Here is a 72,089-nt window from a genome sequence, read left to right as displayed (position 1 = left end):
CTTGTTAAATTTAGCCTTCAAGAAGTTTTTCCTATCTTTTGCAAGCAATGGGTGTTTACTCAAGTGGGAGCTTCTACAACAACATTACAAGAAGTTTTCTGGTCCCCTTGAATCTAGGATCGACCCAATCTTAGATAAGTAATTGAAGTAAATAAATTTAGCTATGCTAGAAAACATAAATTATGAGCACAATTATGTTTGTTAAATAAACCTTACATAGCCCAGCTCATAATCCACTACTGATTCTGTGTTTGATTGTGTGTGACCATACATAGTTTTATATGAATTAGTGAAACATTAGTAAATTTGGACTTTATTTACTAATAATACAAATTTTGGTAACCAACTTTAATAATCCATAATTAGTAGCTAACCATAGAAGATAAGTGGATTTGAACCAAACAAAAGTGTTTTTAGTAATTGATTGAATTTCTTAGTTAAGTGATTAAGTTTATCTGAACTTGCAAAATAAGATAAAAACCCAATTAACTTTTTATTGTTTTTGATTAATTTTTAGTAGTTAAATTAATTAATTAAATCCGTTCCATGTGTTCGATACCCGACTGTTAGTGGTATATTATTTACAAAAAGGTAGAATGTCTTAAGTCGTGATAGTTAATTAGATAGTTGGTAAAACTAGTAGGTATAATAAATTATGCAGATCAATATATCCGCGAGTTCGTTGCTCGCCATGGAGTTCTGGTCTCTATTGTTTCAGACCGTGATGTTCGATTCACCTCCAGTTTTTGGCAGAAGCTCCATGATGAACTGGGCACGAGGTTACATTTCAGCACAACTTATCAACTGCAGACCGACGGTCAGAATGTTCGGATGATACAGACCCTCGAGGATATGTTGTGGTCCCGTGTCATTAACTTTGGTGGGAGTTGGGACTCCTACCTACCTTTTGCGTAGTTCTCCTACAACAACAGTTTTAACTCCAGCATTGGTGCTCCGCCTTTTGAGCTCTTGTATCGATGGAGATGTCGTACTTTAGTTTATTGGGGTGAGGTTGGTCATAAGGTTATGGGACAGACCGAGGTGGTACTTCAGACGACGGAGATGATTCAGCAGATCAGACAGAGATTGCAGACTGCTCAGAGTCGGCAGAATAGCTATGCCAACCAACGCCAATCCAAGTTGGAGTTTCAGGTCGGCGATATGGTGTTATTGAAAGTCTCACCTCGAAAAGGTGTGATTCGATTCAGGAAGAGGGGGAAATTCGATCCCCGATATATTGGGCCATATCAGATTATTTATGGGGTTGGCAAGGTAGCCTACAAATTGGATCTTTCTGAGGTGCTCAGTCAGATTCACAACATTTCCATGATTCGTAGTTGCGAAAGTGCATGTTGGATGAGGATGTTGTGGTTTCCTTGGATGATATTCAGCTTGATGAGAGATTGAACTATGTTGAGAGGCCAATAGCTATTCTGGAAAGGAATGTAAAGGTTTTGCTTAACAAGAATGTACCTTTGGTGAAGGTACGGTGGCAGCACCAGAGGGGCTCCGATTGGACCTGGGAGCTGGAGGCTGAGATGCGGGAGCATTATCATGATTTGTTCATTGCAGCAGACTTCGAAGATTATGTCTAGTTCAAGTGGTGAATAGTTGTAACATCTCGAGATTCAAGTACTTCTAAATTCATCCCTATGGTTTTATCATTTGACATTTTAGTCCCTAACTCCATGAGAATAAGCCTTGAAGCCTTGTGGCAATTTGATAATTTAATCAAGATGAGTACGTTGAGTGTACATGAAGATACACTAAGTGTAATAGGGCATGCCCTAGTACGTTGGGCGTACACTTATGTATGCAGGGCATACTCTTGTCAGGAGAAAACCTTAATTTTTAGGGTTTGGGTGGTATATAAGCGTCATTATTGCTCATTTCACCCCACCTTTTCAGCCTTCATACCCTTTGAGTCGTCTTTGGCAAACCCTAACCCTTAGTGAGTGTGTTTTGAGCTAAAGAATGGGTTGTTGGTGTGTTCAATGAAGGATTTGCATCAAGGAACTTGGAAGCTTGAAGCAAGATTTTGATTTGGAAGTTTTGCCCTTTTCTCCATCATTCCAAGGTATAAAGTTCATACCATGAGGGCTTGTTTGCTAGATCTTTTTTATTTGGTGTTTTTATGCTTCTTTTTGGTCCCAAATGCTCTGTCTTGAGCATGGCATGTTCTAGATGTTTTGAGCTGTCCTTTCAAATCCTTGTAGGGGTACTTAGGCATAAAAATGAGGTCCCAGTGCTTAGAAGTGTCTCATGCATCTTGAGGAGTGTCTTAATCAATTAACACCAAGTATTAAGGACTTTTTGGACATGTAAAGTCATAAAGTTGGAGACTTTATGACTTTAGGGTGCATTTGGACCATAGATCTAAAGTTTGGGCTTAAGTTCTTAAGTCATTAAGCACTTAATGAAGTTATGGATTTTACGAGAGTGCGCCCCACATAGGTGGGAGTACGCCCTGCGTACTCGGTCAGCCACCCCGTAACTTGATCAATGTGTTGTCTTGTGTACGCTAAGCGTACTTATGGGAATGCCCTGCCTACTTACATAGGTCAGCCCATGTTGAGTTAACTCAGTTGGGTTGACCATGTTTGAGTTTTTAGGGTATTTTAGATTTTGTTGGGATTTTCATGGAATTCGTTACTTAGTGGATGTAGGCTTTGAGTAGAGCGTTGAGATTCGGAGTCGGGACTTATCAATTCAATTCAGCTTGTGAGATAATTTTTCCTCACTGTACTTGTGGGTCTAAGGCACCAATGCCAGCCCTTGGATTGATATCTTGTTATGCATGTTTTATATAGTTGAGATCTGTCAGATAGGGATCCTTATAGATAGATGATGTTCGGGATCCTTATAGATAGATGATGTTATGCTATACTGATCTGTTAGATCAGTATCCTGGTAAATAGGATGATTCTATGCCTAATGATATGTAAGATCTATTTATTTATTTGTTGGTTGGTTAATGGTATGCTTATCTGTATTATTTGCACATGTTTGGTCGGTGGTTGAGACTTCACTGCTTTGTGCGTAAGCCAACAGGTCGAGGCATTCTAATCTGATGGTTAAGGGCCTAGGGTATTTCATCTCGATGATGATTGGACCAATAGTATGTTGGCATTCTAACCCAACGGTTGAGGGGCATGGGGTATTCCAACCCGATGGTTGATTGGACACCATAGTATGTTGGCATTCCAACCCGATGGTTGAAGGGTCTGGGGTATTCCAACCCGATGATTCATTGGAAACATAGTATGTTGTTATTGTATATGTGTAACGACCATAAAATTTGAGACAAATTAAAACATTTTAATTCATTCAAAAACCACTAAGTTCATACATTTGTTTTCAAAATAGCTTAAACATCAGAGTATCCACCAGAACCATATCACATAAATCATAAAACATGAGGACCGGTACGATCACGTCTTCGCCTTGCCACAATCTCCTCAAGTACCTGAAACAAAACACTAAACCGTAAGCCCGAAAGCTTAGTAAGTTACCCCCAAAATACCAACCACATATAACCATACTCATATCATATCACAATACAGAATAGCCATGCACATCGGGTCTACTATGTGACTGGTCCGCTGCACCGGGCCTTCAGTCCACCTAGTCCACCCTCCGAGTGTAGCCATGTACATCGAGTCTACAATGTGATTGGTCTGCCCGCACCGGACCTTCAATCCACCTGGTCCACTCTCTGATTCTACAGTATGACTGGTCCGCCCGCACCGGCCCTTCAGTCGGGCTGGTCCACTCTCCGAGCCTCGGCACGTCTGGTCTGCCCTCTTGGGGCCTACAGCCTATCCGGATGGCTCGATAGGCCTTCGGAATATCCGGTCCGCCCTAGGTATGTTGGCCTACAGCACAGAGCAGGACCGCCTTAACCCAACCCCAGTTAAACAACCAAGTGCACATAAAACAGTTAATCACATAACAATCCTTAACCAGACAGACAATCAAATAGATCACATAGCATATCACATCCCTAACCAGGATTCCGACCTAACCGGTTACTAGCATAAGATTACCCTATATACCAGGATATCGACCTTAACCAGGTCACTAACATAATACCATCCTAAATACCAGGATGTAGATCTAGCAAATAAATAACATAGCAAACAATACCCGGATTCCCATCCGATAAAGGGTCGGCCTTGGTGCCATTGACCCTGTCTATAAAATGAGGATAACTCACCTCACAACTATCGACTGAAAAGATAAGACCAAGCTGCTCCGACCACCGACACGATCTTCACCACAGAACACTACCAAAGAAACAATTCCATAAATACCAATATTAGCAAAATACCCTTGGAAGTCAAACTGGTCAACTCTTGGTCAAAGTCAAAGTCAAAGTCAACCTTCCTGGTTGGCTCTACTCGCGGAGTCACCCCATCGACTCGTCGAGTTCCCTCACCCAGAAAATTCTCATAACACACTTAACTCGCTGAGTCGCCCCAAGACTCGCCGAATCTAACGATCTCTAAGTCCCATCCTGTCCAACTCACTGAGTCACCAACCGACTCACTAATCCAAGGCTTTAACTAAAAGAGGTTGGGGTTCTACGATCTGACTCGCTAAGTCCAAGAACAAACTCGCCGAGTCCAAGGAAATCTTCAACGGACTCGCCGAGTTGTTCTTGCAACTCGTCGAGTTCCTGCCCATTTTTCATACAACTCGCCGAGTCCACCCGTGTGACTCGCCGAGTCGCTTCAGTTCTTAATCCATACAGTGGCTTTCTAAGCCATGCAGCGGCTCCATATTGTAGATCCAAGCTTCTAGGGTATGTTTATCACGTAAAATTGCAAACTTTATGTGCATGCAAGGGTCTAGGGGCTCTAAATGACCAATCTAAGTTTCTAATGGAGCTTTACACCTTAGGAGAGTATCATCCTTGCAAGAGCTGGAAAATTTATGGGCTTAGGACTTAAAAGAGGTTCAGATCTGAAGTTTCAGCTTCAGATCTAGCTTCCATAACAAAATCCCTTAACCAATGAGAGCCTTAGGCCCCTTATATGAATGATTCTAGAAGAAAAAGGTTAAGGTAACAACTTCTTACCTCCCAAAATGTGCCCAAGCTGGAGTGCATTCTGGATCCACACGAAATCCTTGATTCTAGCCTCTTGATCTACAAGTCTCCTTCACAAAGTTCACTTCTCAAAGCTCCAAACACTTCTCCAAGCTCAAACTCACGGATATTAGGCTTCCTGGAACTCTTTGGGGGATTTGGGGTTGGGGTGAAGGACATAAGGTCCTTTAAATAAGGGGGAAAAACCCCGAAGATCAGGTTTTTCTCATTCCAGCACCAACTCGTCGAGTCCAACTTCCGACTCGGCGAGTTGGTCACTTAATTCACGACCTAAACCCGCTCTGACTCGGCGAGTAAGTGTACCTACTCGTCGAGTCCTTCTTCGAAATTACACCTTAAACCTTTAAATCACACTTCTGAAATTCGGGATGTTACAATTCTCCCCCACTTAAATTAGGCTTCGTCCTCGAAGCATGCTGCAACACAAACTCCTGAACGATACTCCCACAATGCATCCCCCGATCTCAACCGACCCAGATTACTTCAACACTGCTATCGAATCCCTAAAATCCGTCTATTCCTTTGCAGGGTCCTGATAACCGCTTAAAGCCGACCATCAGCTTCTCTTTTCTGATGAAAACACTCATCAACTAGGTGCCACCTGAAGACACTACCTTACTTCTGCCTTACGCATTCCTTCGCCACCTGCAAAAATTGGATACCATTCCAAACCACTGAGTCTTGACCCAGTATCATCCTGCTATCTCTTGCCCATCTGGCGCCACTTCTCTTAACTTACACCGATGGAAACTCATCCCGTCTCCTCCCTGGATCAAATCCCTTACCGTTTTGAGATAATGGAACACTTCACAGCTTCTGAGCAACCCTCCTGAACACCCAACTATAACGTTCATACACATCGTACCTGGAACAATCAGCATCGGGCTGGAAAACCAGGCACGCCTATGATGGTCCATCCATTCCTAGGATGAAACACCACTACACACATAACTCATGACCATAACCATAATTCGGGATCCAAGGATTCACCCGTGCATCACTTCCGATCTCCCCTGACTTCGCATCAGTGCTAACCGTCCCTCAACTTCAACGGGCATCCAACCCGTATGTGCTTCCACACCTTCGGTACAATCCCAATGCTCATCAACAATACTGAAGCACTTTCGATTATCCATTTACTCTACTGCCTTCCCTTCTGAGGACCTACACTCCTTCCGGAGCTACATGGCTTCCTTTCCAGGAAGCCTACTCAACGATCCTAACCACGCCAATAAGTGTCACTGGGCTAAACTCCACTCAACACTATCCATGTAGAGCAACTGCTATTCTCGAACTCCCATATACTCCGAATTCGGTCACATAACTAACAAGGCCTACGCACGGCCTCCGGTCAACTCTATTATCATGATCAATACTTGGGGCCAGACCATATCGATTACTATTGTATGGCGACATATTCACTCATCCTTTGCATACAGATCCACTAACACATACAGAGTCTTCAACATAACTGGACCGCCTTACCAGGCCTTCAGCCTATCTGGACCCCTCTCGGAACCTTCCGCATGTCTAGACCGCCCTTCTGGGCCTGCGGCCTGTCTGGACCATCCCCCGAGCCTTCGGCCTGACTAGTACGCCTTCCGACCTTCAATCTAACCAGACCGCTTAAAACTGTCGTACGTCGCCCTGAACCATCCTTCCCGGGAATCTCTCCCATGCAATCTGTTCTAGGCCTCTTGGGGTTCCGAACTCCAGTTCCGATCCCAGAATCCTTTCCATGGCCTAAACCCAGGCCTCACATCGACCAACCACCTTTCCTGAAACCATGGTCTGTTCCCTACCCCACTTGTCTATCACTTGTTCCAATCATGCCACACCCTCGGCTAATGATACTGATAAATCTAAGCAACTAACCATCCCTGAATACTTGCTGCTTTACCGGAGATTTTTCCAATTCTCCCCACTTAGTGTACCAACTACTAACTTCCACTGACAACCGGCATAGCTCGATCGAACTCACTTGATAAAGTCCTCCCTTCTCCAGGAACTAAAACCTTTCGGGTTGAGCAATCTCCACAGAACATTCTCCCGATATTGTATATCCCGAACTTCAAGGAAGTTCGAATCTCAACTGAACATTTCTCGCATCGCAGTTGCTATTCCTAGCAACGAGATCATATATCCTATCTTCTAATCACCTATCCTCTTGGGTGCTAACCGACCACAACCCCTAACTACTAAGATTCTCAATCATACCATGAATCGTGCACAAAAGGCGAACAGATTTACAATACCACATAATTAACAAGACAACAAGATATCAAATGGAAACATACCCGTAGCTGCATCCGGCTCTGCCCCGACCTCCTCTGCTATAAGCTGGAAAGCGCATCCCTGAGTCCTCGGAGGCTCTGCTCCACCCTGACCTCCACCCGTAATCCTCAATGTGGCCGGTGCTGGAGCCTGCACCGGTCTCGCAACCAGCTGTGGACAGTTGACCCTCAAGTGTCCAACCTGGTGACAATGATAACAGATCCTCATATCCCGAGCCAGGACCGACTGACGATAATCCCTCACATAATGCCCCTCTCTCCACACTTGTGACACGCACCACCGGACCTACAAACTTCGGCATGACCCTTCCACACTTCTCACGAGTATGGCTGCTCTGACCTCAAACCCTAGAGTCAATGGTTTTCGACCGTTTTGGCGCTGGCTGCGACTGCACCGGGGCCTACCTCTGCTCTCCAACTGCAACTCCATCTCTAACTCCCGCCGCCTGGCCGCCCCCTGCATCTCTAACAAGGTACCACACCTCTGCGTGGACACAAACTGCCTGATGTCCCTCTTGAGCATACTCATATATCGGGACATTTAAGCCTGCTCTGAAGCAAACTCCGGGAAAAACATCGCCCTCTCCATGAACATCCTGGTGATCTCCGTCACCGACTCTGAATCCTGCTTCAGCTCAAGAAACTCCTGAGCCAACCTCTCTCTCTCTCAACTTGCAGAACATAACGAGTACTGAACATCTCCCGAAACTGATCCCATGAAATCGCAGCCCGCTACGCATCAGAATAAGATCCCGTAGTCAACCTCCACCAATCCTTTGCCCCGAGCCCCAACAGGTTCAGAGCACACCTCACCCTCTGGTCCGCAGAGCATGAACATGTGAAGAAACAACCCTCCACGTATGACAACCATCTCATCGCACCGATCGGATCCTGAACTCCATCGAAAGTAGGGGGCTTCGTATTATCGAAGTGCCAATACTGAAAACCTCGACCGGATCCTCCCCTACCGCTGTTACAGCCGTTGTAGCTGGTGCGGCAGCTGCCTCCGCAAGAGCTGCATAGCGCTCATCAAAGTACTCAACCATGGTGGTCTTGATCGACCCGAACATCTCTGGCATCTCATCTCGGAACATAGCAGCAACCTCGTCATGCAGGATATCACGAATCCTGGCATCCAACTCGTCCGTACTCATCTGACCAATGACCTCGGGTGTTACCGGTCTATCCTGACCACTCTCTCCTGCTCCCGATCCTGAACCGGATCCTGCCTCGTAACGTCTCGTAATCTCCATACTGAAAATACACCACAAGATATTAGGTATTTCTCATAATAACCCCGAGTACTAGCTCCCAACAAAACCCTAGAGGTTGTGACTTCCTTGATACGCGTAGGGGTCCTGTGCTTTCAGTAGTACGGGCCCATAATACCTTCCACACCTACCCATATTTGTATCAAGTATTGCCACAACACCCTATCAATAACATATAATGAACACTCGATTCCCACTCCTAAAGGAGTACCACTATCTCATAACCGATCTACTGGTCTCACGCAACCCACCCATCCATGAAACTTCCACCAACCCTGTAGCACTAGTGTATGCTAGCCATACATAATGCTGGACCCCATAGACTTTCGAATATCCAATCCAACCCTAAGCTCCCAATCAAACAAGAACAGACACATAAGGCCAAATCAAACATTCTCAGGCTATAAGATCTTTATTATATATGGTCGTGATGCATACACTAAATAACTACAGTAATGATGTCAAATTCATTCAAAGGAAACCCTAGGCTAACAGACATCATATAATCAGGCAATTCTATCATGCAATACTTGAAGATCCCTAGCCTAGTACTAGCATGATGTTCTAACAATCACATAATTACATAACAGTATGGTATTTTGGGGTCTACTTACTGGCTCCGGCTGATCGTATGCTTCGCATCCTCTTTTACTTATTTCGAAAACCATTTTAAAAACTTACTTTCCAAAAATCTCCTTGATTTGAGACTAGATTCACACGAGTGTTCCTCGAATTCACTCAAACCAAGGCTCTGATACCATTTGTAACATCCCCCTCTGGAACGTATCACAATATTGTCTGCTTTGGGCTACTCGGCACAAGGACTTCCTAGGGGGTCACCCATCCTGGTACTACTCCTGCCCGAGCACGCTTAACTACAGAGTTCTTATGGGATTTGTTGCCCTCACGACTTTAAAATGCGTTGTGATAGGTAATGTGTCCACACCCCTTATAAGGAATGCTTAGTTCTCCTTCCTAGCTGATGTGGGATTAGGTCTAACCCACCTTCAGCCCCCATTATAGGGTTCGACGTCCCTGTCGAACACATCGAATCGTGACCTAGCTCTGATACCAACTTGTAATGACCATAAAATTTGAGCCAAATTAAAACATTTTAATTCATTCAAAAACCATTAAGTTCGTACATTTGTTTTCAAAATAGTTTAAACATCAGAGTATCCCCCAGAACCATATCACATAAATCACAAAACATGAGGAGCGGTACGATCACGCCTTCGCATTGTCACGATCTCCTGAAGTACCTGAAACAAAACACTGAATTGTAAGCCCGAAAGCTTAGTGAGTTACCCCCAAAATACCAACCACATATAACCATACTCATATCATATCACAATACAGAACAGCCATGCACATCGGGTCTACTATGTGATTGGTCCGCCGCACCGGGCCTTCAGTCCACCTGGTCCACCCTCCAAGTCTAGCCATGTACATTGAGTCTACAGTGTGATTGGTCCGCCCGCACCAGGCCTTCAATCCACCTAGTCCACTCTCTAAGTCTACAGTATGACTGGTCCGCCCGCAATGGGCCTTCAATTGGCCTGGTCCATTCTCCGAGCCTTGGCACGTCTGGTCCGCCCTCTTGGGGCCTACAGCCTATCCGGACCGCTCGCTGGGCCTTCGTAATATCTGGTCCGCCCTAGGTATGTTGGCCTACAGCACAGAGCAGGACCGCCTTAACCCAACCCCAGTCAAACAACCAAGTGCACATAAAACAGTTAATCACATAACAATCCTTAACCAGACAGACAATCAAACAGATCACATATCATATCACATCCTAACTAGGATTCTGACCTAACCGGTTACTAGCATAAGATTACCCTATATACCGGGATACCGACCTTAACCAGGTCACTAACATAATACCATCCTAAATACCAGGATGCAGATCTAGCAAATCAATAACATAACAAACAATACCTGGATTTTCATCCGATAAAGGGCCGGCCTTGGTGCCTTAGACCCTATCGATATAATGAGGATAACTCACCTCACAACTGTCGACTGAAAAGATAAGACCAAGTTGCTCCGACCACCGATACGATATTCACCACAGAACACTACCAAAGAACCAATTCCATAAATACCAATATTACCAAAATACCCTTGGAAGTCAAACTGGTCAACTCTTGGTTAAAGTCAAAGTCAAAGTCAACCTTCTAGGTTAACTTTACTTGTCGAGTTCCCTCACCCAGAAATTTCTCATAACACACTTAACTCGCCGAGTCGCCCCAAGACAAGCCGAGTCCAATGATCTCTGAGTCCCATCCAGTCCAACTCATCGAGTCACCAACCGACTCACTAATCCAAGGCTCTAACCAAAAGAGGTTGGGGTTCTGCGATCTTACTCGCTGAGTCTAAGAACAGACTCGCCGAGTCCAAGGCAATCTTCAACGAACTCGCCGAGTTGTTCTTCCAACTCGTCGAGTTCCTGCCCATTTTTCATACAACTCGCCAAGTCGCTTCAGTTCTTAATCCATATAGTGGCTTTCTAAGCCATGCAGCGGCTCCATATTGTAGATCCAAGCTTCTAGGGCATTTTATCACGTAAAGTTACAAACTTTATGTGCATGCAAGGCTCTAGGGGGGTCTAAATGACCAATCTAAGTTTCTAATGGAGCTTTACACCTTAGGAGAGTCTCATCCTTGCAAGAGCTAGAAACTTTATGGGCTTAGGACTCAAAAGAGGATTAGATCTGAAGTTTCAGCTTCAGATCTAGCTTCCATAACAAAATCCCTTAACGAAGGAAAGCCCTAGCCCCACATATGAATGATTCTAGAAGAAAAAGGTTAAGGTAATAGCTTCTTACCTCCCAAAACGTGCCCAAGCTGGAGTGGATTCTAGATCCACTTGAAATCCTTGATGCTAGCCTCTTGATCTACAAGTCTCCTTCACAAAGTTCACTTATCAAAGCTCCAAACACTTCTCCAAGCTCAAACTCACAGATATTAAGCTTCCTGGAACTCTTTGGGGGATTAGGGGTCGGGGTGAAGGACATAAGGTCCTTTAAATAAGGGGGGAAAACCCCAAAGATTAGGGTTTTCTCATTCCAGCACCAACTTGTCGAGTCCAGCTTCCGGCTCGGCGAGTTGGTCAGTTAATTCGCGACCTAAACCCACTCTGACTCGGCGAGTAAGCGTACCTACTCGTCGAGTCCTTCTTCGAAATTACACCTTAAACCTTTAAATCACACTTCTGAAATTCGGGATGTTAAAATATGTGTTATTTATTTTTGTGTTGGTACTTTGGGGGAACTCACTAGGCTTTGATCTTATATTTTGGGTTATGTTTCAGGTACCTCAGATGATCGTGGGAAGGCAAATGCTTGATCTTGCACCTCCTCATGTTGTGTTTTGTGATTTAAGGAAAACTCTGATGCTAAACATGTTTTGAAAACAACAATGTAAACAATTATGATTTTTCGTTGGTTTGAAGAAGTTCAACATTTTATGAAATTTTATGGATGTTATATATCTTTTATACAATTTATTCATTTAAATACCCTAGAATCGATTCCTGGTTCTTCCCCCTTCCGATAGCTTCCGTCATCCTACCACCACCCTCGTCCGATGACCGATCGTCGTTGCTCTCTTCCGGAAAGGAGGTTCTTCCGCATAGCTTTCAACATACCCACCTTCATGTTCCCATTCACTCCTCTATATCTGTCACCTCTACCATCCTATTATTGGGTTAAGAAATAAAATCACCATCCCAATCTCACTCCAACTTATAATCCTGCAAACTGTATTCGGTAAAGGCGGAGATTTGTTGGGCGATGAACCAATGGCTCATCCCACTCTAGCTTCATTTACCACCACTGGTTCATCCCACTTTGTTGTCATCGCACTAACATGAAAATGAAGTTATTTCGATTATTTGTGTCAAGGTAATCCATTACTAATAAAATTCGCAACCCTAATTTCTTAATGTGAGATGAATTATTGATTATTGCTCATAGCCTTCATAATCTCTTTCTCTATTCTAATAAAAGAATATGTTTAATCTCCTATTGACAAATATCATACAATTAGAGCTCCTCATTAATGTTATATATCACCTATTATGCCACTTGTCAACTTATTAATTATCCATTTCAAATTTCAAAATTTATATTTCCACTCAAATTACATTAAATTAATAATTGATTATCAATTTCTAATTTCAAATTAAATTTCTCACTCTAATTAAATTAAATTAAATTAATAATTGGATTTAAATTTCAAATTTTCTCACTCTAATTATATTAAATTAATAACATTAGATTGAAAAATAAGATAAAATTAATACATATTATAAGGTGATATAACTTCACTTATTTATTTAAATCAACGATTATAATTTTATATAACTAAAAAATATCTCTTAAGTAATAATTTATTTAAAATAATTGATTAATAGTTTTAATTTTTTAATAAAATTGAATTAATTTTATAACCTTGGTTCTCATGGGTTATAAACTAGTTTAGACTTATATAGAAGTGAGATCATGAGATTAGAGGTCAATCGCAGTGGGTGCTCTCTAATTTAAAGTTCTCTGAAGGTCAGTCATCTGTGGTCTGTTTGTTCGGGAGAAATAAAAGCACAAGCTCTCTAATTTCACAGACTTCTCAACTTGATGTTGCAAGGTGTCCTAGATGTGGATTATACAAGGTTCAAGGTTATTCATGCTATATTTTTCATGTACTATTGTATTATAAATCATCAATAATTTGTCTTACTCTTAGTGTCTCTAGCTCTACTAAAATACTATATTCAGCAACGTGGTTTGGTTCAAGTGCTTAGTAACAACTTGTAATTTCATTGTGTTGTATGCATGAACTGACCCTAGTTTCATGCTCTAGCTTCATGCTAGATTTCTTTCTGTCTTTATATAATATCAGACATTAAGAAAGAATAGAAAAGGTTGTGTTTTGATTTATTTATTTTATTTTTATTCGAATGACTATCCTACTCTAATTTCATATAACTGGTATACACTACACAAGTATTGACATAACTGATGAAGATCATCTTATAATTATCTTAGTTTAGTACGCCTAATTATAAAAGATTCTTATATCCCTTTTTCTCGCATAGATATCATGGCTGGATTCCATCACGGCGACCCGTACTTCCCAAATGAAGACAACGCAGGATGGCTCGAAGCAGAGGTTTGCAATTTGTTGCTCCTGTCTTCTCTACACCAGAAAAGACATCTGCATACATAAACATGGCACCATGTCTGTTGGCAGCAATAACATTGATTAATGGTCGATGTTTAACATTGGACCAACCATCCGACACAATTGAAACCCCTGTGTATACCATGTATCCTTCACTGAAGTGAGCCCCTTTTCCATATCTCTTGCACACTCGTCAAGCAAAACGGTTCGAGCCTTATCATATGATGGAGCCTTGTAACCAACAGGTTCCTATTTAAGACTGTGATCATCTCTTGAAACTGAGGATTACGTAGAACATTGAAAGGAATGTCATTAGCAAATAACGCTCTCATAAACTTCATATCAACCATGTTTCTTTCCATCACACCAAAAGAATATTTGAGTGGTTTCTTTCCATTAGAACTCTGTTTTTTATTAATTACAAAGTTCTTCAAAGCTTTAGAAACACCTTTTGATTCAACAACATTTACTTTAACAAACTTTAATATTTAACCCGATTCTTAAGTATAGCAGGACACCTTTTAATTTCTGGTGCTTTACCTATTACAGAACCAAAAAAATGTACATATATTCGTGTATATATAAGAGCTGATAAACATCTGGTGGCAGTGCTTACAAACCCATTTCTTTGAACCCCCAACATTTTTACTTCCTGATACACCAACTATGTCGACTTCGTGCAACAGGGGCTTCTCATCCTTCGAAGCCTGAACATTTTGAGGAACTTCAACTGTCACTGTATTGCTTAGAACTCCCTCTTCATTATCAGAATTAGTCAAGGTAACATCAACTCTCTCTGGAACGAGATTATTTTTACCAAATGCCATATTTGCAACAAAGAAGCTGAGAAGAAATAAGGAACATAAAAAATGAGTAGAGGACTAGAATTTTGAAGATGTGGAAATGATGAATGATCGTGAATGTGAAATAGGGTGATAAAAAAAGGACCGATTAATTGATTTTGGGTTCCCCATATGTAATCATTCTTCTTTTTTTGTTTAACCATTTGGGTTCCCGATTCTACAATGAAAGTAAACGATTCACCTGACGATGCAATTTTTATTAAATCTGCTTTTCCCATAATCGTATTCCAGAAATTCATGGGTCGTCGATTGCAATCGATTGAAATCGTCGTTGGCAGTCGATTGAAATTGCGTTCCACAGTGATATATGGGACAAAGTTATAAGACCATCTTTAAGATTTTCCCTCACAAAATGACAATCAAGTTCTATGTATGTAGTTCTTTCATGGAATACAAGATTCTTGGATATATAAATTGCAGCCATGCTATCATATTCTAAAGGAATTGGATCAATATCAGAGACTTCAAACTCTTTTAACAATCTGCTAAGCCATGTAAGTTTAGAACACACTCTTTTCATTGGCCTATATTCTGCTTCTGTAGAAGATAAAGACATAGCTGCTTGCTTTTTTGATTTCCAAGATATGGGATTACCACCCATTGTGATAAAGAAGACACTCACAGAAGGCACTCTTTTCATTGACCTGTATTCTTCTAGTTGCTGGACATGCAACCCAGTCAGCATCACAGAAGGCTTCAACTTTAAAATCTTGTTTTAATATCTTTTATAGGCAGCTGCTAATCATACCTCATCACACTTCTCTGAATTTCTTTGTCGCCTTGCTACAGATCCATGTTTGGACCATTTTGTTTTTGATGCTGGTTTGTTGATTTCTTGAGCCATATTGTGTTTGATGACTCTTTTTCTATGGTGGTATAGTTGGATGGATTGTTCAAGTCTCATACAATTTTCATTTGATGTATTTAAATTCGAAGCCCTCTTCAACGTTGGTCTATGCCTTTACTATTTTGCCCCTGGGGTTTGTATTTTCCCATTATGCGTTAGTTTGTTGATCTTCTTTGGGTTACTTGGTTTATAGCTTTTGAATTACAAATACTCCTTCAGGTGGCTGTTACGTGGTGTTTTGGGCTTTGTGGCTTTGTTGAGATGCTTTCCTTAAGCTTTGTTTGAAGGTAGACAAAAAGTTAATTTACTGATCAGAAAGAAAGAAGGAGATGGAGGGTTTTGCCTCTATTGAGTGGAGATGGATGTTTTTGTCTATATGGAATGTATTTTGTACTACATATATCATATATGAAATAATAAATTGTTATATTTATTTTTCTGTTAGACAATAAATTTGTAATTAAGGTTAACTTACGATATATTAGAAAATCATTTGTGATATATTTGTGTATGTGTTTTGTTATATATTTAGTTGCTAATGCGATCTTTATTTATATTGATTTTTACCAATTGCTTCAAGAGGGACAAAAAAATACAAAAAAATTGGTGTGGGGAATTATATTCGCTTGTTCAAATGAAAAGATAATTACTTAAAACGGTAATGTATTTTTCGATTTGTATACATTTGGTCATTGAGTTTTTTTTCGTTCATATATATCCCTTCAACTTGTTAAATTGTACAAATTCAGTCTTTATGACCGACTATTTCAGGTTAGCCAGTAAAAATGACTTAATAGGGTAATATATTTCTCACTTTCTACACATTTAGTCATTAATATTTTTGTATACATTTAGTCCTTAATATTATTTATTTATTTATTTATTTATTGTTGCAACTTTCATTTCCATTAAAAAAGAATATAATTTTACTTACGATTTTTATATCGATACGTTGGGGCGGATTTAGCGTAGTCCCGGTATTGCATCGGCAACACCTGTTTTTTCTGTCCGCGGTGGAAAAAATTTTGATTTTTTTTTTCGTTTATACCTATTTTTCATTTATCAAAAACATCTATTTCATCTCGGCAATACCTACTATGTATTCTTGGGTCTGCCCCTGTCCATACATTTTTTTATGAATGAATATATGGATGGTTTTTTTTTTTTTTTTTTTTTTTTATAAAATCGTAAGTAACAATATCTTATATTTTAACGGGAGTAATCTTAATGAAAAATTAACACGTGGATATAAAGATCGTTAAAATCTGATATCATATGAAGAAGTTACAACGTTTAGAATACAAAATCTAAGTCAAATCACAAGACCTACGTAACCAAGCATTCGACATCACATTGGACATAAGCATCAACAACCTTAAACACTTCATCAATGATTATCCCACATCAGATGTCGTGAGAAAAACCTAAAGAAATCATTCATAAGTACTAAATGGGTACAAAAAAAGACTTATTGTAAAAACAAAAGAATGTTAAGGACTAAATATGTACAAAAATATTAAGGACTAAATGTGTACAAAATGAAAAATATATTACCCTTTTAAGTCATTTTTCCCGGCTAATTAATCTGAAATAATCGGTCATAAGGACTGAATGTGTACAATTTAACAAGTTGAAGGGGTAATGTGGACAAAAAAAACTTAGTGACCAAATATATACAAATCGAAAAATATATTACCCTTTTAAGTCATTATCCTTATAAGAAAATGCCTTCTTTTTTAGTATTTGCCCCTTGGATATTTCTCTTTAAACAAAGCATTATAAATATATAAATAAAATAAATAAATATAGCTTAACTATTAAAGAAATTAGAAAAATTAAAGAAAGCATGTTGTCGTTAATATTTTGGATGAAGTGCTATCAAAGATTGTTGCTATAGTAACAAGGTAAAATAATTATAGAGTATTTTTTCTACACACCAGCCTATAAAAATATAGGTTTTTTCAACTTTCAAAAACTATTTAATTATTTATATTTTCTCTATCTTTTCCTCTTTTTCTGTCATTTTCTCTCTCTTGCCATTTTTTCTCTCACCACTTATATTTATATCAAGTTTTTTTATATATTCCTGACATTAATTAAAATGTAATAAAAAATTATAAATATTTTTTGTTTGTCTAAATATTAAATGAGATTTTCTAATATGTGTCCTAAAGGTACATATAAGAAGTATTAATTATAAAAATATTATCATAATTAAATTTAAAATACATTTATTATGGTGATTATTAATGCATTTCACATTTAATTATAGTAATATTTTTTATAATTAATGTAATTTACATTTAATTATGGAGAGAGAAATTAAATATCTTCCTACTATTTGTTCCTATAAATCCTCCTACCCAATTAAATGATGACATGTGTAACATTTAATGATATTTTAATATACAAATATGACACATCTCATTATTTAATTGAATAGGAGGATTTGTAGCAACAAAAGTAGGAGATGTTTAATTTCTCTTTATGGCAATATTTGTCGTTAACTAATGTTTCTTATATGTGTCCTTAGGACACATATTAGAAAATCTCATATTAAATTAATTTGTGTTATATCGTTGAGACTAGGTTACGATCCGTGAAAACAACAGATGAAATATTTATAAACATTAAATTATTAATAATTTAAAATTGATCGTTAAATGTGAATCAACCAACATATGTTTGTTATCCTAATTTAAAAACAATATTGAAATACTTGCAAAAATTACTAGTAAAAGGGAATACAATGGTGTTAGTTAAAAATACAAGGCATTTATATAAATATTTATTACATTAATCAATTAAACGATTTATGTATTATACTGCATATGTTGATTTAAGAAGAAAATCATTGGCAACGAAGGACGTCTCAGGATATAAAATCAAAATCAAAATTCCATTTGAACACAGGAGGAGGGTAAGAATAAGTAGACTGTCTGATATCGTATGAGCTAATCTTGAATATTCATTTTAATTTGTTAATTCTTCTCTAAATATAAAAATGCAATGAATATATACTTAGGTGATAATATTAACGGCAATTGAGTAATAATGAATGCATACACACGAAAATATAACTCTTATTTATATATATTAAAATTGTCCACCCTTACCTTAGGAACAGGAAAGTTCCTAAGGGGTTGACAATTTTAGTCCACAACTTTCCATATTTTCAATAGTAAGTAATTTTTGACACTAGACTTTATCGTATTGCCAATTTAGTCCCTTAAACAATTCTTGACCAGAATACTGTTTCTCGGTTACCACAGGGTTACACATTTTACTTCCCGATCCTTCCACCGTCTTCCTTTTATCTCCCACCGCTTCTTTATCTCGATCCTTCCACATGGTTTCTCTTTAGAAGCGATTGAGCACCGCCCCAGTTAGTTTAACCCTCCACCATCTATATTTCATTTTTTTCTGTGACGCCCTCCATCACATAATCGTCTGCTTCGCCACAGTGTCACCACCATCAAAGAACGACCACCCCCACTACCCTAAACTACGCCGTCCAACACTATCATCCCCCTTTCCTCCTCTCCGATCCACACTCCCTACGCTCCTTCATTTCTAGGGTTTTCATCGTTGTCATAGGGATGGTGAGATGTAAAACCTACTGATTCCCCAGTCGTCGCCGTTTTCCATGATTTGGTGGTTTGGCGCTATGAGCAACTTCTCAAAATTTGGAACTAAATCGACCCCACAAGGGTTCTTGCTACCCCTCTCAAGGAGCAGTATGTCAAATTTAGGTTGCAAGTTCCCGACGACGACGATTCTACTAATTCAAAGGGGAGGCGGCCACGAAGCTGATGAACAAGAAGAAATACTCTTCAATGTTACCTTCAACTTCTAATCTCTTTTATTTTTTCTCTTCTTTACGAAAAGGTAACATCCTAATTACTCTTTACACTACCCAAATTCATCAGTCATATTCACCCAACGTTGTTTCTGGACTTCAGTCCACTCAATTGAAGGAAACATAGTTGATTTCTGACAAAAATGAAGTCAACCCATGTGAGAATTCCAAGTTTTGTGAAACAGGTCAGATAAGTTACACCACTTACAACCTGGGACTTCTCAATCCCTACATTTGACTTCGCTTATCTAATAAGTCCAAATTTCAGATTTTTTTGAGCGGCTGCGTATGTACAAATGAACGCTTATAGGTGTATGTGTGTTTGGAGGATCCTTTGATTCTTTCATAACTGGAAATGGCAAAAGGATTTGCAGTCATTTGACATGTGCTTTGTGTACAAGAAAATAAGCTAATCATTATCATTTCTTTTTGTTTTTTGGTCAGGATACAAAAAAAGCTATGCGTGCTCTGGATTTTAGGGGGTAGTTTCAGCCTTTCAGGTCAGTCCATTTTTGTGTACAACTGATTTATGTAGCCGTTTTTTTGGAAAAGTTTCATTTTTGAAGGTAATATAGGTTATAGCCTCTCTGTTTGCTATACTTCTGTAGAGGATTTGAAATCTTTTTGCTTTATATATGTTCTCCATGATGCACTTACTACAGTTGGTGTAGAATGTAATCCCCAGGTAATACTACAAACATATGGAAATATTGATCACTTTAACTGGGGACCAATAATCTTTATTGCATTACAACAATCTAATTACCGTATTGTCTCTTTCTTTAAACAGTTTTTGACCGCGTCTTTGTCTTTCGTTTTTTAACCATACCATTCGATTATGATCTAAACGTTTTCTTCAAATTCTACATCCTTATTTTTATTTATTTATTGCAGTTTCCCTGGTAAAGCACATTAGTAGAAGTTGCTATTGCCAATGGAGTTACCAAGGTTTGTTTGGTTGTTTATTATTTCTTTTTTAAAATGTCGATTTATAAGAATAAAATAATGATCTCATGGATATTTTAGGAAATTGGTGATGACGAGGACAATGACCTAGATCTCTTTGGTGACGAGACGGATGAGGAAAAGAAGGCAGTTGAAGCACATGATCAAGCAAAAGCATCAACAAAGAAAAAAGAATGTGAGTTTCCTTTTCTTTGTCATTGTCAAACCCCTGTTATGCCTTCATCACTAAATTTCAAACCAGTCTTGAATTTTGTAGCTTATTTCAAAACCCTTCATTATAAATGTTTTATTTTCTCTTTAATGTAATCAAGTGTATGTTATTCAACATTTTTTTTCAAAAGATCTATTTCTTTCTTCATATTTGTGGCTCTATATGTCTGTAATAACTTATATTACCTTCTTATGTACCATAAGTTGTGTTATGGTTAAATGGGGAATGCAGAATGCAACCTGGTTTGGTTTTGTTTCAGCTTTGTACCTGTATTTTCTTCATTTGTTCATGGATGATGAGTTAACTTTAAAGATCACAGGACTATTCTGAATTTGGATTTTGTTTATTGTTCAGGATATTGGGTGCGATTGAGAAAAACAAGTAATTTGAGGACTTCACAGGTTTCTTTAAACTCTGATATTTGGGTATTTTCTCAGAAAACGTGGATCTATGCATTAAGATATATATCAACTACTAAATATTTTCCTACTTTCAGATCTATCTATGAGATGTGGTTGCTTTTTGTGTGGACTTCTTTGATTACGATATAGGAATTAAATGTCTACATCCCTTGGATCATTTCCACAACACAACAATGAAGTAATAGAGTAAATCAATTTTTATGGAAAGTGTTGTATTGATATGTGTTAGGCGTGTCAAACCCAAAAAATAAAGGGGTACGATATACTCCAAAATAATCTCACTATATTGCACTAAAAGGTAGTACAAGGCAAGCATGGTCGATCCACAGAGACACGGGATAATTAGTCTATACCTCTTTGCACAAGGTACTATAGTCACCAACTGTAACAAGGGGGTTTTAGAGTGCAATGACTAAACAAACAAATTAAAAACACACGCAATCAGTTAAATCAGTGAATTAGATTCAGATTTTTTGTAAGGACTCCAACTTCATGACAACTTAGCAATGTGACTCAAAGATGACACAATATTCGTTCGATTCTATCTAAGTTGGTACTTGAAAGTGCTAAAAATCTCTAACACTTCCCATTTACCATATTAATTAACCAAAACAAGCTCTTTGATTAACCCTAACCTTATTAACTTAATCTAAACAAGCTCTTAGAATTAGATTATAAGATTGCATGAAACTTTATGTGAATGTTCCCAACAACACCCAATACTCCTCATAAGCTCGGAAGTGTAGAAGTGTATGAATAAGATTTACACTAAATTCATTCAATAGAGGTCAATTTAATGCTTGTTACTTAGTTCAATTCACAAAACAATTACGAATTTTGCAAAATGAATAACTTGAACGACCTAACCCTAATTCAAATGGCCAATAAGAATCACAATTGGAATCAAACATTCGATTGAAGCAAAATCAAATTCATTAGATAGAAATGAAGAACAAACATCATGTCATATGATTGAAGTCACTACCAAGAAGTCAAAACATGAAATTGGAGAAACTAGGGTTCTAGCCACACATGGCTAGAACAAGATCACAAGAATAAAAGATGGAATTAAAGAGCAATTACAACTTACAAATACTAGAAATAATGTTTCCAAATGATTGCTAATCAAACCCTTGCAAAAAACTTTGAAAATCCTCCTCCAAATGTGCTTTGATATGTTGTGTCCCCCCCAAAATGACCCAATTTTCCGTAATATGAAAGATAGGAAAAACTGCCAAAAGTTGGTTTCTGGGTCGAACACGGCCCATGTTGGACATAGAGTAAAACTGACACGGCCCGTGTTCAGCATGGTCAACAACTCCCATTTTGGTCAACATATCTCGTGTTGGACATAGAGTAGAACTGACACGGCCCGTGTTCAGCATGGTCAACAGCTCCCATTTTGGTCAACACGGCCTGTGTTGAATTTTCAGTGTAAATCCAACACGGCCCGTGTACCCCTCTGACTCCGAATCCAAACTTGATTTTTCCAACTTTTTCGTTCTTCGCCCGATCATCCCGAAATCTTCACCAATGCTTCCCGACACTTCCCAAAACGCGTTCCAACCTCCGGTTTACCTGAAAAAGACATGAAAATATGCAAATAAGGTTGTTCTAGAGATTAACATGAAATATGATGAAATGAAAGACAAATGAAGGACAATTATGCTAAATAGATGCATGAAATGGGACTAAAAGGTGTGCAAAAAGGTGCACAAATTGCACCTAACAAATCTCCCCAATCTTATACCTTTCTTGTCCCCAAGAAAGAACAAGAATCAAACAAAACAAGACGATTTCTAGATGGCAAAAAGAAACATAGAGCAAAAAGGGACAGAAGGATCCTAAAGGCTAGGAATGAATGCATGCAATGAAAACCATGAGAAAGAAACATATGTACAAAGGATACTTAAGGACGAAAATGAACCAAAGAAAAAAAAAAATTAAGAACACAAGTATTTTTTTTTATTTTTTTCATAAATATGGACATATACGATCAGACCTTACATCAGTGGGGCTCCAATCATCATTACCTCAGCGACCATCCTGCTACCTTCCACATATCACAAACTCCCAAAGCGAGGAAGACCCTAAACGGTGTAACCCAATAATCCAACCATAGTTTTATTTAAACTTCATACCTTAATTAGCTTTATGGGCGAAAATAACACTGTCCGGATCTCATGTCATGAAGACTAGATGGCCAAGAATCGGAATCGACGCATCCTTAAGAACCCGTCATGGCGAATCAGCTTTCGCTGAAATAGTGAGCCCACCCGAAGGGGCCTAGCTCCTATGCTTTCACTTTTTCGAGAGTCACAAATATCATATCACACAGTTCTTCATTCGCCAAACTTGACTTTGAGGCGGCTTTTGATTTTGATTGAACTTGGATTTGTATCTTCATTTTGAGCTTTGAATTCTTCAATCAACTTTTGAATTTCTGAAATTTTTTTCATTTTGGCACTTGAAATTCTGATTGGGGTACTGAATGTGACAGTTTTACCCTTTCTTATTTCTTGACTATGTGGATCTGATACTTAAGCTCTCTGTTACAGCGAGGGTAACGCGTGTCAACAAATAGGTCTGTGTTTTGTGGGTTCAGAGTTGCCGATAAAGATTCTTTTTAAACATTCAGAAGCAAATCATCCTAAAGCTATTATGACCGCCCACAGAAACGTTTTATTATTTCATTTTTTTTTATTATCTAAGGATGGGGTCTCGAATTACGGTGTTTGGTTCCCCTAGTTATGATAGCTGATTTTACACTTTCGGCAACTATCCGGTCACTTCAGTATTTTTTTTCTCATTTGAGCTCTCGATTTCCCACTTCATGGAGCTATTTTTTTTTTTTTTTTAACAATGTATGAAAATGATGGAAAGAAAAATATTTTTGGGTTTTATAAATGCAGAATGCAAGGAAAATGAAAATAAGAAAGGAGTTTTTTTTTTTTTTTTTTTTTTTTTTTTTTTTTTTTTTTTTTTTTTAAAACAATGCATGCATGAATATGAAATATGAAAATCTACCTAGTGTACAACTCTACCCCTCCCCAAGCTTAAAGATAAGCATCGTCCCCGATGCTTGGAGAGGGCAGAACACCCTATTACGGAGGAGGAGACGGGTGGTGGGGGATGGTAGTCGGGTTGAGTAAGAGTCTAAAACAGTCACAAGTGCACACATATTGAATTTTAAAGCAAAATATGAACGATTAAAGATATGGAAAGAATTTACAGGATTGTTCTTGGAGCCTTGCAGTTGGTAGTGAGAACCTCCTCTTCAACCTTCCCCAAGCTATCTGTGAAATATTTTTGGAGCCCAAGATTCATTTTCTAGGTATAAAAACATGTTGCAACACATTTGGAACATTTAAAACTATAAACTTCAATAAAACGAAAATGTTTTGAAGGAAAAGACAAAAATACCCCCGGGTTGCCTCCTGGTTAGCCGCCCTTGTTTTAAGTCGTTGGCTCGACTTGGCCCTGGAATATGCTTCATTCTAAGTATGTGGGGCTCTCCAACTTAGTAAACTTTTCGCAACCTCCATCAATGGAACACTTATCTTGTACTTGACTTTCTTTTTTCGTGGGAACCATGTTGGACTTAGACCCTTAATGACACCAATCGTCCAGCCGACCCATTTCATGTACTTGTCCAGTAAGGTAATCAAATCTTCTTTCTTTGATAGGGTAGTTGAGTTGACAACCGATTGTGTCTCTTCCTTCTCGGGATATATATCCTTTGAAGGTTCCGACAGATTTATAACCCTTCCAAAACTAATGCAACTAGAGTCTTACCTTTTGCGAGATCTTGTCTGTATAGGGATGCTCGTGCTGCGTATACTTGTCTTTTGTAGTATACCTTATTCGCAGCAATAGCCTTGTAGTAAATCTAAAGTATTGTAACTCTGTTCATGGTTGCACGGTTGTGTTTTGTCTGTAAACGTCTTATGTTCAAATCTAATGTCTTTAAGTTTCCGTATGATTCCGACATTATCATACAACTAGATACAATTTGATCCGCACCATACCAGCTTCTTAAGTACATCTCTTTACCAGTAAACGTCTTATTAGCGAAACCGTCATATCAGAACACCGAAGTACTCATGCCTGGAGTACCTCATAGTTCTTCTCTTTTCCGAAGAAATCCCCTAAGTACCACTCATGCAGTACGTCAAGTTCAATCCAAGGATTCATACGGTTGAGCTATCACTGAGGAATGTATACATAAGAATGATATATAATCAAGGTTGTATAGGTTTAGAATTGATGATTCTACTTTAACTTCTTTTTCCTCGATGGGATGTGAGCTTAAAGAAGAATCAGTTATTCGACTACCTTTTCAATCTTAATTATATATGACTCGTATACACGAGATTGTGATTGTGAAACCATGTATGAATTCTAATATGAACTTCAGGACAGAGAACTGCCCAAGTCTACGAGTAATCGCATCATCATGTGAACAAACTTAGAACCCAGTATGACTCCTGTAAACAGATCACCCTATAATCTAAACACCTACGGAGATACAAGAACAGCCTGGACAACTTAGCAAACCACACAGTAATAGAATAAGAAGACTAGGCTTCTCACCCTAGAGAACTCCGGTTATATTCTTCCAGAGATCGATGGATTGCATCGTATGTACCTCGGCTATCGAGGACTTTGTCAAGATTTTCTAGTAGAAATCGTTATCTCTGCCTCGCATAGATGAAATGGTTGAGCAAACGCAAGGAAAGAATTTCTTTTAGAAATAGACATGAGATCTGAATATCACCAGTTTGAGTGTGAGGGAAGGATGTCTGGAAGACTATCTTCCGAACTCGATGCAGACACTTCAAGTCCGTAGTGATACCCTTCAGATAGGACCAATACGCCCATAGTATTCATGAGCTAAATGAGTAGGGTACGTCTTTCTTACTTGGATCAGTTTGTCATTCTCCATGTAACGACTTACTTATCTACCCTCGTAGTAAGAAGGAACCCGCAGAAACATTACCCTCAGAGATACTTTTCACAAAGTTCTCTGAACACGAGTTTGGAATTGAAGAGTCAAAATTTCCTAAGACACACTATTAGTGATATGGAAATTCTTGAGTACTCTGTCAATTTATCAAAGCCGTTGAGAAGTTGTCGACATCAGGGACGCCGATAGGAATTCGCCAAATTCTAGGTCTTACAGACCTACTGTCATAGTTCATCCAGAACTCCTCGCAAATCACAGAAATCGGTACGACTTTGACCCAACAAGGGGTGGCCCTTGACAGGGAAGATAAGCAAGAGAAAGAACCTTTGGAATTCCAAGTGAGAGACCAAATTCCTTAAAGAATCTCACTCTGGGAATGGCTTAATACGCTTTGTAAAGCGTGGAAAGCTAAATCCAAGATAGATAGGACCTCCGAGATTCTTACCAGAATCGGTCCAGTACCTCACAAACTAGACCTACTCCGCGAACTCAGTAACGTACATTTTACCCTTCACGTCTCGATCGTAAAACCATACCTTTCCGTTAGGACTCTTGTAAGTCCACTCGTCGAGATCCTCGCCTTCGTATTAGAACCGTAGTGACCCTCGACCGAGAGGTCAAGCGGACGAAGCAACGCCATCGCCCGTTAGTGAAGGTTCGTTGGGATACCAACCGAGGACTCGATCTCACTTAGAAGAGCGAGAACCAATCGATTAGGAAGTTTCCACCTCACGAATCGATCATTCATACCTACTTCCTTACCTAAATCCTAATTTCTGGACGAAATTCCCTTTAACAGGGGGATGATGTGACAACCCGAAATTTCCATTCTATACAAACCATATCCAGCCAATAGAAGTAGAACAGTTACAGAGAATTTCCAGACTTTTGGGTATAAGTTTGAGTATTTCAGGATTTACACTTAAGGAGATATCAGAAGAGTGGATGCACTAGGGTTTTGTGCAACACTGTTATTCCAAAACTCTAGGATATTAGGGTTCAATTCCAGAATAAAAATATTTTCTGCCAAAAATCCCAGGAGTATATATAGGATTCTGAGCCATATTATTTCATTAGTTCCATTTCCAACTAGAGAAAAGCCAAATTCTCTCTCACGGATCTTCGGGTTTTCATCCCAAATCGTGAGTACTTCTATCTGGTTGTAATATATAGCTTAGATTGTGCCTAATAACATCAAAATCGGATCAAAACCCCAAGATTTGAGAGTTTACCGCCCAAGAACACTTGGAGAGTAAACTCTTTTATAAGGGCCAAAGTGTGCCCAATGTCCCTCCAAACCTTGGAAATGAACCTTGAGACTACCCATAGCTGGTTTAGACATCCAAAACATTAAGAATCAAGGGTTGAAAGTGAGTTCACGGCCAAGGATGTTCTTGGGCCGTGAACTCCATTTTAAGGTGTCAAAATGCCCCAAATGTCTTCCTTAAGCCAAGAGACTAGCATAGCACTTTACCCTAATGTGTTTAGGACTAGCAAACACCTTTAGAACACCAAGAGTAAGGTGTTCACGGCCCAAGAAGTTCCAGGGCCGTGAACTCCATACAATAGGGCCAAATAGTGCTATAAACTCTTCTAAAGCCTTGTACACTAGCCTAGTTTAGTTCCTAGTTAAATTAGGGAGTTGTAAACACCAAAACCACCCTCCCAAGGGAGATTACGGCCGTAATCTCCAAAGGATATGGTCCCTGGGCCGTGAACATTGAGCAAGGCCATTTTATGGCCTTAAACCCAACCAAACACTTGTTTAAGCCTAGAAACACTTCACCACTTAATTTGTAATAGCTTTGAGCTTCATTTAGTGCCCCAATAGAGAGTTTACGGCCAGGAGTTTACTCCCTTGGGCTGTAAACTCCAACACACATGGTCTTTAGACCATAAACTCCCGTATGAGGTCTTGCACTCTCTTGTTGCAACCCGATAGCCTCCTAGCACTTGACCAAAGTGTTTTCCGCGCATTAGGATATTTAAACATGGTTAATTAGTGTTTTAAATCACTAATTATTTATATACATATGTCTTCATATGTAATTAGGATCATTGTGTGGGTCTAAAGACTTCACTTGACACCTAGCCGTCCTACCTCTTCGGTTCATCCGTACCACCCATAACAGGTGAGTTCATACCCCTTAATCAATGTTTTAATGGTTTTATGGGGGGGGGGATACAAGTAGAATCATGCTAGTTATTATATCAATCACTTGTGATTAATAAGCAGCATTTAAATGATTGGCTACTCATTAGCCGTTTTACCAAACAGTTTCCTTCAAATGTTTATCGTAAACACTTATTATGTTTAAAACTCCTTATTAAACTGTACATTTTACTCTGTATGTTCCATTCAAACTCATTTACAATTGTGTTTCAAACAAAGGTTTCCTTATACTTAAACTGTTTTATCAAACCCAAGCTTTCAAACCGTTTTATAGATTAACATCAAGTCGATCTTTTTTTAGATAATAAAACTTATTTTATGCTTTTATATTATCAATTGCATGCCTATATATGTATAGTTATATAAGAAATGTTTAAAAGACTTAGGAAGGCTATCCACCCTATTTCCTTTTCGTGCTTGAGATGTGGTCTCGTGGGACATCGGGTATCCATCCGAAGGTTGCTTAAATATTAGTTATATATCATATGTACATATATAGTCATAAAGGTCCTTCCAGTTCATCCAATTCCTTTGGGTAGCAAGGGTATACATCTATGTTCATACGTACCAGTTAAATTACTAGTAAGCTACCATATGGGTAGTTTAGGAAGATACTAGAACTATTACTAGAATGCGATATCATATAATGAGTCAGTTCATTCATGAGTCAATACTTGCTAGATAGAGAGAACATACATTACAACTAGTACTCACAGTACATTACTATACCTACTAGATAGAGAGAGAACACACACATTACAGCTAGCACACGTAGAACGATTAACAATACATTACATATACGATTATACTAGGAAGAGAACATATACGATTATACTAGGAAGAGAACATATAAAAACAATACTAGAACGAGTAACAATACATTACATATACATGAATACGTTAACAATTGTGATCCACTGTATCGGAGCATGCCTTTAATGTCATGGCCCGAGTTGTAGCCAGAGACTCTTGGAGGGAGAGCATGAGTTTGCGTATAGATCTATACTGGGTTGACTATGCTACACCTTGCTGATAGCTACAGCCGGACCTGCAGGTCTGCGGGTGCCAAACGTCATACCTTTTTACGACGTACATTTGTCGTTGTTTACCTAGTCGATAGTATGGTACAATTAATCACATGATGCCTTAATATAAATCCGGTTTAAGGTAGTTAGTACAGCAGTAGTTCCTATAATACAACACTACAGTACTACATTAATTTTCCCTTTACATATATTTAGTGATCATTTCACTTAAACATTAAATGTACAAACTATGTTTTGTTAATGATAGTTACACTTGGGAAAATTACACACTTTTACATGAAACGAACATTTAGAACAGTTAAGTCTTGGTAGAAGACTACATTTAGAACAGTTAGGTCTTGGTAGAAGACACCCTTACATAATAGTAGGAATCATAGGGATTTCTAGGGTTTTTCAAACGTTTATAGTTGTTTTACAAAACATTTTTATACTTACCGTTCATATACATTTCCAGTACTTACAATTCATATACATACAAATACTTACATACAAATTAAGACACTAAAATACTTATGATCTCACCAGCTTTAAAGCTGATACTCGCTTTCAAAATACTTGTATCCTCAGGTCAACGATAGACAGGTACCGATGCAAGGTTTAGAGAAGATGAAGCTCGTTCAAGACTTATCTTTCATTTTGTTTATACTTTAGTGTCTATTATAATTTGGCAGAACACTTGTATTAGAATTATATTATCAATGCAATGGATGATGTTGTTGCTTGTTTACTACTTTTCATTGTTGTGATACTGTACATGACGTCCTCCGCCCCAGAACGTTTCTGCTGTTCTTGGTTTTGGGGTGTGACAGTTTTTGGCTCTAGTGTTTGGTCTACTAGTGAAAGGATTTTCTCATTGGTAATTGGTGGCTCAGCCTCTCTTTCATCAATCTCCAACACATCCTCTACAACTTCCATGTCAACCTTCTCAATTTCTACTTCTTCCTCGATAACCTTTTCCACTTCTACTTCTTCCTCCTCTTCCCCATCTTCAAATTGCAATATTGGGTCATCAAAAGATTTCCCATCGTTCAAGGTGATGGCAAAAACAATATGACTTGGGTCCTTTTCGGTCTGCGATGGTAATTTTCCTTGAGTTTCCAATATACTCACAGATTGAGTAAGTTGTGCAATTTGTTGCTCTAAGCTTTTGAGGCTAGCTTTGGTTGTTTCTTGGAAGATCTAGGTAGTGGTGGCAATGCTTTTGACAATGTCTTCCAAGGACATGCTCGACGTTTCAGGATGCTGGGGAGGTGGAGAATATAGTTGTTGGAACTGTGGTGTTAGTTGATATTGGTCATTTCCCCAAGCTTGGTATGGGTTTTGGCATTGGTTGTTTCCCCAAGCTTGGTTGTGTTCCCACCATTGATCATGTTGAGGTTGATCATAACTCCATTGGTTTGGCCAGTAGTAGCTTCCCATTTCTTGCACTTCTTCCCATTCTCCTTGTAGGTATGGACACATATCGGAATGATGTCCATTTTGAGTGCAAAAATCGCAAGGAATAGGTATGGGTTGCGTACTTTGGTCATTTCCAATCATCTTAACTAACTGAGCTAGCTCAGAAATTTGGTCTTTTATGTAAGGAGTATTCATTTCTGAGCGACACTTTTGTTCTGTTTTTTTTCTATTTTTTTTGTTTTTTTATAGAGATGTACCTGCTCACAAAAATCTAGGCATAAACAATTAGTAACAACGTGTCCCCGGCAACGGCGCCAATTTGTTAGGCGTATCAAACCCAACAAATAAAGGGGTACGATATACTCCAAAATAATCCCACTATATTGCACTAAAAGGTAGTACAAGGCAAGCAGGGTCGATCCACACAGACATAGGATAATTAGTCTATACCTCTTTGCACAAGGTACTATAGTCACCAACAGTAACAAGGGGGGTTTTAGAGTGCAATGACTAAACAAACAAATTAAAAACACACGCAATCAGCTAAATGAGTGAATTAGATTCAAATTTTTTGTAAGGACTCTAACTTCATGTATGACAACTTAGCAATGTGACTCAAAGATGACATAATATTCGTTCGATTCTATCTAAGTTGGTACTTGAAAGTGCTAAAAATCTCTAACACTTCCCAATCACCATATTAATTAACCAAAACAAGCTCTTTAATTAACCCTAACCTTATTAACCTAATCTAAACAAGCTCTTAGAATTAGATTATAAGATTGCATGAAGCTTTATGTGAATGTTCCCAACAACACCCAATACTCCTCATAAGCTCGGAAGTGTAGAAGTGTATGAATAAGATTTACATTAAATTCATTCAATAGAGGTCAATTTAATGCTTGTTACTTAGTTCAATTCACAAAACAATTACGGATTTTGCAAAATGAATAACTTGAACGACCTAACCCTAATTCAAATGGCCAATAAGAATCACAATTGGAATCAAACATTCGATTGAAGCAAAATCAAATTCATTAGATAGAAATGAAGAACAAACATCATGTCATATGATTGAAGTCACTACCAAGAAGTCAAAACATGAAATTGGAGAAACTAGGGTTCTAGCCACACATGGCTAGAACAAGATCACAAGAATAAAAGATGGAATTAAAGAGCAATTACAACTTACAAATACTAGAAATAATGTTTCCAAATGATTGCTAATCCAAACCTTGCAAAAACCTTTGAAAATCCTCCTCCAAATGTGTTCTGATATGTTGTGTCCCCCCAAAATGACCCAATTTCCCGTAATATGAAAGATAGGAAAAACTGCCAAAAGTTGGTTTTTGGGTCGAACACGGCCCGTGTTGGACATAGAGTAAAACTGACACGGCCCGTGTTCAGCATGGTCAACAGCTCCCATTTTGGTCAACACGGCCCTTGTTGAATTTTCAGTGTAAATCCAACACGGCTCGTGTACCCCTCTGACTCCGAATCCAAACTTGATTTTTCCAACTTTTTCGTTATTCGCCCGATCATCCCGAAATCTTCACCAATGCTTCCCGAAACTTCCCAAAGCGCGTTCCAACCTCCGGTTTACCTGAAAAAGACATGAAAAATGTACAAATAAGGTTGTTCTAGAGACTAACATGAAATATGATGAAATGCAAGACAAATGAAGGACAATTATGCTAAATAAATGCATGAAATAGGACTAAAAGGTGTGCAAAAAGGTGCACAAATTGCACCTAACAATATGATTGAATTTATGCAAAGAAATAGTGAGATGCTTTAATAATTACGTAGAGGTAATTCCTCGACAGAATATGTTGTCCTCATGATTATTACATTTATTTTTTACATCAATAGGCAGATGGATCTTCAACAATAGAAAGGGCGGGAATGCCCGATATTGGAGAACAATATGGTGAAGGACAAGGTCACCAAGAGACATAATTTCCTTCATTGTGCCAGGTGAGAAAAGAAACTAAGTTTTCTCTCTTCAATTTTTTGATGTTAAAATTCTGGAAGTTCCATTTTATGTAAATTTATTGTTTTAATATGAAATTTTTTAATAATTTTTTTATTCAGATCAAATGCTTTGAATAAAAAAAATCGAATGATAACCACGCCAAGTTTAAAGTACTTATGATATGACCTTCCTACATTTTTATTACGGGTTGGAAAAGAAAGAAAATGACATAGCAACACGCATACTGAGATAGGATTTTAGAATTTGGAAATGATCAAACACTGGATGAGTTATTATTGTTATTATTGACTTATTGAGTCAACTGGCTACTTTTTCTTACTAATGCATTGTACTTTAAACCAAGTTATTATAACAAATAAAGCAACTAAAGTATGTTGCTATTTCTTGCAGGCTGCAACAACTATTGCTAAATCTGATATGGCTTCAAATCTAGAAAAATGTCGAGCTTTATGAAAATAAGTTTTTATAACATTTTAAGATGGTTTCTGGAAAAATGTTTGATTTTATCATCATTATGATCAGTGGAACATTAGTGGCTATATAATGAAATCTAATGATAAATAAATGCCTTTATTACAGTTTCTGTATCTCTAATACCAAACACATTCATATTAATGTTATGAATACTACAACAGTATATAACAATCTAATGAAGAAACCCAATGATAAAGAAAACAATTTCTAGAAACTATTGCACTAATCAAACCCCTACAAAGCGGGGGGGGGGGGGGGGGGGGGGGGGGGGGGAATCTTTTCTATTTTGATTAATGATTTTATATTTTTGATAGTGCTCCCAAACTGTCAAAGCATACCACAAACGACCAAAACAATCGATCAATAATCCTATATTTTTCTATATACTATTTACAAATACACTACCTATCGCTACACCACATACATAACCGACAAACAAAAAATTAAAACTATGGTCATAACCGAACTCCACGAAGCGGGGTTTGACACCTAGTTAATAATTAAATTTTTCATAAATAGTGAATGGTAGAGAAATATACATATATAAAATGGCATTTTGAAAAAGGTTAAATAAATAAGAAATATTAATTTTAAGTTATTATACGTAGTTGTTTTCGTTGATATTTGTTACCAAATAAATAAACAAAAAGATAATTTAAAATTAAATATTATTAATTTTCAATATTCTTAAAATATCAAATTAATATAAAAAAACAATTAAAAAATGACTTGAATCGCCAAATACAGACATATCATCCTAATTTTTAGCCCTAATTTATCGCCAATATGGCAATATATACAGAAAACGGCCACACTTGCTCGTCTTACAATTTTTGCAGCAATTTCTCAAAGAAATATACATTTGTACATATGAAGATTAGATATCAGAAGCAAAATCATCCATCAAAGCAATCTTGTTTGAAGAAAAGATTACATGTGTTAGAACATGAAGTAATCGGTAAAGCATGAAATGTCAACTAAAGCAATATTTTGTTGGGATACGACGCCGACAAGAATGAAGGTCACATGGTAAAGTGGTGAAATGGAAAGTGAAACGGAGGAATTTGGGGTGAAACATAAAACAATCAATATGCATGATCGGTTTTTAAAGGTTGGTGTGTTTTTATTTATACTAAAGGGGTGTTTTAATAAATATGTTTTTAGCTTATTAGTTTATTGTTTATTGCTTATTGTAGTGGGAATAAGCAGTTTTTTAAAAAGTGTTTGGATTACCTTATTGTATTGGGATAATCAATAAGCAATAAACATTTTTAAGTGTTTGGCAAACAAAACAGCTTATACGAGTAAAATGACCAAAAACAGCTTCCTCTTATATGTTAACATATTTTTCTTATTAAAACAAAACAATTTTTTAAATAATAATAACAAATTTTTTTATTCATAAGAACTAAAAAAACATTTATCATGCAAAAATTATATATATATATATATATATATATATATATATATATATATATATATATATATATATATATATATATATAGGGTTAGGTTATATTGTTATAACTATCTATTGTGTGCATGTAGGATTGATTATGGACCAATCATTTTAGTTATTTTAAGAAATTAATTAATGCATATTAGATGTTAAAGATATAATGAACATTAATTAGAACTTCAGCATTTAATATGCATTAATGACTTTCTTAAAATAACTAAAATGATTGGTCCAGAATCAATCCTACAAGCACACAATAGATAATAAAAACATTTGAACCTAACTCTCTCTCTCTCTCTCTCTCTCTCTCTCTCTATATATATATATATATATATATATATATATATATATATATATATATATATATATAAGTCCACAAATTTCATTCCAAATCCATATTATCCAAAATATTACCCAGAATAGTTTCATGCTACTACATTAAACCATAAAATGAAAATACTAAAGAGTTTCAAAACAAATCATACTCCATTACGTGCACAAGTGTTTGACCTTGAAAAAATCTATACCACAATCATATCACGTACTGCACTCATATACATATCGTAGTTTCTACGTTGTCTACTTGGTACTTTGTCATGTGGCTCAATATCATCATTGGGTCCTTCATGATTGCGCGAAATATAGGATTTTTCTTGCGCTATTTGAAATGTTGCATCACAACTACCGCTCATTCTAATGTAATTGTGAATCGCCATTGAAGCTAGCGCAATTTTAACTTGGGTCTCAAAGCCGAAATTTACATGCATATCTCTTAGTAACACCCATCGAGCCTTCCAGACTCCAAAAGTTCGTTCAATTATATTGCGAAGTGACAAATGATAATAGTTAAATTTTTCTTTGAAGCCTTTTGGTTTCCGCAAGGTAGTAGTTTGTCCACGTCGAAAATCAGGAATATGATAACGGATGTTTGAGCATTTATAGGGATCAAGATAACCTTTTGTATTAGGATATCCGTCGTCTACAAGGTAATACTTACCTATAGAGGTAGAAGTAAAGCATATGATTGTTAGTCATTTATACCGTTTGAAAATATAAAACGTTTATTAATAAGTAATGATACTAACCATCGGCTGGAAGTGGAAACTTAACTTCATGTCTCCTTCGCGCTTCATTGAAAATTCTCGTATCATGTGCAGTCTCCTCCCATCTAGCCCACGCAAAGGTAAAGCACATGTTGAAATCACATGCTGCCCTAATATTTTGAGTAACACAATTCTTTCTCCCAATGAATTTGATTTGGTCATGTTGCGGAACAGAGGCCTTCACGTGTGTTTCATCGATGGCACCAATGCAATCCTACAATTTCAAAAAAATATAATAAGTTACCAATTATTTTTACAATTACACAAATTCACCAAATAACATAACTTTACAACAAAATAACTACCTTCAAGAATGGATAATACCGAGGGTTATTTAAAATATGTTCTGGTATAGTTTTGTTGTAGTTAGCATTTGGTTTGATGTTGTACTTACTTAGGTTAACCACAGCATCCAAGAATTTATGAAAATGCCTATGGATTGTTTCCCCAGTATGATTACAAAACTCTTGAACTAACCGATTTCCACATCCATGCGCTAAGTACAACAAGAAAATACCAAGGGACTCTTCAATAGATACACGACGTGATTTATTTAACCCATAATGTGCAACAAGATCCCTACATAACATGTTGAAAACCGGGACTTCTAATCTGAAAATTTCATAACATCGACTCTCATGATCGTTGAATATTTCATTGATAAGCATTCTTCTTGTGCGCGAAGACGAACGGCGACGTCTACGCACATATTTCAATTTCTGAGTCAATAGTAACCCTTTGACAGCAAGCCCACATAAAAGAAGTGTTTGAATCTCTTCATTTTCTTCAATTTCATCACATAAGTCATCACTGTCATATGAGGTGTCACTTTCACAGACACTGGCCATGAATATAACCTGTTACTAACAAAAAGGAAACAAGGTTGAGATTGAATTTTACAACATACTAGATAAAATCATGGCAACATCATTGAAAAGAAAACAAGAGCAAAATCATGGGACAAGGGCAAAATTGACCACAAAACAAACACGAAACGACATTACATAAAACAAACACAAAACAACCGTTTAAATTTAACATAATAGTTGAAAGGATAGGTCTAACACATGACAACCATCTAAAGTCTACCTAATAGATAAAATCATAGAAAAGGAAACAAAACATAATCATGGGGAAAGGGCAAAATTGACCACAAAAGTAGAGTATGTCTAACACATGACATAAAAGGATAGGTCTAACATATGACATAAAAGTAGAGTATGTATTCAACTACTTCTCTTTCTCTATAAGCCTCTTGAGAAACTCCATCTTTGTTTCATTAGTCTTTGGAACCATAAAATTCTGACGAGTTGGCTTCTTTAAAAAGACCTCTAATGCTTCTAAATATCCTATTGAGCCTTCTTCAAAAACCGGGAAAGTAGAGACAATTGTCATGCATTCTTTTGTAATGGGGTGACTGTGTGGTTTGTCTTGAGGGTTGAGTGCTCCTTGTTAACAAAACATCAAAAACAGTATCCAGTTTCTCTTCATATGACGAGTTTCCTTCACTTTTTCCTTCCTTTTTTTTCCTTCATTTTTTCCTTCAAATTTTCTTTTCTTGTCACGCCTGGGAGTTAGCTTCTTTCCCCTCCTTTTCATACTAGAACTATAAAATGTGAGAAAAGGATCAACATCATCAAATAAGCGGACTTCGTCAATATCCTCTTTTCCATCCGTAATATCCACAAACTGTACATCATCCGGAGTGCTACCGTCGCCAAATTTGCAAAGTACCTTAGCCTTGTCTCCAACAGCTACAGTATCCCGAAATAAAGCCTTGTAATATGTTTGATATACATCCAAATTCTTATCATTAAACTTAGCATACTCTTTATCTTCCTATATGTACAAAATGAGAATGTCATGAAAAACACAATACAAGTAATATATTGTTAGATAAAATTTTTAATTATTACCTTTATTTTCTCATCCCACCATTCCTTTGATGCTGAGATTGTATTTTTCACGGGATCAGTTGAAATTCCCGTTTCTAGTCTTGTTAAACAATCATAATATTTGAACTCTTTCCGCATAATGTCCCATTTGTTTTTCATTTGATTTCTGTCCAATTCTTTACCCGTTCGTTACAAAAGCCTCTTACATATATTTTGGCATGCGAGCTGTTTGAAATAAGTACCCAGTCTATTCCCGTTTTTTAGCTCGGTCACACATTCCTCAAGAAATATCTTGAATGTATGAGGATCTCAATGAAACCTATTTGTAACTTTCACTCTGGGTGTATCAATATCCATATCATGAACATTGACAGTGTCCATTACCTATATTAAAACATGATAATGAATGAAGAAACTTCTTAAATTTCAACCTAATGTTGAATCAAAATAGGCAGAGGAATTAATGAATACAAATAAGAATCACAACCATCAATAATAGCAAATAACAACAACAATAATTGATGAAGAAAATCATGAATAATCACAAGGGCACGTTATAATCAAGCATCACAGGGCAGTGGCAGTTTCTTAACAGGTAGGAGCAAAAAAAAGAAGAAGAAGAAACAATATCACAGGTATGCAACAAATAACAAGAACAATCAAGAATGAAGAAAGAAAGAATAATCCATGGTTCATCGTCTGTGTATGCATCACCGAACAAAAAAAAAGAAACGCAAACAGGTTGTCGTAGAGAACGATATTAGACGAGAAAAAAAAGAAGAAGAAGCAAAGCAGTAAACCTGTCGTCGATGACTTCTAGGGCCGATGGCTAGTGGAGAAGAGGGAATAGTGATCGACAACAACAATATTGTGAAGTAATTGATCGATTGAAGGGTTTATGGGTTTATGAAGGAATACATGCTATGAAAGCAGGATCCTATAAAGCACATTTGACTAAAATGACTTCAAGCATTTTATAGCATGTTACTCTAATGCACTATATACTTTATATCATCGTATTTTCACAGCAATGTACATTCTTTTTTGTTAAATATAACATCATATGTTTATTTTCTGTTTTTCCACAACATTGTACTTTCATTTTTTTGGTCAAATATAGAATCATACTTTCATTTTATATTTTGTTAAATATGGCATCATACTTGATTTTCTTCTTTTTTTTGACAAACATTAATATGACTGTTTCTGATTGTGTATGGATGCTACTGTATGTGTTTGTGAAAACCGCATCCTACTATGTGAGTGTGACTATGTTTGTGATGTATTGATGTTACTGTATGTGTTGTTTGTGATGTATGGATGTTAATGTATGTGTTTGTAAAAACATCATCCTACTATGTGAGTGTGACTATGTTTGTGATTGTTAATATGCTTTAGGGACCAACTTATTATGTTATGTTATTGAAAAGTGGTTTGTAATGTGTGAATGTTACTATGTATGATTGTTTGTGTGATTGTTATTATGTTATTATAGTTGTAGAATGTTACTAGATGGCAAGACGGTATCGGCACCAAGGCCTACTTTTATGAGTTGTAAATGTTATAGGGAACAACATTACATAGATCTTAATAATATTACTTTTAAGGAATATCATATGTGTTTATTTTTTGTAATATTTATGTGTGTCATTTTTAAAAACAAATAACTTTGATTAAGATGATAAGATATTATGAGATAATAGGTTTTTAAAGAGTAAATTACACGAATGGTCCCTATGGTTTGGGGTAATTTGTGCGCTTGGTCCCTAATTTATTTTTTTAACTTGTAAGGTCCTTACTGTTTGTTTTTGTTGCGCATTTGGTCCTTACTGTTTGTTTTTGTTTTGTGTTTGGTCCCTGTCTTACCTAAAAAGACTATTATTTAAATAGGGAAAAATGGTAAGATAGGTAAGGTAAGGTGAAGAGGGTGGGGTTGAGGGTGTGTTTATTTAATTAAATTAAAAAATCGAAGGCAAAATAGTCTTTTTAGGTAAGAACGGGACCAACTGTGTAACAAAAACAAACAATAGGGACCTTTCGAGTTAAAAAATAAGTTAGAGACCAAATGCGCAAATTACCCTAAACCATAGGGACCATTTAATGTATTGTACTCTTTTTTAAAGATAATAATGTCATTATACAATTAATAAACATTTTTTTATAAAAGATTTAAAGTTGAGATATAAAACTCAATCCTTTGTCAAAATCAAACAAGAAAGAGGCTGAAAAACAAGCACATATTTCGCACGCCTTATTCATTCATTGATGATGATTATTCTTATTCGAATATTAAACTTTCTATTTGGCTATTTTTACCTTTTTTTTTTTATTTGACATCATCACGATAACATTACATAAATGGTCCATGTGCAGGCAATATATTACAGATTTGGTCCTTGTGCATAAAAAGATTACATATTTGGTCCTAGTGGTAGAAAGAGATTACATAATTGATCCATGTGGCAGAAAAATGATTACATAATTGGTCTCTATGACAAAAAAATATTATGTCATTGTATGATGTGGCCGAAAAATAAAAACAACAGTGGGGATTTACTTATTTTTGATTTTTTTTGTACCTATATTGTTATTATGGTTAAAATTTAAAGTACATAACATATTTTGGTTAGATTACAAAGGTGTTGTTTTTTTTTTTTTTTCTTTTAGTTCCATGTGGACAACTTGAGGATGTTTATTTATTAATTTATTTATTTGACTAAATGACTTTACTATACTTAATCTCGTCTACACCATATAGTCGATTATTTTTCATTTAATGTGGACAAAATTGACGTAATAATAATGTACTTACATTCATTTAGCTGTAATAGCAACATACTTAGAAATTTGTAATGTGTACCAGCAAGTTACTTTTGTTAGCTATAATAACATTATACTTACTATTATCCGAATTCGTTTCTATGCAAAAAAATCTTACATAATTTGTCCATTTTTAGAAAAAGGATTACAAAATTGGTCCATGCACTACTAGAAAAGGAGGGATTTCCTATGGATATTTCCGAGGAAAATGAATTTCTCGGTATGACCTACCAATTACCGAGGAAATGCTTAGGAATAACCATAAACGCGTTTTCCTTGGAAATCCCTCGGAAGCTCCTACATTTTTCCTAGGATATTTATAAATACCCAACTTTCCTCGGTATTTCCTTAGTAATATTTTTTTTAACAATTTTTTTTTTGTAACAACAAAAAATATCGAGAATACACTCATTGTTCCTACATTTTTCCCATGTAAGTTGTACTAACTACACTTTCCTCGGTATTCCCTCGGTATTTCCTACGCTTTTCCTAGGATCTTTATCAATACCCAACTTTCCTTGGTATTTCCTTAGTAATATTTTTTAACATTTTTTTCCCTTTGTGACAAAATAAATCATATCGAGTTTAGTAGAGAATACAGTCATTGTCCCTACATTTTTCGTATGAATGCCGTACTTACTACAATTTCCTCGTTATTCCCTTAGTATTTCCGAGGCATTTCCTAGGAACTAGCATACAAATGATCAATTTATATAGACACTTATGTTACTTAAACAAATTAAACCATGACTGTTACTAGACTTAAATAATTTATATAGACACTTGTGTTACGTATGTATGTACACCACCATAACACATTACTCAAAACATTTGTTTATTATTATATATTCTATATATTGTATGTGCATATATGTATGTTTACGTATGTGTATAATACATATTTTGGTAAGATAAAAGTATTTCATGTATAACAAAGTTCCACAAAATATGGAACAAAAAACACAACGTTTGAACCTATAAAAATGAAAAAAACGTGTTTGCTTTCTAGGAAATCCCTTGGAATTTCATATGCATTTCCTAGAAATTTGTGACGAATAATGTCTTTCCTAGGAAATCCATCGGAACCTCACAAATTTTTCCTAGGGATTTCCTAGAAACGCAGTCCATTTTCTAATATTAAAAGTTGAAACATCTATTTTTTCGTTCAATATTGTGCACAACATCATTATACATGAAATGATTTTAGTTTACCAAGTTATGCATGATATATACATAAGTAAATGTGCGCACCACCATAACACCTTACTCGAAACATTTGTTTATGATTATATATTCTATATAGTGTATGTGTACATATTTATGTTTATGTAAGTGCATAATTCATATGTTGGTAAGATAAAAGTATTTCGTGTATAACAAAGTTTCACAAAGTATGGAACGCATAAAAAATAATAAGAATGAAAAAATGAGTTTGATTCCTAGTAAATCCCTTGGAACTTCCTATGCATTTCCCTTAAATTTGTGACGACTAATGTATTTCCTCGGAAATCCATCCCACATATTTCCTATGGATTTCCTAGGAACATAATCCATTTTTTAATATTAAAATACGAAACATTTATTTTTTTATTCAATATTTTGTACAACTTCATTATATATGAATTGTTTTTAGTTTACCAAGTTATGCGATGATATATACTTACGTAAGTGTGCACACCACCATAACACCTTACTCAAAATAATTGTTTATCATTATAAATTTTATATAGTGTATGTTTACATATTAATGTTTATGTATATGCATAATACATATTTTGGTAAGATAAAAGTATTTCATGTAAAACAAAGTTGCACAAAATATGGAATGAATAAAAAATAACATCTGAACCTATAAGAATGAAAAATTTTGTTTGATTCCTAGGAAATCCCTTGGAACTTCCTATGCATTTCCCATAAATTTGTGACGACTAATCTATTTTCTCAGAAATCCATCAGAAGTTCCCTTATTTTTCTTAGAGATTTCCTAGGAACAAAATCCATTTTCTAATTTTAAAATATGAAACATTTATTTTTTCGTTCAATATTTTTTTACAGTTGCATTATACATGAATTGTTTTTAGTTTACAAAGTTATGCATGATTTATACATACGTAAGTCTGTACCCCACAATAACATATTACTCAAAACATTTGTTTACAATTACACATTCAATATAGTGTATGTGTATATATTTATGTTTATGTATGTGCAGAATACATATTTTGGTAAGATAAAAGTATTTCATATATAACAAAGTTACACAAAGTATGGAACGAATAAAAAATAATATGAATGAAAAAATGACTTTGATTCCTAGGAAATCCTTTGGAACTCCCTATGCATTTCCTACAAATTTGTGACGAATGAGGCATTTCCTCGGAAATCCATCGGAAGTTCCCATAAATTTCCTAGAGATTTCCTAGGAAAAGAATCCATTTTCAAATATTAAAATATGAAACACTGATTTTTTTCGTTCAATATTTTGTACAACATCATTATACATGAATTGGTTTTAGTTTACCAAGTTATGCATAATATATACATACGTAAGTGCACACACCAACATAACATAATACTTAAAACATAACATTATACATTTTATATAGTGTATGGGCACAAGTATGGGCGCCTCCAAATCTAAAGACAATATAAAGGCAAGGCAAGACATTGAGGTTCTTTGTGACCGACCTCTATTAAACCCCTATTATGATAACAATGGAAAGATGACCAAAGATAGGGGAAATTACACTTGGAAAGAAGTAACGTTAAAAAAGTTTGTGCATGGTTAAAAAAGCTCAAATTTCCAGACGGGTATGCTTCAAACATAGGGAATTGTGTAAACATCAAAGATTACAGTTTTTATGGTTTCAAAAGCCATGACTGTCACGTGTTTATGCAACAGTTGCTTCCACTTGCTATAAGAGGGTTTGTTCCAAAAGATATATACGAGGCAATAACAAAGTTGTGCACATTCTTTCGGGTCTTATGCTCGAAAACGTTGCATCTAGATGACTTAAATAACATGAAGCACACTATTGTTCAAACCATCTGCAAGTTGGAGCAAATATTCCCTCCTGGTTTCTTTGATTCCATGGAGCACCTGGTCATACATCTAGTTGATGAAGCTATTCTTGGTGATCCAGTGCAATATAGATGGATGTACCAATATGAAAGGTAATAAAACATTTTGCTATCATATAGATCAAACGTTTTTCAAAATTATGTTTAGTATCCTTAACATATTCTCGGTAATCTCTAAATACAGGAAACTTGGTTTGATAAAAAGAAGAATTAGAAACAAAGCAAGGGTTGAGGGTTCAATCGTCAGGGAACATCTAATGAATGAAATCGCTAGCTATTGTTCTTTATACTTTTGTCAGACGATTGAGACACGTCATAATCGAGAGCCTCGTAATTTTGCACCGCAACATCCTAGCTCTTCGATTGGAGACTCCCAAATAAGCGTGTTTGTCTTTCCATTGAGAAGGTTATATGAAAAAGGTGGAAAAAAAAGACTTCTAACTCCTCAAGAACTTGATAAAGCGCATACCTATATTCTACTAAATTGTGAGGAAATCACCCCATACGTCATCGCGTTCGATGAAGTGGCGCCACAAATGTATCCGGATGAACCAATTTTGTGTCTAAGAGATAAATACTTTGCCAAATGGTTTAAAAATCGTGTAAGTAAAACTAATTAAATCATAATGCTTAAAATTTACAAATAGTTAACGAATACAATACGTGTGTGTTAATATAGGTAATGATAGACTCACATGAAGGAAACCATAACGGTAAACGTTTGGAAATCTTATCAAGGAAACCATCGCGGAACGCTAAATCTCACAATGGGTACTTTGTAAATGGTTATAAGTTCCATACGCAGGAATATGGTAAGGGACATGTGACTAATAATTATGGAGTATGTGTGAGAGGGGAGACGTACAACGCCGAGGAGTCTGACTACTACGGCTTAGTGGACGAGATACTAGAGCTTGAGTATCGTGGTAACGGGCCTTCAACTGTTGTAATGTTTAAATGTCTTTGGTTTGATAGCAACTGCGGTGTAGTAGTTAACAAAAATAAGCTTGTTGATGTTAAACACAAGTCCTGACTTCAAACTGACGACCCGTTTATCTTGGCATCACAAGCAGAACAAGTATTCTATACACCATACCCTTGTGTGAATAATGAAACAAAAGATATATGGGCGGTTGTTAAGACAAAACCAAGAGGGGTATATGAAGGAATCAAACCTGAAGCGGACGATGAAAACATAGAAGCAGATGGATTATTTCAGATCGATGAACGGTTTGAGTTACCGAATGACGTAACTAGTGAGCGCCTATGCCTAGTAACACACACAAATCCAACCGGTGAGGATGAAGAATTTGAAGTTGAAGAATATACAAGCGATGAAGCAGATGAAATGGATTTTTCTGACCACGATTCAGACAAAAATGAACTTGATTGTTAGGAGCATTGTTTGTTATTTTCCAATTTAAATTATGTGAGATTTATCATATACCAATATTCACTTTAAATTATATGAGATTTATCATATTTGTATCTAACCGTTCTTGTTTAATCAAATGCAGGATACACACATTATGTCGGGTAGTCGTGGAAGGCAACCTCGATCACATCACTCTGCTGCTTGTGGTCGTGACAGTACTGGTAGTCGACGACATGACTCTGCTCATGGTGGTGGTGACAGTACTGGTGGTCGACTACACGACTCTGCCCATGGCCACGACAGTACTGGTAGTCGACCTCAGGACTCCAGTCCTAATGACCGACAGCGACAGGGATGTACACGGCTTACACCGTTGAGTGTTCATGATGCTAAGAACTTAGGTCATAGATACGCTGGGAGTACTAGTGATGTTGGTATATCTGATCAAATGGACGATACGCAGAGGATAATTAAACGTCGTCGTGTACATGAGGCCCATAATTCTGGCATCGACCCTGACAATGATTCTGAAGAAGAAGATGATGATGATACGCAACACGACTCAAATGTCGCAGATACACCTCATAGATATGGCGATACTAGGCTGTATCTTGAGAAGTTCGGAAAAAAGTATGTCATTTTAATAGTTAAATTTATGTTGCTGACTGATATTATAAAAATGCTAATTTTGTTATATTTCATTGTTGTAGGTTTGCATCCTATCAGGTACATCATCAGATCAGACTTATATTTGATCAATTTTTGGATGGAGCATGGCCCACATTTACTAAGCTTCCGCCTACAGTATTTCAGCAAATGTTTCGTGCTTTTGGGGTAATATCAATTAATAATTTGCATACCTTAAGTTGATTTGTTTTATGTTTGCACTTTTAGCTTTAGTTTCTTTTTTTTAACAGAAATACTATCGGTGGGATTCGGTAAATGATGGAATGATCGAGAGTGGATTTAGAAGTGTGGTGCAAGATCGTTATTCAGACATAATGAGTGAATATCGACATGAATATGTAAATAGAGATCGAGCGGCCGGTCACAACATCCTGAACACAAATAATGACTTTGCAATCATGCGTGATTTTAAGCCTATTAGTTTCAATGAGGACGTATGGAAGGATTTGTGTAAAGTAAGCTAATTAATATATTATTATTTTTTTGTTATTTTTTTTTTGCCTTTTATATATTATCTTACATATTCTTTTTATAGTATTGGGACACAGATGCTTGGAGAAAGAAGTCGGTGGCCGGGAGAGCCAACCGTATGAGCGGTGACGACACCGGTACAGTTTCGAGATATACAGGGGGATCCAGGGGTTATGATCAGTATCGACTGGAATTGGTAATTATGCGAATCAATATTCATATAATTCAGTAATTGGTTTTACTTAATCATAGATTACACTAATTATACTATGTGTTTTATGTAGCAAAAGGAATTGAAGCGTATCCCTACATTTCTGGAACTTTTTCTTATTACCCACCTTACTGCAGAGGCCAAGAAAAAAAATTCATGGCTAAAGATTATGATACAATTCAAGAGTTAGAGTTTTGTACACCTACTGCTAGAGCAATATGTGTAATTTATCTTTTCCTTTATAGATAATTAGTGCTTCAATTTGAAATAGTACAATAATAACAATCGTTTTGTTTTGATAAATTGTAGGAGAGATACACTAGTGCCATGGTTGAAAAGTATGGGGAGGACCTAACTTAACATCCAGATGGTGATGTTGACTTGTGGGTGCAAGCACAAGAAAGGAGAGGCAAGTGCAGACGTATTTACGGGGTAGGAAGTTCAGATCTACATTTCGTTGTCATGGGGACATCATCCAACAGGAACAAACCGACCTCTTCTGAGTACCAGCAGTCACAACAGCGGGTATTTTTATTTGACATAAAAAAAATGCAAAGTAGATAAAATATGTTGTTATTATAGATAAAAAATCAAGTTTGTTGCTATTATGAATAAAATAAAGTTGTTGCTGTTATTTAAAAAAACATAGAAGTATATGGTCTTTGATAATAAATAACAATTATAGTATGTTGGTATTATGAAAAAAGGTGAAATGCTATAATTGATAGAAAATAAAAGTATGTTGCTATTGTATATAAAAATGATAATATGTTGCTATTGTGAATAAGAAAATTTAAGTTCATTCCATTTATAAGTGAAATATATGTTGGTATAACAGATATCAATGTTAATATATACTTTGTTTTTACTATTTTTTATGTTACTAATGTATGTATGTTTCTTTTAACATTTTTTTAGGTCCAGGAATTGGAAGAAGCTCATGTCGAATTGGTCCGACAAAATGGTGAAATGGCCAAAAGACAAGCACAAATGGAAAAACAAATGACGGAAATGGTCGAGTTCATGAGACGATATGACACTAATAACCGTCCCGACAATCCATCCAATCCATCGAATGCTCCTTAGGTTATTTGTTGTAAACGTTTGTATGGTTTTAAGACTTCTATATTATCTTTTTGGTTTACACGATTGTTGAAACTTATGTTCTAAAGTGTAAACGTTTGTATGACTTTTAGATATATGGAATGAACTAAGTTTTTTTGTATTAGTTCTTTTTCTGCATTTTAGGCTAAATTTTTTGGTTTTTTGGTTTTTTTATTTTTTTACAGCTGCATTGTTCCTAGGAAATTCCTAGGAACTTCTGTCACGAACAAGTGTCACAAAAAGTTGTGAAGAAAGTTTCCTAAAAGGTTCCACAGAAAAAATTTTCCTCGGAGATCCCTCAAAAATAATCCTTGGAAATTCGTCGGTAATAAACTTCCTTGGAAATTCCTCAAAAATAAATTTCCTCGGAAATTCATCGGAAATTAACTTCCACGGAAATCCGTCGGAAATAATCTTCCTTAGAAATTACTCGGAAATGATCTTCCTAGGAAATTCCTCGGAAACAAAATTCCTAGGAAAACCCTCAGTACTTACGACAAAACCATTTCCTAGGTAATGAGTCAGAAAGTTCCTCGGAAATCCCTTACAAAACATTTCCTAGGAGGGTTTTACCGACACATAGGATTTTCTCGGCATTTCCTCGGAAACGCCGTTTTCCTAGGAATTTATGAGGAAAGTGTCCCTCGGAAATAGCGCTTTTTTAGTAGTGATGTTGGAAAATATTACTTATATTTTTAACAATAATGGCAACGTACTTTTTTCTTGAAACTAATAATAACATCATACTTATCTTTTTAAACATAAAATAGCAATTTACATTTTTTTAATCCAATAATTTTACTGATTATTGTCAAATATATAAATTGAATTATGTTAAAAAAGAAACCATTTCTAACAATGTACTTTCGTTTGATTATTTGAAATAGTAAAGTATGGATTTTTGCAATGTACCTTTTTTTTTTCTTTTATCTACATGCAAATAGGCGTTTTAACCATAATGGGAAATACTATTGTCATTCAGTTCAATTTTGTATAATTTACATTTTATGTTTATTTAATTTGATAAATATATATTGCAAATGTTATATTCCAATTAAAAAACTCTATAAAATATAACAATATACTTGAAAATAGGACATTATAACAAACAACACATCACCAAATGTAAGTATTTTTAAGTAAGAAAGACCTTTTGTTAGTTATCTAAATATATTTAGTAAATATGTTAGAAACTACATTCACTTGGTAAAAAAAATAAAATCAATCCATTTTTCTTTTTTAAATCCGTCAACTCGACCAACGGGTGGGTATAACACTAGTTGATAGAAGATGATAAAGGGTGTGGGGTAGGTCCCACCCATTAATATTTAAAAAATAGTAAAATTAATTATAAAAGATAATCAAAAATCAAAAAGGATAGTTCTCTCTATTCACTTCTGTCACAGAAAAAAGTCGCAACAAAAAGAATTACGTACAAAATACATAATTTTGCGAGTGTCATATTATTAAACTCTTTATTAATATTATATGTCATACATTAAATTAATAATTAATTCTCGATTTTAAATTTTAAAATTTGAATTTTGTCATTCTAATTATATTAAATTAATAAATTAAAATAAAAAAATAAAATTAAATTAATACAGATTGTAAACTGATATAATTTCACGTATTTAATTAAATCAACAATTATAACATTATATAAGTAAAAAAATATCTCGTAACTAATAATTTATTTAAAATAAATGATTAATAATTTTGATATTTTAATATAAAAATTTAATTAATTGTATCAAGGTGATTCACAGGTGTTATAAACTAGTTTATTTTAATTAAATACCATCAAAAAGATCAAAATTATTAATTCTGATATTTAAATATTATCGTTTCTCTGTTTTTTAGGTTGGCACTTGAAAATGACAAAGGATATTGAGAAGGTAAAAATCTAAAAGTCAAAATTATTGATTCCATAGCCGACTATAATATCCAATACGAGTCCACTCTTTACTGCAGATCTTCATCAAGACCTTCACCGGCAAAACCCCTTAACTCGGAGGTCGAAACTTTGGATATACCATCGACAACATCAAAGCCATGATTTTTTCTGTATAAGATATAACTCCTGATCTGTCGGCAAGAAGTTGGAAGATAACAGAGCCATCTCAGACTACAATATCCAGAAGGAATCTACCCTTCGTCTCCTCCTCCATCTTCGTCGCAGGATGCGGATCTTTGCCAGAATGCCAATGGGGAAGACGATAGCTATGGAAGTTGAAAGCTTTGATACCATAGGTAAAGTGAAGGCCAAGATTCAGGATATAGAGGGGATTCCACCGCATCATCAGCTTTTGATCATTGCTGGGAAGAACCTCGAGGGTCCTAGAACTTTGGAAGAATACGACATGCCATTAGTTTTTACATTGCACCTGAGTCTGAAGTTTGAAGATGATATGCGGATTTTTGTAAAAACTTTGACAGGGAAGGCCATCACGCTGGTGGTGGGGAACTCGGAAACCATTTGTAACGTGAAGGAAAAAATTCAGGCCGTTGAGGGGTTTCCATGGCATCAACAGCGTTTGTTCATTGCTGGAAAGAAGCTTGAGAATGACAAAACTTTGTGGGATCATAACATCGAAAAAGAATCTACATTGGACCTTATTCTTGGTCGTGGGTGGGGAGGAGATGTTTTTCAGATTTTTGTTGAGAATTTAAATGGGAAGATGATTGGGCTGATGGTGGAGAGCTTGGAGACAGTTAATAACTTGAAGGCAAAGATTTGGGTCATTGAGCGGATTCCATTTCAACACCAATTGTTACTTTATGATGGAAGGCATCTAGCGGATGGTAAAACTTTGGGTGATTATAACATCCAGAATGAATCTACAGTGCACGTGATGCAGAAGATGTATGGAGGTTGTTATCATGTTTTTGTTAAGACTTTGACAGGCAAAACCATCCAGGCTTCTCCAGGAGCTACAGGGACCATTGATGATTTGAAGGCAAAGATTCATGACATTGAAGGGATTCGACCACATCATCAACGTTTGGTTACTTCTGCAAAGATCCTTAAGGATTTTAGAACTTTGGCGGATTATAATATCCAACAAGAATCTACATTGGATCTGGTTCTGAGGCTTGGAAGAGGTGATATGCTGATTTATGTTGTGATTAATTTGAAAAGGAACTGGAAGATCATCATGCTGGAGGTGGAAATCTCGGATACCATTAAATTCCTCAATTAAATGTTAATTTCATATGAGTTTGGTACTTTTTAACCAGTAACTAAGATCTCCGGTAACAAAGCTCTGATAAATATCCTAAAAGTTGGAATTTTATTTTAATTATTTAGAATCGAATCCTGCAGTTCTTGTCTCAAAAGAGAGAAACTGTTTGTTGTTTGGAATTTGATATATAGAATTTACAGTATCTTTTATATGGTTAAATGTAATAATAGCAGCATGTTTTCATTTACTTATGTACGTTTATTTTTTCAAGTACAACAAAAATAGTAACCAAGAAATACGTCAAATTGAGTTAAACAATTCTTTGAGACCCGGTGTATCACTTAATCATGATAACATCTCATGTGATGAAAGCTAATTTTTTATTTATTTATTTATTTTATTTATTTATTTTTTTATCTTGCTAGTATTATTCTAAGAAGGATGTGCCTATTGAGAATTTTGATCGTAGTTTCTTATACATTTGTTAACAATCGATTTTCTAGTGTAGATTCATAGAACATTCTTGTGAAGCTCAAATAAATAATAGTTTATTATTATTATTAGGGTAAATTACATGAATAATTCGTGTGGTTTGGGGTAATTTGCTTCCTTAATCCCGAACTTTTATTTTAACTCGCATGGTCCCTATTATGTATTTTCGTTACACGTTTAGTCCTTATACGACTTAAAATGTCCAAAATACCTTAAAATATTTTTTTTTCTGAATTTTATTAGCAAGATGTATTTTAAAAAATGTATGAGTTCCACCACCTTATCACTACCCATTTGACCTAACCTACATTTCTCACCATTCTTTCCTATCGTGATCATTTTGTCTCTTGTTCCCTTCAAAACTTCATCGTCGGAAATTGCCATCATCGGAAAACGCCTCACCTTAACGTACTTTCGCCAACACCACCCTTCACCGAAGAAGTCGTAATCTACGATCCACTGGATTCTTCTTGAATTAGCGCTACTAAAATCGACCCTCCTCTCGTCCCTTCACACATCATCCATCCTACCCTCGATCTCACATTCCTGAGTTTCCAGAGAATGGTTCATGAGTTTTCTGGCGATTTCACGATTTCATCCACAATCGACAGATACCGAAAGACTATCGATTTCAATTTATATGGGAGAAAATTATTACAGGTTTTGATTTCATCCAACGTTGTGATCGGAAATTAAATTGTAGAATATGACTCGTTTTTTTGTAAACGATTTAGATTTTGATTTCAGGTATCAATGTTCATTAGCTAGTTAATGGTGCTTCCTCTTAGTGTATACATATTGTATTATTGTAGCCCATTTGTGTTATATAGTTAGCCCATGTATTTGGTGTAGGCCAATACTTTGTATTTGTATACACATATTCTTGAATTAATGAAGATTACATTCATGGTAAAATCAATCTCTATTATGGTATCAAACTAAAGCAAAGAAATCTATATTTTCCTTTTTTCCCTTCTTCTTCTCGATCCTACTCTCACCAAACCCTCCTCTCTTCTACAATCCTCTCTACTATCTCCCTTATTCTCGTTTACAATTGTTGGTGAACCATTAATCCATCCAACCAAAAACTGTATGGTGTTCTCAACATCAAGACATATGTTACAATGATTCTTGAATTAATAATCTATTGATGTGTGTGTACAGTCCTTCCTTCGCCTTCCTAAAATCTGATAAAGTACCTAAAAACATTTAATCCACAACCTTAAGCACAAAACTTTGTGAGTTCCAAAAATATCACATACAACACAATACATCTAAGCATATATAACAACTATGGTTTATCAACAACCCTGAATCATCAACGACTCAAATAGTGCATATTAGGGTTATCAGAAACCTTGAGTCATCAGTGACTCAAGCACAACAATTTGGGTTATTAGCAACACCGAGTCATTAGCGACTCACAAACAATAATTTGGGTTATCAACAACCTCGAGTCATTAACGACTCACATCTATCATATGATATAAGTAATACAATGAGAATACCCACCTGAACACAGGCTGAAAGATCAACACTCAGTGACTCGCCAAACAACTACACGGACCTCCTTAAAAAAGTCAAACCTCATAATACTACTTGAAACCCTAAGTTTTACTACATTGTCAAAACTCAATGGTCAACGGTTAACCATCACTGACCACCATGCCATGGCCAAAATCTCTTGACGACATCGTGGTCACTAAATGAAAAAATAGATGCGGGTCTCGCAATCCACCGCACCATAGACACCTCCTCACCGTCCCACGATAAACGTCCATAACAACTTAATCCATTAAGTTCTTAACTCTTAGGTCTAGAGCTCCAAAGCTCTGATCTAGATCCAAATGATGTCTTAATGTATAAAGATTACAACTTTATCTATTTAAACAACCCAAATCAACTAGATCTAAAACACTAATTTCTTAAAAGTCCAAAATCCCACTTTCTTCATGTATGGAGTAAAGAGATCCCTTGCATGCACTCTAAACTTCATCAACACAACATATATGAAGTTGAACACCACCCAGAGATCATGGAGTGGTCCAAACTCTATAGATAAAACCATCCAAGGGACCACAACATCAAGTAAAGCACTAAAACTTCAATTACTTCAAGATGAATAGGTAAAAACTAATAAAGCTTGAGTATTTAAGACATACCAAGGTCTAAAAGGTTGATGAGGGTTGAACTCTTCAGTTGCAAAGCTTCGAAGATCAATGTTGAAAGAATACAACACTATAAGGCCACAAAACACCAAAAAGGATGAGAGTAGAGAGGAGAGGCTCCAAGTTGTGAAAGGGAGGCTAGGGTTTGCTCCTGAGGAGCTCTTGATGTGGTGGACGCTGAAAAATGACCTAAAACATGAAACAATGCCTTTAAATACAAAGAAAAACCTAATTTTTATGTTTATATAGAGATGTAGGACGATTTTTTTGTAATGGAATAGGTAACAAAGCTACCTTGCCGCCGGTTTGGGATACACAACTCACCATACCATTATAATCTTCTTACCACACCGTGGTGACCAGTTTTTACTTATTCCATTGTGAGTTTAAACAATCATAACTTCTTCTTTTCAAATTCGTTTTCAATTATCTTTATATGCATGCGAAGATATTAGAAAGCCCCATAATTTTATATAATTAATTTTGACTTAATGAATACCGAAGTTAATTCATTGATATATACATGAAAAGATTTCAAAAAATCACTTTTTCCCATTCTACCCTTTGTCTCCAAAGAACAATTTAAGGGCTTAAATCGCTTAACCAACTTTATGAACATCCAATAAGGTCTAAACTTGATTCACTTGAAGCCCAAGACCTTTAATCGATCAAATTATGGTCCAATATCTCTAAATTACAAACATCCTAAAACTGGATGTTACAATTCTTACCCACTTAATCTGGATTTTGTCCTCGAAATCCGACTCGATTAGGATTTCTGAAAACAACACCAACACAATCTATATTCTTCCTCCAACCATTTCATAAAATCAAAGCATCCATAAAGAAAATTCAATAAACCACTCGGAACCCAACTAAATCCAACAAACAACCCAATCACTTGAAAAGACTAAACTGCAACAACTAGATCTCTCTCCCTGTAACTCCTGGTTTCTGGTACGCTTTTATTTATAAATTATTCATGTTAATAGAGCTACTCGATGAGTTGGAAGTCCCAGACTCGTTGAGTAGAAACGATTATTGGATGCGGATTTTCAGTTATCTACTCGACAAGTCGAGAGCCCTCGACTCGGCGAGTAGGGTTGCCAGAGTGAAACCCTAATTTCGGGGTTTTGCACCCTAATTAAGCATCTTAATCCCCACCTTTTGGCCTTATTGATGGGTTTTAGTATACTACAACATCCTATGATGCACATACAACCCTAAATGCTTTGGATCTATTTTTCTCTAATTATACATGCAATATTGTTTCCAAAGTATTAAGCCTACAACTAGCATACAGATTACATAATCAACATAAAAGTGAGCTATAGAATTACCTATTTTTTGTAGCTTGTAGAACTTCTTGAGTTTGGCCTTTAAGAACTTAGTTCCCCAAATGTTGCACCTCAAATGGAATCACAACACACCTAGGACAAAGGATGACTTTTGAGAGAGTTTCTTCCACTTAAATCGGCTATAGTGACTCCAAGAACACTAGTGTGTAATTTTGGATACTAAGGGACTTCTTATATAGTGTGGCATGATTAGGGTTACACCATGTAAACCCTAATGGGCATGAATTTCCATATTCCTTAGGCTCCATGGGTTTAAACCTCCATGGATTGTCACATGGGTTTTGCCCAACCTTAGGAATCGTGGATCATTGGCCTACACCATAAGAATGAATGATTTACCAAATAAACCCCTTATATTTAATTAGTCTCTTTTGATCACAAAATTAATTCCAAACTAATTCTTGATCAATACGAATTAAATAATATGATTTCATATTAATATATTATAACTTATAATATATTAATAAACCATAAATAACCTCTTCTCAAAATTCCATCTTATCAAATTGTCCTGGTGATATGAAACCCAAATGGATCATGCTACCCTCGGGTCAAGTACATACCAATTATAGTGCTTAGAAACCTAATCCAACAGTCTCCCACTTGGATAAGTCTGATAACTATTATTGCAAGTACGACTCCACAACCCGACTAGTAATCATATCTCTTAAAAGCCGCTGTCGAACTTTGACCTAGTCAATGACGCGTCCATTAGATTAGGGATCATATATTCCTCCATTCTAGATATCATATGGTCTGAGACATGGATTTTAATCATTCTCTTTGTCCATCAGTTGTTTCCCGATTTCCGATTTATGACGACTGACTAATTGAACAAATCAAATAAGTCCAGGCTTGTCCAAGAACTTAGGGTTGTCATCACTAAATCATCGAGGGGCCCACATATATCGCTTTTATCCACATAGGGTAAAGGGAATAGTTAAACTTCGACCCAAATGCTTGCTTGTACTTACCCATCAAATTACACACAACAATATGTTTTATAGCACCAAGTTACTGGTACGTTTACATACGTCAATGTGCAACCGACTTGCAACTACAACTCAGATGTCTCCGTTTCAAGAATCTAATATATTATCGTCTCACAATCACTCGTGAAAAAATCCATGAAGTGATTCAGATGAGTGTGGGTTGAATCCAATACTCGAATCTTATTCTAGGAGTACTCATGAACACTGTAGCTATGTCTAAAACACCTAGACAAACTACAGACCCATTCATGACAGTCTTGCCTCAATACCTACTTCCAAAGTATGATCGATTGTGGGTGGTTTGAATAACCTAGTTATTCAGGAAGTCAAAACATGCAAAGTGAAACACAAGAATAATACTAATCCTATATGGCCCTAAAACATTTGAGTGCCATATTGATTACTCATTATTCATTGTATAATGTTTCGATTTATCAACTTAATACTTGAATTAAAACAATAGTTATGCCATGATCCAAGCATGCAAACTATGTTTGTCTATGGTCCTGGCTTTGTGAAATAGATCAATTGAAAAACATTTCAACGATGCTCATTTCATAATTCCAAATATTTATCGTAAATGTAAGAATATCAAATTCTTTCCAATTAGTATAATATGTTAGATTCTGAACTTATATGCAATGATCCTCTTGTAATGAATACGCACAAAAGTCACAGAGACTTGGTAACAGAGATGACAAAGTATTCCAATGGAGAACAATTCCATGGAAACGAAGTCTCAAATTGAAAGTACATTCCTTTGAACATCCTTCTTGCATAAAAGTTTCCTAATCTTGCATAGATTTAAAGAATAACTTCCTCTTATGGAAACATTTCCATATTCCCATTTTGACTATCACTTCTGAACAAGAGTTACCTCTTCTCAGAGTATGTCAATATGATCCATCCATTTTTATACTTCCAACTACAAGCGACCAATCCTTGGCGAACCTTAGATTGTCCTTAATAGTTGTTAACCACTTTAGTCATATCCGGTTCTAGTCCTTTTTCCATCTTAATGCCCTAGGTATTTGGAAAATTTAGAATGCAAGAATATTATAGCGTATGCAATCGATCCTATACCTGAAGCATTCATAATGCCTAACATGGAAGACCCCGAGGGGTTCTCGAGGCAGTCAGATGTAAGACCATGTAGGGGTTCCCATGGCTTTCTTGGCTAAGACCATGTGGGGGTTCCCATGACAGTGGGCTAAGACCACGTGGGGGTTCCAGTGGCACCCGGTGTAAGACCTTGGAGGGTTTACGGGGCATCCTTATATGTTTGTATGTTTAGCTCATATGTTTGTATGTATAGTTTGCATTATGTCTTGTTTGGTAGGAAGACCTTGTGGGAGTTCCCAAGGCAGGAAGACTATATGTGGGTTCCCATGGCAAATAAGACAACATGGGGGTTCCTGTGGCACTAGGTGTAAGACCCTGGAGGGTTTTCTATGGCTTCCTTATATGATTATATGCAGGGCTTATGTGGTAGAGATAGTTTTTACAGCTAATATGATATGTGTTATGTGGATTGTATGTGGGGTATGCTCTGGGGGACTGACTAAGATTTGTGCTTACGGTATACAATTTTGGTTTCAGGTATCATCGTTTTGGAAAAGAAGACCTCGGATTAATCGCAATGCACACACCTATGATGTAGCACCCGGTTCCTGGTACGTAAATGTTATTTGAGTATTTCCTTTCTTTTAGCCTTGGACTCGGCGAGTCATAGGTCCGACTCGCCGAGTGGATGCGGGACCCAGGACACGTTTAAGTTGGCGACTCGGCGAGTCCATATCCTGGACTCGGCGAGTCATAGCTGTTGGATGAAACCCTAAGTTTCAGGGGTTTGCACCCTATTTAAAGGACTTATCAGCCCCAAGCCGACCCCCATTGACCCTTAAAGCCCTGTATCTCTCGTTCTAATCTATTCTTTGAGAGTTTGAGGTTAGTGTGTGTATTTTTGAAGGTTTGGAAGGAGGAAGGAAGTAGATCCAGAAGAAGGGAAGCCATGCAGGCATTATTTGTGTTCTTCCAGCAGTTCATTTGAGGTATAACCCGTTTTCCCCATGATTCTATGCTTAAAACTTCATTTGGGTCCTTCTTGGTCAAATCCCCAAGCTTGTATGTGCATTATATGTCGTAATAAGATGTTTGGCCTCTGGATCTAGGCAAGATTGAGCTCCAGGAGCTCAGATCTGTTAGCTTTATGGCCCCATGTTGCTTGTTAGCCCTAGATCTACCCTTTTGAGACATTTTGAGCCCTAAAATCCATATTGGTGAATATCCACACGTAAAGTTGGAAACTTTACATGTGATTAGTGTCCTAGAAGTCCAGATCTATGAATGGCATGGACTGGAATCGAGCAAATCCGTGTATTCAATAGGTGCATGGCAACGACTCGGCGAGTCGTTCATATGACTCGGCGAGTCTGTTCGCGAGTCTCCGAGTTTGTCCCCTTTTCGTAGTGTCGAGTGAGCAGTGAGTCACGGGGTGTGACTCAGTGAGTCGGAAGCTTAAATCATCCATGGAGGTACTCGGCGAGTCAATGCCCTGACTCGGCGAGTTCTAGGCAATCTCCTTAGATCAAGAACAGACTCGGCGAGTTGTTCATACAACTCGGCGAGTCTTAGCATAAGTGTTCTTCGGATGAAGATGAACTCGGCGAGTTGTTCATACAACTCGGCGAGTAGGATAAAGTACTTGAATATTGGTTAAGAAGGTGAACCCGACGAGTCGTCGCCTAACTCGACGGGTAGGTTCGGGTTTCAAGGCAGTCGTTTGGGTAGGGACTCGGCGAGTTGGAAAGCCAACTCGGCGAGTCGGGTCAACTGAAAGTTGAATCTAGCTTTGGCTTAGGGTCAGGGGTAAAATGGTCATTTTACCCAAAGGTCAGCGAGCAGTGTTTGATTGAGTATATTGTGGGAATTGCAGCCGGAGGGTTTCCGGAGCAGCAGCAGCAGTAGTAGGTGATCAATTCCCACACAGACCAGCAGCTATTTCGAGGTGAGTTTCCTTTCCAGTAGGTACGGGTCTAAGGCACCAAGGCCGACCCGCGTAGACGAAATGCTAGTACTAGAGTGTGGGCCGAGCCCGTATCTCTGGGTTTAGTCAAGTATGATATATGTGTTAATATGATAGAGTTGCTTATACTTGTTGTCTGCGTGATACTTGTATGATATGTGTCAGTGGTTGAGTGTGGGCAGGACCCGTATCTCTCCGAGGTTGGAGTGTGGGCTAGGCCCGTATCTCCCAGATAGCGAAGTGTGGGCAGGGCCCGTATCTTCACAAGTGTGGGCGAGGCCCGTATCTCCCGGCTAGCGAAGTGTCGGCAGGGCCCGTATCTTCCCGAGTGTGGGCAAGGCCCGTAACTCCTAGCTGAACATTGGTTGTTATACGTTGCATGGTATGGGGTATTATGGGGGAACTCACTAAGATTTGTGCTTACAGTTTCAGTTTTGGTTTCAGGTACCTCCTCAGCTAGGGGAAAGGAGCCAGCGCGGTAGCAGCATGTCACACACACACTCCCTTGTTTCCGCAGCTATGAGCTTTACTGGGACTGATACTCTGATATTTTGATTAGTTGTATGATTTGGTTTTCAGACATGGTTCACTTTATGTTGTGGTTGATCAAACGATGTTTTTAGTTATTAATATTTTCTAAAGTAATGTTTTTAAAACAAAATTTTTGGACGTGAAAATTGGGTCGTTACATATGATTTCTACAAAGAATGGTTTTGGGATGAACTTTGATAAATGTTTTACTTAAAGATGATTTGAAATGTTTGAAATAAATGGTATCAATGTTTTACCTATATCAAAAATGAAATTTTTACCCTTGATTTTTGGGTCGTTACATTACCCTAAAGTCCAATCATTCACTTGACCCAAAACATCAACACTCAGATGTCCTAAAGAGGACCTAAGCATCCAAGTCCAAAAAGGTGGCCCAAACTTGAAGCCTAAAATCGTAAAGCCCACAGACTGAGTACACGTGGCGTACCCAACTACATGCTAAGCGTACTCGCATTGAGGCTTGTACGTTGCACGTACTGACTTCTATGCCCAGCGTACTCCCCTGTTAAGCCATTATCCCCATTGAGCTCTTAATTATTTAAGATAAACCGCTAAAACGTAGATCTGACTTCCTTGAGTTGGAATAAGACGTAAAGTTGCTAACTTTATGTTCATGCATGACTAAACGAAGGTATTAAGCTTAGAAATGACTTAATGCATGCATGAAGACTAATACCCCATAAAGTTGGCACATTTATGCCTACGAAGCCTCTAACAAGTCCATATCTAAAGAAATGATCCCTTCAAATCGTCCGAAACAAACAATTTATACAAAAGGAACCAAAAGTGTGACAAATCAATCCATAAAGAAAACTAGACATTAACAAGTCATGGTTTGAACTTGATACCTTAGGAAGCTTGCAAATTCATGAAGGGTTCTGGATCTCAAGTCTCCCACCTAACTATGACCTTCACTATCTTCTAGGTTCTTCAAAGATGGACCAAATCAGCACAAATTTCTATTCAAGAGCTCAAAATGCAGAAATTGAGGCTAAAGGGACATTTAGGGTTTTCTGGAGGTTTAGGGACAAGAAATTAGGCCAACCATAAGGATTAAGGATGAATATATAGGGTGCAACACCTGTCACACCCCAAAACCATGAACAGCGGAAACGTTCTGGGGCAGAGGACGTCATGTACAGTATCACAACAATGAATAGTAGTAAACAAGCAACAACATCATCCATTACATTAATAATCTAATTTTAATACAAGTGTTCTAATATGTCTAATAGACACTAAAGTATTAATCAAAATGAAAGATGAGTCTTGAACGAGCTCCATCTTCTCTAAACCTTTCATCGGTACGTGTCTACTGTTGACCTGAGGATACAAGTTATTTTGAAAGGGAGTATCAGCTTTAAAGCAGGTGAGATCATAAGTATTTTAGTATCTTAATTTCTAAGAATGTATTTGTACGTATATGAAATGTAAGTATTTGTACGTATATGAAATGTAAGTATGAAAACGTTTTGAACATCCTTGAAAGCCCTATGCTTCCTACTAAAAGTAGCCTTCTACCAAGGATCTAGTATCTGTGTGTGTCTCTTGTAAGAGTGTGTATTTTCCCAAATCTGATTATCATTAACCAAAAATATAGTTTCTACATTACCGTGCATCTTGTGAATGTTTCACGAAGTGAATGTAATGGGAAAATGAAATAGTACTATGGTGTAGTATCAAATAACTACAACCATACTAACTACCTTAAGTCTATTGTAATTTCGTAAGTACTATAGTATTTGTAATAAGTGACTACTTTTGTACTATTTTGCCTTATTTGAGGGATAAGGCATAATGTGATGGCTAGATCCCAGGCTAGTCGCTCCCCTATCAAAGAGATTTTGGGACCCATACACGACCCCTGCATGTTTGCAAGCCGCGAACATCCACATTACTATGATCATGTATACCTAATATAACTATCACAATGCGTTGTGATTCATTGGTATAGTTAGATCCTGAAATCGTTCCAAGCTATAACACCTAGTTATGTCTGTCCTATTATCATATATGTAAACGCACTCATGTAAGCGTATCTATGTAAACATACTCATATAAGCGTATCAATGTAAACGTACTCATGTAAGCGTAATCATGTAAACGTATCTATATAGTAGTATAGTAATGTATTGTAATGTTCTACGTGTGCTAGCTGTAATGTGTGTTCTCTCTCTATCTAGTATGTATAGTAATGTACTGTGTGTACTAGCTGTAATGTGTGTTCTCTCTCTATCTAGCAAGTATTGACTCATGAATGAACTGACTCGTGGTATGAATCCGCTTTCTAGTAATCGTATTAGTATCTTCCTAAACTACCCATATGGTAGCTTACTAGTAATGTAACTGGTACGTATGAACATGGAAGTATACCCTTGCTACCCAAGGGTATTGAACTGACTGGAAGAACCTTTATGACTATATATGTACACATGATATATAACTAATATTTAAACGACCTTCGGACGGATACCCGATACCCTACCAGACCACATCCCAAAGGGGAAAAGGAAATAAAGCGGGTTAGCCTTCCTAAGTCCTTTAAACATTACTTATATAACTATACATATCTAGGCTTGCAATTGACAATATAAAAGTATAAAAGAAGTTTCGTAAAGCCTTTGAAAAGTTTTATAACTAGGAAAATATGACTTGATGTCAGTTTGTAAAACGATTTGAAAATAGTTTGTTTGATGTGAACAATTTAAAGTATAAGGAAAACCTTTGTTTTGAAACACAGTTGTAACAAGGTTTGAAAGGAAACATTTACTATGTAAGACAGGTTAACAAAGAGTTTTAAATGGGTAAACATGTTTTGTAAAACCAATTGAAGTAATCTGTTTGGTAAAACAACTAAAAGAGTAGTAAATCCTTTTATATGCTACTTATTAATCACATTTGATTGATATAATAACTAGCATGATTCAACTTGTATCCCCCCATAAAAACATTTAAAAACATTTAAACCATTGATGAAGGGGTATGAACTCACCTGTAGCAAGTGGTTGGGATGAACGGACTGTATAGGATGTTAGGTGTCAAGTGAAGGCTTGCACAAACTCTATGATCCTAGATAACATATAATATCACATATATGTAACCAATTAGTCTTTAAACAATTTACTAACAAGGCTAAGACATCCTAAGTCATATTAAACACTTTATATAAGTGTTACCAGTGCTAAGGATTGCATCTAAGTGTTGTAGGACAAGGCTATTGGGTTTTAAGGTTCAAGGGAACCCCTAATATGAGTTTACTCCCTAAAGACCATAACCCCTTGAGTTTACGGTCGTAAACCCTTGAGTTTACGGCCGTAAGCTCACAAACGTTTGACCATTTGTTGGTTTGAAGTCTTCTAAGCCATTCCAAGCATTCCTACTTCATGTTTAAGCCTTAGGAAATGTTTTGTGTCATCAATACACTCTTAAATGGAGTTTACGGCCCATGGACCATTTCTCCATGTGTTTGCTGCCGTAAACTCCTATGGAACATGGTTTTATGATGTTTTCAAGTCCTAAACACTTAAAGGTAAAAGTCTAGGCTTGATTCAAGGCATAAGGAAGGAATATGGGTCATTTATACTCACTTTGGGGTGTTTACGGTTTTGGGAGATCCCCAAACCATGAACACATATAAATGAGAGATTTTGGTGCTTCTTATGTGCTAAACACATCAAGGAAGGATTTAGACATGTATCTAAGGCTTGTGAAGGACTAAGGCACCCTAAGGCACCCTTATTTGGGGTTTACGGTCCAAGAACATTCTTGGACCGTAAATACCTTGATCTTGGTGTTCTTGGGGCTATTTCTAGATGCGTAGAGGTGTAAAAAATCTTGTAAGACTCTAGGATAGAAGCACTTACAAGTTAGAAGCTCGAAAAGGTCCAAAAGGCCAAGAACACAAGTGTGTGTTCTTGGTGTAAATTGAAGATTGACCCTTTTGGAATGATTTCACGGTTAGAAGTGTGTTAAAACTCTAGATTAAGTCATACAACAACTTAAGAAAGCTAGAACACTTACTAGATCGAAGATCTCGAAAAACTTTTGGATGATACTTGAGAGAGAAATGGGACTTGGATCTTGAGATTGTGAAAAAGTGTAAATAATGACCAATCGTCATATATATATATATATATATATATATATATATATATATATATATATATATATATATATATACCCCCAAATTCAGGGTTTGTGGTTGAAAATATTATTCTGCCTATAAACTCAAATTTGCTTGGAGTTTTGGACTAACAATGTTGCACAATAAATATTAGGGCATCCTCTCTCCTGATATCAGCCGAAGTGTAAATCCTACAATACTCAAACTTGTTCCAAAAAGTTTGAAACCTAACAGCAACTATTTTGACTTGAATCGAAGGGTTGTAATGAATAGAAATTTTGGGTTGTCACATCATCCCCTCCTTAGAAGGAATTTCGTCCCGAAATTAGAATTTAGGTAAGGAAGTAGGCATGAATAATCGAGCCAAGAAGTGGGGATACTTCCTAAATGATTGATTCTCGCGCTCCCAAGTGAATTTGGGTCCCTGGTTGGCATCTCAGCAAACCTTCACTTAAAAGGAAACGACTATGAATCGTTCGCATGACCTCTCGGTTCATGGTCACTACGGTTCTTCCACGCCAGTGAGGCTCTTGTGGGACTCGATCTCTTCGAGTGGGATTTCAAGAGTCTCGTCGGATTGATACTTTTTACAAGTTCGAGACGTGAAGGGTAGAATGTACATTACTAAGCTCGTGGAGTAGGTTTAGTTTGTGAGATACAGGACCGATTCTGGTTAGAATCTCTGAGGTCCTAACTATCTTGGATTTAGCTCTCCACGCATTCCGAAGCTTATCAAGCCAATCCCAGAGTGAGACTTCCTAAAGAATTTGGTCTCTCACTTGGAATTCCAAGGTTTCTTTTCCTTGCTTATCTTCCCAGTCAGGAGCCACCCCTTGCTGGGTCAAAGTCATAAGGGTTTCTATAATTCGCGAGGAGTTGTGAATGGACTACGACGGTAGGTCTGCGAGACCTCGAATTTGGCGAATTTCCATCGGCGTCTTCAGTGCCGACAAATTCTCAACGGTTTTGACAAATTGAAAGAGTACTCAAGAATTTCCACATCACTAATAGTGTGTCTTAGGAATTTGACTCTTAAATTCCAAAACTCGTGTCTAGAGAACTTCGTGCAAAGCTTCTCTGATCGCTTTGTTTCCATGGCTTGTTGTAGATGCTCTTTATGATTTCCTTCTTACTACGAGGGTAGATAAGTAAGTTATTTCAAGGAGAATGATGAACTAATCCAAGTAAGAATGGCGTACCCTACCCATTAAGCTCATGAATGCTATGGGCGTATTGGTCCTATCCGAGGGGTATCACTACGGACTCGAAGTGTCCGCATCGAGTTCAGAAGGTAGTCTTCAGGACATCCTTCGCTAACACTCGAAACTGCTGATATTCGGATCTCGGTCCATTTTTGAAAGGTAAATCGTTCCTTGTGTTTGCTTAGTCCACACATTCATGTGAGGCATAGATAATGATTTCTAATTGAATTATTGACGAGTCCCCGATAGTCGAGGCACACAAGATACAATCCGTCTGTTTCTGGGACAATAAGACCGGAACTCTCCAGGGTGAGAAGCCTGGCCTTCCAATTCTATTGTTGAGTAGTTCGCTAAGTTGTCCAGATCGTTCTTGTATTTCAGTGGGTGATTAGACTGTAGGGCGATCTGGTTACAGGAGCCGTACTGGGTTCTAAGTTTGTTCACATGACGATGCGATTACTCGTAGTCTTGGGCAGTCTCCGTCCTGAAGTTCATATTAGAATTCATACATGGTTCAACGATCACAATCTCGTGTATACGAGTCGTATATAATTAAGATTGAAAAGATAGTCGAATAAATGATTCGTCTTTACGTTCACATACCAATGAGGAAAAAAAGGTTAAAGTGGAATCATCAATTCTAAGCCTGTAGAACCTTGATTATATATCACCTCTATGTATACATTCTTCTGCGATAGATCAACTGTATAGATCCTTGGATTGAACTTGACGTACTGTACGAGTGGTACTTCGGGGAGTTTTGTGGAGATTTCTTCGGAAGGGCTAAGAAACATGAGGTACTCCATTCATGAGTACTTCGGTGACCTGGTATGACAGATTCGCTGGAAAGGTGATTTCGAAGAAAGAGATGTACGTAACGAGCTGGTATTGTGCGGATCAAATTGAATCTAGTTGTATGATAATGTCGGAATCATATGGGAACTAAAGACATTAGATTTGAACATAAGGTGTTACAGGCAAAACACAACCGTGCAACCATCAACAGAGTTACCGTACGTTAGACTTACTACAAGACTATTGCTGCAAACAAGGTATACTACAAAAGACAAGTATACGCAGCACGGGGGTCCCTTAACTGACGGGATCCCGCAAAAGGTAAGAATCGAGTCACACTAATTTAAAACGATTTATAAGTATGTTACTATGAGACGCCTTAATTACTTTTACGTGGGTTCGGAGTAGTCTCCCCTGCAGCAGTGATCCTTAGAATTCTGCCGTCTGCGCCGGAGTTCTTTGTTATAGGACAATCCTTCTTGAAGAGCCCTATCTCACCGCATTGGTGGCATGACTGGCTAGCACTAGCATTGGTGGTGGGAGTGAGGTGCTTAGTCAGGGTTACGTGGACACGGGTGCCTTCCTCGTTACTCCACTTCGAAAATTTCCTTTTAAAGAGTCCGAATTTATCACTACTTTTGTGTGTAGGGTTGGTCCCGATGCTAGGGACTGGAGGAATGGGTTGTGCCGGTGCTGAAGGGGCATGAGTTGCCACTTGCTGCTGTTGCATGGCAAGTCTTTGGAATCGCTTTCGCTCACTTCTGTCTTGGCGATATCGTCTCCTCTTTTCGGTCTTACGGCTTCTCAAATCTGTGACTGTTGTCATTTGTTGACTTCCTGGATTGGTACTACAATCGGAACTCTTGACTCCTTTATCAGTCTTGTTTGTGTTGCTGGAGTTGATACGTGTAAGGAAAGTTGTCACAGCAGCTGCTATTGCAGCTTGTAACGTAGCGGCGTCGATATGGAGGATAGGGGTTTCGTTGCTCGGCTGATTGTTTCCGGATAACGACATGATTCTGTAACACGAAAGATAAGGATTTTGTGAGCGATTTTGGTTGACCATAAATGTACTTCGATCGCTTAAGTAAAGAGTAAGAGTATGTTCTCGAAAGTTTGACCTACATCCCTATGATGCAGTCCTAGTACAAAATTAAAGTATGTTCACGAAGGTCCAACCTACATCCCTATGATGCAGTCCTTAGTAAGGAGTAGAAGTAAGTTCGTAGAATGGTCTCAAGACGTTTGTCGTTCAAGCCGAGGTATCGTTGGTTGGTGAATAACATGATCCAACCACTAAAAGAGACATGGAAATGTCTCCGGAGTTAAATTACTATAGTCCAATGTCTTGACTAAAGCATGTTTCAGATAGACTCCAATGAAAGTATGATGAGAGTATTTGAACAAAAGCGTGACACGGAAGTTAGCCGACTGTTAATATCATCGACGTTTAAGATGTAATTGTTGGGTTTTAAGCATTCTAACACTCCTAAGTGTACATGCAACCCTAAATACCTTGGATCTATGTTTTTCTCTATTATACATGCAAATAAGAACTTCCAAGGTATTTTCCTAATCTAGCATACAAAACTATGAGTATAACAAGATAGAATACATACCATTTCCTTGGATCCATGACTTTCAAATACACCATGGAGCATCCATGGACCATCCTATGGGTTTTAGCCCAACTTGATTATCCATGGAGCATTAGCCCACTATACAAGTATGGATGATTTACACAATCAACCCATATATTTAATTAGTCTTCTTTTGATCACTTAATTAATCCTAGATTAATTCTTGATCAATACTAATTAAATAATCTTATTATTCTTATTATTAATATACTAGAACTTATAATATATTAATAACCATAAGTGTCTTATTTCTCTCATTATAGTCTATCCAAGTGCATGATGCCATGTAGCCTAAATGGACCATGCCAGGTCGGGTCAAGTCTTACCAATTATAGTTATGGACTTAGACATTAATCCAACAGTAATAAGTTCAGGAAAAATTTGACCTTGAAGAAGGTCTTACATCATATCCGGAGTAGAAAGGTTTTGGCCGCATCAGGCCTAACTAAAAGTACCTACAATACCAGAAAGTTACATAGAAAATATCACATGGGACATAAAAAGGAACACGATTCTTTTAAAATAAGAAGGAAAGTAAAGCATTTCCTCCTAGTGACGATCATCACTCTGGTGAACTCTCAGCTTAGCCAGTTGACGTTCCATATCAAGTAGGTGTCTTTCGTACACCCTCTGACGTACTCAGAGTTCTATGACTTCGGCTCATGATTCAGCCAGTGCTTGCAACAGGGTTTCATGGTCTCTCTCAGATCTCTCACGAGCATCTTCCAGGCGAATGGTGCGGAGGGTATGCATTCTCGCATTGGCGACAACTTCTGTGACCTGATGTAGGGCTGTCTTGCCTTGAATCTCATTTCGAGCCACTCTGCAGACCAGGATTGGCAAGATTCTATCTGCTGAGCCCCCATTGCTCAGGTCATAAAGGCTTCGGTCACCATTAAATGGCATGGGATGATCTTGTCCTTGGCTCCACGTTTCCAAGCATTCTACCCATGGAGGCGTCGGGCCATGAATGACCGGACGAGGGTTAGGATTTGGAAAGGGAGCTGCCTGGGGTAGGTTCTCAACCTCGGGTTCCGAGTTAGCACCATCCGAAAGGTGTTCACCATGGTGATCATTCAAAGAAATCGGATGATCACTCTCTGGTTCTTCTCCAAACCATCCAGCAATGACTTCATTCGGAAGGTACGGGTTGCCGTCGGGATGGAGTCCAGCCATGTTATCTACGCGAGAATTGGGGTAAGAAAATAATTATTAGACGAACTATCTAGATAATTATTCAGAAAATCTTCATTAGTTACATCACTATTTGTGAAGTGCATACTAGTTATATGTAATCACAACAGGATAGGCCTTCGAATAAGTGACCTTAACTCCAAATTCACAAAGAATAGGGGTAAAGCAAAATTTTCACAGATTCTAAGTCTATAACATCCTAGTTACATATAGCCTTAGTGTATCCACTTAGCAACTATCAACTTAGTAATGAAGATCCTTTTAAGTTCTCAAGTATAAAGTACTTATAGTAACATCAAATACCCCTATAGTATTTTAGGTTTATGTTCTATTGTTCTCATTGTGGTATTGTTGGTAAGATTTTAGACTTGTTGCAACCACACAACTACACTTAGGCACATGCTAGTCAACCCTCGGATAATATAGTTGATCATGCTATATCTTCCCAGTTTTGACTAAATGTCTCTAAGTCCACTTGGGTTGCCCAACAATCGTAATTCTTTTGTACTGTCCTAGTGACACTGATTTTAGTATGAATGCAGGCACGCATACTTAATTAAATATTTTATTATTTAAAGTATAAACTCTTGGTCAGCGTATTTTAATCCCATTCTATTTATAGTCTGTATATCTTTTATGGGTTGGTATACTTAATTCACTATAAACAATGCTCTGATACCAATCTGTCAAACCCCAAAACCATGAACGGTGGAAACGTTCTGGGGTGGAGAACGTCATGTACAGTATCACAACAATGAATAGTAGTAAACAAGCAACAACACCATCCATTGCATTAATAATATAATTTTAATACAAGTGTTCTGATATGTCTAATAGACACTAAAGTATAAATCAAAATGAAAGATGAGTCTTGAACGAGCTCCATCTTCTCTAAACCTTTCATTGGTACCTATTTACTGTTGACCTGAGGATACAAGTTATTTTGAAAGGGAGTATCAGCTTTAAAGCTGGTGAGATCATAAGTATTTTAGTGTCTTAATTTGTAAGAATGTATTTGTACGTATATGAAATGTAAGTATTTGTACGTATAAGAAATGTAAGTATTTGTACGTATATGAAATATAAGTATTTGTACGTATATGAAATGTAAGTATGAAAAAATTTTGAACATCCTAGAAAGCCCTATGCTTCCTACTGAAAGTAGCCTTTTACCAAGGATCTAGTATCTGTGTGTGTCTCTTGTAAGAGTGTGTATTTACCAAATCTGACTATCATTAACCAAAATATAGTTTCTACATTACCGTGCATCGTGTGAATGTTTCACCAAATGAATGTAATGGGAAAATGAAATAGTACTATGGTGTAGTATCAAATAACTACAACCGTACTAACTACCTTAAATCTGACTATCATTAACCAAAATATAGTTTCCCAGGCTAGACGCTCCCCTGTCAAAGTGATTTTGGGACCCATACACGACCCCTACATGTTTGCAAGCCGTGAACATCCACATTACTATGATCATGTATACCTAATATAACTATCACAATGCGTTGTGATTCATTGGTATAGTTAGATCCTGAAATCTTTCCATGCTATAGCACCTAGTTATGTCTGTCCTATTATCGTATATGTAAACGCACTCATGTAAGCGTATCTATGTAAACGTACTCATGTAAGCGTATCAATGTAAACGTACTCATGTAAGCGTAATCATGTAAACGTATCTATGTAGTAGTATAGTAATGTATTGTAATGTTTTGCGTGTGCTAGCTGTAATGTGTGTTCTTTCTCTATCTAGTATGTATAGTAATGTACTGTGTGTACTAGCTGTAATATGTGTTCTCTCTCTCTCTCTCTCTATATATATATATATATATATATATATATATATATATATATATATATATATATATCTAGCAAATATTGACTCATGAATGAATTGACTCGTGGTATGATTCCGTATTCTAGTAATCGTATTAGTATCTTCCTAAACTACCCATATGGTAGCTTACTAGTAATGTAACTGGTACGTATGAACATGGAAGTATACCCTTGCAACCCAAGGGTATTGAACATACTGGAAGAACCTTTATGACTATATATGTACACATGATATACAACTAATATTTAAACAACCTTAGGACGGATACTCGATACCCTACCAAACCACATCCAAATGGGGAAAAGGAAATAAAACGGGTTAGCCTTCCTAAGTCCTTTAAGCATTACTTATATAACTATACATATCTAGGCATGCAATTGACAATATAAAAGTATAAAAGAAGTTTTGTAAAGCCTTTGAAAAGTTTTATAACTAGGAAAAGATGAATTGATGTCAGTTTGTAAAACGATTTGAAAAGAGTTTGTTTGATGAGAACAGTTTAAAGTATAAGGAAAACCTTTGTTTTGAAACACAATTGTAACAGGGTTTGAAAAGAAACATTTAGTATGTAAGACAGGTTAACAAAGAGTTTTAAACGGGTAAACATGTTTTGTAAAACCATTTGAGGTAATCTGTTTGGTAAAACAACTAAAATAGTAGTAAATCCTTTTGTATGCTACTTATTAATCACATGTGATTGATATAACAACTAGCATGATTCAACTTGTATCCCCCCCATAAAAGCATTTAAAAACATTTAAACCATTGATTAAGGGGTATGAACTCACCTGTAGCAAGTGGTTGGGATGAACGAACTGTATAGGATGTTAGGTGTCTAGTGAAGGCTTGCACACACTCTATGATCCTAGATAACATATAATATCACATATATGTAACCAATTAGCCTTTAAACAATTTACTAACAAGGTTAAGACATCCTAAGTCATGTTAAACACTTTATATAAGTGTTACAAGTGCTAAGGATTGCATCTAAGTGTTGTAGGACAAGGCTATTGGGTTTTAGGGTTCAAGGGAACCCCTAATATGAGTTTACTCCCTAAAGACCATAACCCCTTGAGTTTACGGTCATAAACCCTTGAGTTTATGACCGTAAGCTCACAACCTTTTGACCATTTGTTGGTTTGAAGTCTTCTAAGCCATTCCAAGCATTCCTACTTCATGTTTAAGCCTTAGGAAATGTTTTGTGGCATCAATACACTCCTAAATGGAGTTTACGGCCCATGGACCATTTCTCCATGATTTTGCTGCCGTAAACTCCTATGGAAATGGTTTTATGATGTTTTCAAGTCCTAAACACTTCAAGGTAAAAGTCTAGGCTTGATTCAAGGCATAAGGAAGGAATATGGGTCATTTATACTCACTTTGGGGTGTTTACGATTTTGGGAGATCCCCAAACCGTAAACACATATAAATGAGAGATTTTGGTGCTTCTTATGTGCTAAACACATCAAGGAAGGATTTAGACATGTATCTAAGGCGTGTAAAGGACTAAGGCACCCTAAGGCACCCTTATTTGGGGTTTACGGTCCAAGAACATTCTTGGACCGTAAACACCTTGATCTTGGTGTTCTTGGGGCTATTTCTAGATGTGTAGAAGTGTAACAAAGCTTGTAAGACTCTAGGATAGAAGCACTTACAAGTTAGAAGCTGGAAAAGGTCCAAAAGGCCAAGAACACAAGTGTGTGTTCTTGGTGTAAATTGAAGATTGACCCTTTTGGAATGATTTCACGGTTAGTGAAGGGTAAAAGCGACCATACGAAGATCGGGATGTTACAAACACCACATATGTGAATGATTGCCGCGTCTATAATGATGTTGGATGCATGAAAAACAATTCTTCTAACTCAGTAGTATTATTGTTTAAACAAAACTCAAAACCATACCCTTTAGTGCGCAAAATATGCATAACATTCTACATGGGCTTCTACCTTCTTGTTGAGATCTTCAAAACTTATGACGAAAATAGTATATAGTTCTCAGTGAAGACACGTTATTTGGGTTTTTTCTCCTTTAGTGTTGACAAAATATCTTGTGGTTTCACATTCAATTTTGTCAATTCTTGCACAAAATGAGATTCTTTATCCGACAATCGCATTGCAACGGATGACCCACCATATACATTGCTATACATTGTTGGTTCATGATCGTGTTCATCATGTACGAACCTTAATGTCAAAAACCATTACCCTTCATATACTTTCCTACCAATT

The 72,089-nt window shown here is 36.8% G+C and overlaps 2 protein-coding genes and 1 long non-coding RNA gene across 6 annotated transcripts; 2 read left to right on the top strand and 1 right to left on the bottom strand.

Annotated features, from left to right (window-relative positions):
• Positions 1 to 18,863: 18,863 nt before the first annotated feature.
• On the top strand, positions 18,864 to 21,234 carry LOC111891336 (uncharacterized). 4 transcript variants are annotated; one of them, XR_002850167.3, is made up of 6 exons: positions 18,864 to 19,457; positions 19,532 to 19,613; positions 19,697 to 19,928; positions 20,323 to 20,376; positions 20,455 to 20,569; positions 20,960 to 21,234. It is a non-coding gene; the product is annotated as an uncharacterized LOC111891336 (long non-coding RNA). The 4 variants fall into 4 exon arrangements; XR_002850162.3 differs by having other exon boundaries at positions 18,865 to 19,457; positions 19,532 to 19,928; XR_002850163.3 differs by having other exon boundaries at positions 18,867 to 19,613.
• Positions 21,235 to 35,060: 13,826 nt separating this feature from the next.
• On the bottom strand, positions 35,061 to 36,490 carry LOC111891341 (uncharacterized). The gene is made up of 3 exons (XM_023887395.1): positions 35,948 to 36,490; positions 35,625 to 35,856; positions 35,061 to 35,536 (listed from the first exon to the last, which is right to left on the bottom strand). The coding sequence occupies exons 1-3, from the start codon at positions 36,488 to 36,490 to the stop codon at positions 35,061 to 35,063; spliced, it is 1,251 nt and encodes a 416-aa protein (XP_023743163.1).
• Positions 36,491 to 49,275: 12,785 nt separating this feature from the next.
• Positions 49,276 to 50,702, top strand: LOC122198263 (polyubiquitin 11-like). The gene has a single exon (XM_042902636.2). The coding sequence runs from the start codon at positions 49,470 to 49,472 to the stop codon at positions 50,487 to 50,489; it is 1,020 nt and encodes a 339-aa protein (XP_042758570.1). The 5' UTR covers positions 49,276 to 49,469; the 3' UTR covers positions 50,490 to 50,702.
• The last annotated feature ends 21,387 nt before the right edge of the window (positions 50,703 to 72,089 follow it).

This window comes from Lactuca sativa, chromosome 5 (assembly GCF_002870075.4).
Source record: "Lactuca sativa cultivar Salinas chromosome 5, Lsat_Salinas_v11, whole genome shotgun sequence".
In the NCBI taxonomy this organism is placed as follows: Eukaryota; Viridiplantae; Streptophyta; class Magnoliopsida; order Asterales; family Asteraceae; genus Lactuca; species Lactuca sativa.
Note: the sequence above shows the minus strand (reverse complement) of the source record. Positions and strands in the feature narration are given on the sequence as shown.

Excerpts from the sequence above, each read along its gene's own strand:
- LOC122198263 (XM_042902636.2), top strand. The coding sequence starts at position 49,470 with ATGCGGATCTTTGCCAGAATGCCAATGGGGAAGACGATAGCTATGGAA.
- LOC111891341 (XM_023887395.1), bottom strand. The coding sequence starts at position 36,490 with ATGGCCAGTGTCTGTGAAAGTGACACCTCATATGACAGTGATGACTTA. Across the intron at positions 35,857-35,947 it reads GGTATTATCCATTCTTGAAG|GATTGCATTGGTGCCATCGA; the intron begins GTAGTTATTTTG and ends TTGAAATTGTAG. Across the intron at positions 35,537-35,624 it reads GTTTCCACTTCCAGCCGATG|GTAAGTATTACCTTGTAGAC; the intron begins GTTAGTATCATT and ends CTACCTCTATAG.